Source organism: Triticum aestivum, chromosome 3B (assembly GCF_018294505.1).
Source record: "Triticum aestivum cultivar Chinese Spring chromosome 3B, IWGSC CS RefSeq v2.1, whole genome shotgun sequence".
NCBI classification, from domain to species: domain Eukaryota; kingdom Viridiplantae; phylum Streptophyta; class Magnoliopsida; order Poales; family Poaceae; genus Triticum; species Triticum aestivum.
In genome coordinates this window covers 184,787,424-184,859,512 of record NC_057801.1, presented here as the reverse complement: position 1 = coordinate 184,859,512, position 72,089 = coordinate 184,787,424, and the positions used below count along the sequence as shown (strand labels likewise).

The following is a 72,089-nucleotide window of genomic DNA, read 5'->3' as shown; positions in this document are numbered from 1 at the left end:
CGGCCGCCTCCCCTTCTTCTCCGGCGAGCTGCCGCCCCGTCTCCGGCGATCTCCAGATCCAGCCCGAGGTTGAAATTCCACTAAGTCCCTGAAATAATTACGTTATCATGCCATGTTTGACCTACTGTATCTTTGCATCCGTAGCTCCGTTTCGTACGTGTAATATGTCAAATTGTTCGCCTCGACGAGTACTTCATTTCATTCCATTGCATCGTTTTCATTTGATCTCATCTTGATGCCCGAAATGCTGTTGGAAGAGTGCATGTTGATGTTAATCTGCTGAAACTGTTATAATTTGCTCATTTGTCATTTTTGTCATGATTGATGTGTGCATCCTATGAGGTTGATATCTTCATGTGTTTTGATTTATGCCATGCCATCTTTCCAGGGGTGTATGCCATGTATTTTTGTGATCAATGTGGTGACTAGCACAAGCATGCAAACTAGGCTTCGTGATGTTGCTGATTTTAGTCCATGTTCTGCTGTTATTTTGATGCCATGTAAACTTGATGCTACAGAGAGATCCATGCATATTTTGAGATACTTCAGTAAGGGTGTTTTGAACATATGGTTATTGTCTATCCATTCATGCCCTTGTTTGCAATTATGGAGTAGTCTAACATGTCATTTGAGTGCTCTACTTTTGCTTCAAAATGTTTCCTGGCAGATTGTTTACATGTTATTCAATTTAGCCAAGGTTGCTATAGTTGATCCTTGCATGCTATGGACTTGTTCTTGCCTTGGTTTGTTATACAAACATGCCTTCTTGATGATGCTATGCTTATATTGTCATGCCATGACTTGTGGTGAGTGAATCGAGCTTGTTAAGTAGTGTACATGATGTTGCTGTTTTGCTAGACAGATTCTGTTATAGTTTGTTGCTATGTTAACATGCTTCTAGTAATCATTCTATGCATAATCTGGAGATGTTCTATAAACATGTTTTGATCTACATGTCATGCTCTATCCATCCATGCCCCTGGTTGCATTTATAGCTTGCTGTAGATTGTTCATATCTTGCTCCAAAGTTGCTTGATAATGTTGCTATCAGCCTGTTAACATTAAGTTCACTAGTTCCCATGTGTTTTGCTAGTGATCCATGCAACCTATGACCTTGCTCTTGCCATGCTTAACTTCACAAACATGCCTTCTTACTGTTGTTTGCCTTGCCATGCCATGTATTGCTCTGTGGTGAGCGGTTCAAGCTCACCAACATGCCTACTTATTGTTGTTCCTGCCATGTATGAATCTGTAATATAACTTGCCATGTTTACATGGGTGCCATCATATCTTCTGTTCCTTTTTGGCTCATGGTCAGTAAGGGACTGTTGTTCTATGCATTTAGTAGTTTCATTCCATGCCTTTTTTGCCATGATATGTTCCTGTAACATGTTGTTTGATAGCTCTAAACATTGCAACCTGATGTTATTTCTGCTAAAGTCTGAAACTGTTATTATTTGCAATCTTACCATGTGTTTTGGAGCATGTTCTAGTGCTTTTTGGAGATAGCTCATTGTTTATGTTTTGTTATGCTTTACCAATACTTCATGCACATGCCTTTTGTTATCATGTTGGGGTGCTGTAGCTTATTGTTTTGATGCTTGCAAGATGCCTAGTTGCTGTTATGGACAGATTGTTGCTATGACTTGTAATAGAGTGTATGTGTTGCACCATTGCTCCGTTTTGAGTGTGCTCTATATGAAACTTGCTTGATTTTTCATGTAGCTTCATGTTATCATGTTGCATCCATGTTTTGAGGTGTTTGCTTATGTTTGGGTGCATTTTGCATCAATGCCATGCTTAACTTGTTTTGCTCATATCTTCTAGGCCGTAGCTCCGAATCTAATGAACTTTATATGTAACTTGACTAGAATTTCGTGTAGATCATTGTAGTGCATTTTAACTTGCTGTTTAACAACTTGAACATAAGGTTTATTCAGTTCTGGACCAATTTCGAAATTTGCATATGAGGACTTACCGGAATTGTTATATGTTGTTCCCGGTCTCATTTAAACTTGCCTTGATGTGTTGTTCTTGTTTGCATCATCTCTTGCCATGAGTAGCTTCATGTAGCCTTGTCATGCATCATGCTTGTTGTGCATCATGTCTTGTCTATGTATGGTGTGTTTACTATGTTGTGTGCTTCTTCTCGATAGTTTCCGTTTCGTTGCGATCGTGAGGATGCGTTCGTCTACGTGTGGTTCGTCTTCGTGGCTTCATCTTCTTCATGGACTCGTTCTTCTTCCTTGCGGGATTTCAGGCAAGATGACCGCTACCCTGGATCTCACTACTATCATTGCTATGCTAGTTGCTTCGTTCTATCGCTATGCTGCGTTACCTATCATTTGCTCTTCAAGCCTCCCAAATTGCCATGAACCTCTAACCTTTGACACCCTTCCTAGCAAACCATTGCTTGGCTATGTTACCGCTTTGCTCAGCCCTTCTTATAGCATTGCTAGTTGCAGGTGAAGTTGAAGATTGCTCCATGGTGGACAGGGTTTATGTTGGGATATCACAATATCTCTTATATTATTAATGCATCTATATATTTGGTAAAGGGTGGAAGGCTCAGCCTTATGCCTGGTGTTTTGTTCCACTCTTGCCGCCCTAGTTTCCGTCATACCGGTGTTATGTTCCCGGATTTTGCATTCCTAACGCGGTCGGGTGATTTATGGGACCCCCCTGACAGTTCGCTTTGAATAAAACTTGTCCAGCAAGGCCCAACCTTGGTTTTACCATTTGCCTCACCACCACCTACTTTTTCCCTTGGGAGTCGCTCTCTCGAGGGTCATCTTTATTTTAGCCCCCCCCCCCCGGGCCAATGCTTGTCTAAGTGTTGGTCCAAACCAAGCGATGTCCGGCGCCCCCTGGGCAACCAGGGTCTATGCCAACCCGTCGTCTTGCTCATCCGGTGTGCCCTGAGAACGAGATATGTGCAGCTCCTATCGGGATTGTCGGTGCATCGGGCGGCTTTGCTGGTCTTGTTTTACCATTGTCGAAATGTCTTGTAAACCGGGATTCCGAGACTGATCGGGTCTTCCTGGGAGAAGGTCTATTCCTTCGTTGATCGCGAGAGCTTGTCATGGGCTAAGTTGGGACACCCCTGTAGGGTATAAACTTTCGAGAGCCGTGCCCGCGGTTATGTGGCAGATGGGAATTTGTTAATGTCCGGTTGTAGATAACTTGACACTTGATCCAAATTAAAACGCATCAACCGCGTGTGTAGCCGTGATGGTCTCTTCTCGGTGGAGTCCGAGAAGTGAACACGGTTACTGTGATATGATTGACGTAAGTAGGTGTTCAGGATCACCTCTTGATCATTGCTAGCTTCACGACCGTTCCGCTTGTTCTCTTCTCGCTCTTATTTGCGTATGTTAGCCACCATATCATGCTTAGTCGCTGCTACAACCTCACCACTTTACCCCTTCCTTTCCCTTTAAGCTTTGCTAGTCTTGATACCCATGGTAATGGGATTGCTGAGTCCTCATGGCTCACAGATTACTACAACAACAGTTGCAGGTACAGGTTATGCGATGATCATGACGCAAGAGCGATGCTTGCTTGCGTTGAGTTCTTCTTCTGCTTCTTCTTCGATCAGGGGATAGGTTCCAGGTCGGCAGCCTGGGCTAGCAGGGTGGATATTGTTTGGAGTTTCTGTTTATGTTTCATCCGTAGTCGGATGTCGATCTCTTGTATGATGATATTGTATTCATGTGTCTTTGTATGTATCGGATGTATCCCCACTATTATGTAATGTTGATGTAATGATATCCACCTTGCAAAAGCGTCTTCAAGATGCGCTTCTATCCTTGGTGGGACCTTCGAGTTCCTTTAGGATAGGGTCGCATCTTGGGCGTGATAGTTAATGGGCCAAGGGTTACAAGGGGCCTCATATGGGCCGAAAGACGTCATGGGCCATACATGGGCAGAAGTGAAAATAGGTTGGAATCATATTGGATGGCCCAGATGACGCTACTGAGCCTAATTCGGATAGGGCGTAACGGGCCTTGGGTTAGCGGGTTGTAAATGGACTATATGCGAACATGTCGTTAACATGCTTTCCATGGGCCTGCCCGCCACCTTGTGACCAAGTCAAACGGGCCGGCCTTTTCACAGGAATGGGCCTTTGTTGGGCCGTGCCACGTGTCGACGTATCATAGACGCCTTCTGTCCAATGAGTGGATGACATCTGTCCCAATGATGAGCCGACACGTGTTTCCTCCAGCCAATGATGATTTTACACATGGAAAATCCCCATTGGTCGGGGCTGTTAACGGGTTATCGGATCCAAAACCCGACCCGATAGCTTAACGGTGTTCCGTTACGGTGGATGCCACGTGTCGGTCACCCTTGATGAAAGCACTTCTGTGACGCGTGATTTATCGTCATTGAAGTGGACACTTTCGTGATGATAATTTCGGTAATGTCATGGAACACTTCTACGACAGCACAGGTATGACTATCTTGATTCTATCATAAAATCGTCATGGATGTACATGCATGACAAAAAACGCGACCAACTGTGACAAACACGTATCATCATGGAAGTGTATTTTTTTTTAGTGTAGGACTTGGAGTCCTAGTAGGATTCCCCCTTTTGGGGCGCACCAAGGAGGGCTGGCCGGCCTCCCCTCCCTCCTTTATATACGGGGGCAGGGGGGGCACCTTAGGACACACAAGTTGATCTTTTAGCCGTGTGCGGTGCCCCCTCCACAATTACACACCTCGATCATACCGTTGCGGAGCTTAGGCGAAGCCCTGCGCCGGTACCATCATCATCACCGTCGCCATGCCATCGTGCTGATGGAGCTCACCCTCGGCCTCAACTGGATCAAGAGTATGAGGGGCGTCATTGAGTTGAACGTGTGCAGATCACGGAGGTGCCGTGCGTTCGGTACTTGATCAGTTGGATCACGAAGACGTTCGACTACATCAACCGCGTTACTTAACGCTTCCGCTTTTGGTCTACGAGGGTACGTGGACACACTCTCCCCCTCGTTGTTATGCATCACCTAGATAGATCTTGCATGATCGTAGGAAATTTTTTGAAATTACCGCGTTCCCCAACAAGATAAGCATATGAGGAACTCACATTGTCCCCTGATTGTGAGATAAGGGGTCTGATGGTGTACCAGACCTAGAGGCAGATGGTTCATCATATTCCAGGTCACGGCAACCGAGAAGGTTCGATAACTGCCTTAATTTTTGGGCCTGGCGTTGTAACATGAACAGGTGTATAAGATACCAAACTCCGCAAGATATGTAACATGGACACATCTCAGTGCGATATGTACCTTGAGAAATTTTTGTAGTGGACCTTCATCATTGCCTTCTCCAATCCGTGTCTTCCCAAGAATAGACTGGCTTTCATCAGCTACTTTCTTGATCTGGTTGCGCTACGGATGAGAATGAAGTAACACGTTAGCCATTCAAACATGTGTAATACAGCCAACGGGAAAGTAAAGAAGGGAACACTTTACCACATAGTTAATCACCGGAACAGCAGGGACTCCTAGCCCTTCCCTGACATCTTTTTTGTACCGTCGCTTCAATACATCCTCAAAGTTTACGGGCTCTTCAAGAATATCATCATTGTATGGCGGTGGGCATATCTCAACTCGAGCATTTTCAAGAAACCATTGTAGGTAGTTATCGAAAGCAAGTGGGCTATGCTCACGAAGCTGGTCGTGTGCACTGTTATGAGCTTGCTCCACAGTAAGATGGAAACGGGTAACATACAATGCATGATGCTTGTCCCAGTCCTTTATCTTCCGCTGCTTTCTCCTGTCCAACCTGCATGGTACAAAATGAAACATTAGCACAATCAAGAAGGAGTGGCGATGCTTAGTCAATACGGTTCATGCTCTCTTACGTATGAAGTGCTTTGTCCGTATCCACCCATTCCAGCGGGTGAGGCTGGAACAGACCAAACTGACGATACACGTGATGTGGCAAATGAAACTCAACCGCCCAGTTGCATATCAGTGGGCATCGCATAAGCCAGAGATCCCTATCCCGCAAGCACATCGGGTTGATGGCAAACTCCTCGGTGTACCCAATTCTGTCATTGGCGCCATATGGCTGCCGTACCACCTATGAAATAGGGCAACAATGCAACATTGATGACTATTTTTCAGGCAAGCATGAGAAATGACTGAAGTAATGTCCTCGTTGCCTGCTCAGGCGTAATTGTGTCCAACTCGGCAATGTACTTTTGGTACATGAGATTGACATCGTTCGTCATCTCGGATACCACATCCCACTTGTAAGCCCAAGTGGGGCGCCGTAATTCGACATCTTCATTCCAAGGATTAAACTTGACACTCTTCGGGGGTCCAACAGGCAGACGCTCCCAGCTCCACACAGAAAGTAGAAGCATATTACCACCAATGCCTACACTACATGTGATCCTGCAACACGCATCATCTAGCTGCATATGAAAGAAAACAATGTTAACTTGACAGCAAGGTTGCATTGCTAATGAAGAAATGACTTGATAACAAAACAAACCAACTACCTGTCGGTACAAGTAAGCAAGAGTCGCTGAACCCCAGCTCCATCCGCTATCGAAGACGGTAAACGCCTTCAGCCACATCCATGGAACGTTCTTGGCTGTGGAGTCAGGAAACAAAGTCCTCGAGACAACATACCCCATATAGACACGAGCATGTGTCTGTATCACATCATCAGTGGCATCCGCAGGGCAATGCGCAAAGTTCCTTTGAATCCACGTGAGAGCAGCTCCGGCTGCTTTCCTTTCCTTCTTCTGCTCTTCTCCCTCCTCTACATCAGCCTCAGCCTCGGTAGGAGCCATGCCGATAAGAGCAATCATCTGCTCGCGCCACCCATCAGAATCGGTGCTCATACATAGAGGCCTCCCGTAGATAGGAAGCCTGGTGATCAAGGCGACATCCTCGAGCGTCACGGACATCTTCCCAGTCTGAAGATGGAAACTGTGCATCTCCGGCCTCCATCGATCAGCAAGAGAGGTCACCAGTGGAGCGTTGAGGTTCGGCGTGGACCGACTGATAAACTGAATCCACGAGAGGAGTCCTGCCTGCTGGATGTAGGGTGTGTACCGCTCATCGTAGGGCATGGCAGGACCAGATACCCCGTGATACCGAATCTTCAAAGGTTCAACCTTCTGCAAAAAACAAGTATGACAAATCTTAGGACATGTCAATTTCAACTAAAGGTAAATTTGCAAAATATTTAGATTACTCGTTATTACCATCTCCTTCTCGCGCATCATGTAGGCCCGGTTTCGTGTGTCGTAGGCATCGTCAAGAAGCCAAACCATCCTTACAAAGTTCAAACAATAAACATATGTGAGTTCATCTTCATCTCAACTATCGGTATACACTAAACATCTCATATGTGTTCAACTACAACAATCTCAATATCTCCTTCTCACACAATGAATAAATGATTGTAAATTCTCATATATATCTCGTATGTCATATGTGTTCAAATAAACTCAACATCTCATATTTCAAATAAACTCAACATCTAATATATATCTAAGAAAAACTAAACATCTCATATATGTCTACAAAACTCAACATCTCGTAGTTATCTACAAAACTAGGCATCTCATATATATGTAAAAAAAACTAAAAATATAAGGTTTCACTAACAAGAATCATATATTCTAAATATACTAAACCTAGCTAGGATTCTTTTTTATATTCTAAATATACAAAACTAGGCATCTCATATATATGTTTTCTGCTTTTTTGACTTTTTCAATCAGTAAAAATCGGGCCAATCCAAGGCTGACACGCCAATTAGTGGGGGATCTGGACAGTATGCTTTGGGGTGGGTCTAGCGATTTTCCTGCGATTTGTTCCTGGTCAAACTTTTCGGTTTGTCGGCTGCAGGTTGTTTCTATTGGGCTGCATGCATGTTATAGTGTGGGATGCTTTTGAGAAGGACACGTGCATGTGCATGCGCTTGCTGTTTGTGGTAATCTTTGGATGCATGGCCGCCTATTCTCTCGCTCTCTCGAGAAGGATCGTGTCCATTCAGTTCCACCGCTTCACCGTCCTAGGTGACTATAAAAGATTCTCCATGACCGGCGGTCTTGCCTCACCTCCTCCCTGCCCTTTCCGCCTGACCGCTAAGCTCCGGTTCGACTCCTAGCGCCGCCCTCATGCAGCCATCTCTCAGCCAAGCTTTGCGAGGTAGGTGATCTGATCAATGGTGCTCAACTTTGACACACCAGACTGGGGCGTTTCATCTGGTGGATCCCATGCAGATGCATGGAGAGATGAACCTCGAGCTGCACGCGATGGCGCCGGGCTAGCACAAGGCGGAGCACCCGGACATGGCCAGCGAGGAGGCGCGCAAGATCGGCGCGTCGATGCCCACTGGTTGCCATCCCCGTCCCTTCCAAGGTGCTCCCCTCCGCGTCTTAGCCCGAGGTGCTACAGAAGAGACGCACTACGATGCGAGGAACGACGGTTAGGCAGCGGGCCGCTGGCGCCGCGCCGGTCTATAATGGCCACCATCTGCCGGACAGTATGGTGGTCGCCTCGATGACCGGTGGGCGCAAGCCAGCTGAGGCCCTTCGCCATCCCTCACCCAGCTGCAGCCCTGCCTACGGCATGCTCGCACCTCCCGACCGGCGTGCGCACATAGCCTCATCGGCTAGGGATATGCATATGCGTCGCCAGCCCGCTCTATCTGTTACACAGATGCCACTCCCGATGCGGACTGCGGCTGTGCTTCTTTTCGTGTCCGTGAATCCGTGATGCCGTAGCCAGCATCTCTCTGCATCTGGATGTAGGGGAACACAGCGAGCCCCGGACCGGCCACTCGATTGACGAGGCCACCTCCCACGGCTCCTCGGCCATCACCTACTCCATGGCCGCCCTCGCCCGAGCGACTCCACACGCCGGCCGTTTAGCTCAGCAGTCCCTCAAGGAGAGTACACTATTGTTGTCGACAATGGTAGCATGTTTATGCCATGAATGGGCGCCATTGTCATGCACAGAGCGGTCGGTGAGTTACCATGGACACAACGGTTATGAATCTGCAGGCTGGCGTCCACACAGCCTGGCTGCTATTTATGACTGTCGGTGTAGCCTTCAGATTTCACAGCAAGGTCGTATGTGATTATTAGTAGTGTAGCAGACGGTACATGTATACTCATATAAATGAACCGTGGAATTGGATTATGGTTGTTGGCATTACTTCAACTATTTTATGCAGTCCTTCATTGATTCTAGGAACTGAATAACATTTTTGTGTGGAATCATCGATGAAATTTGGTAAGTACTTTCTGAAAGGGCGATTTGATAAGTAGTAGTATTGTCAGTGTGTAATCAACGTATTCACAACTCCAAAGCAGCTGAGCCGCAGCTCACAAACTCTTGTTTCCTAAAATATTAGAGTGAAAGACATTGGCGAATGATTATTTCAGCAAAACCTGATGAACTGATTAACTTAAGAGTATTTTAAAATATATTTTGAACAAGCATTCTGGTCTGCACTCTGCAGTTCAAGATGAGCACCACTGAATTTCAAGGAAGATATGGTAAAGGGTCTGACTAAGACTCATTTAGTTGAGAATAAAATTTGCATGATTAAACTTTCTGAGTTATTTTGTGATCTTTTATCCTAGCTAATGTGTTACTTTAATTTCAAGAAGAAAGCAAAAATGATGGTGAGACTTTCTTTTTCTGTTTAGTACTACACTTAGATTAGTTTTCTATTTGGTGCAGCTTGGTGAATTTTTAGCTGAGCTACCATCACATGGTAAATTTTGTTTTCTACAGTATTGATGTGGCAATTTTGTGAGTATAGTCTCACTATGACAAACTGCATGTTGCATAGTCAGAGTATCATTTTTTTCTCAATATAGCCCACACTACTAGAAAAAGGGCTATAGATGGGATTGACACTAATGGCGCACCAGACAAGCGGTGCGCCATTAGTATATACTAATGGCGCACCACCATCTGATACGCCATTAGAGTTGAAGCTACTAATGGCGCACCTGGCCCAGGGTGCGCCATTAGTATCAATTTTTTTTGAACTAGTGCGCCTGTCCAAGCATACTAATGGCGCATCCAGACACAGTGCGCCATTACTAGTTGTAACTAGTAATGGCGCACTTGTCGGAAAGTGCGCCACTAATGTTGTTTTTTTATTATATTTTTTATTCCTTTTTTGCAAAACTACTAATGGCGCACTGTTCCACTGTTAGTATGTTTTTTTTTGCAAAACTACTAATGGCGTGCCACCAGAAGGTGCGCCATTAGTATGTTTTTTTTTTGCAAAACTACTAATGGCGTACCACCAGAAGGTGCGCCATTAGTAACCTGGATTACTAATGGAGCATTTAGAGTTGGTGCGCCATTAGTAAGTGGGCAGCAACAAGATATTTTGGACATCCATCCATCCATCCGACCCAACGCACCAACACACACACACTCTCTCTCTCTCTCTCGCTTGAACCCACCCAAACCCTCGTCGCCTCCTCTCTCCCCCCCCCCCCCCGAACCCCTCTCTCCCTCGCCGCCGTCGCCACCCACGCCGCCCGGTTCCGGCGAGCTCCGGCCGCGCGCAGCACGCCGGCGGGATCCCCTTGGTCCGCATCTGGCTTACCTCCATGCAGATCCGCGGCTCCCCCACTGGCTAGGGTTTTGCATCCCCTTTTGTTCGCCGGGATCCGCCATGGCTGGCCACGGCGAGGCCATAGGTGACAGGATCCAGCACTGGTAAGCCCCTCCCCCTCCTTCTTCGCCCACCATCTCCTCCTCATCTCACCTCATCTTCTCTTCCTTCTCTGCAGGTCGCCATGGGCGTGTCGACGACGACGGCAGGAGGGGCTGTGACGCCCCCGATTTAATCGTACACTAATCATGCACGCAAATGTGTACGATCAAGATCAGGGACTCACGGGAAGATATCACAACACAACTCTACAAATAAAATAAGTCATACAAGCATCATAATACAAGCCAGGGGCCTCGAGGGCTCGAATACAAGTGCTCGATCATAGACGAGTCAGCGGAGGCAGCAATATCTGAGTACAGACATAAGTTAAACAAGTTGCCATAAGATGGCTAGCACAAACTGGGATACAGATCGAAAGAGGCGCGGGCCTCCTGCCTGGGATCCTCCTAACTACTCCTGGACGTCGTCAGCAGGCTGCACGTAGTAGCAGGCACCTCCGGTGTAGTAAGGGTCGTCGTCGACGGTGGCGTCTGGCTCCTGGACTCCAGCATCTGGTTGCGACAACCAGAAAGAAAGGAAAGGGGAAAAAGGGGGGAGAAAGCAACCGTGAGTACTCATCCAAAGTACTCGCAAGCAAGGAACTACACTACATATGCATGGGTATATGTGTAAGGAGGCCATATCAGTGGACTGAACTGCAGAATGCCAGAATAAGAGGGGGATAGCTAATCCTGTCGAAGACTACGCTTCTGGCAGCCTCCGTCTTGCAGCATATAGAAGAGAGTAGATTGTAGTCCTCCAAGTAGCACCTCCAAGTAGTATCTCCAAGCAGCATAGCATAATCCTACCCGGCGATCCTCTCCTCGTTGCCCTGCGGAAAAGCGATCACCGGGTTGTCTGTGGAACTTGGAAGGGTGTGTTTTATTAAGTATCCGGTTCTAGTTGTCATAAGGTCAAGGTACAACTCCAAGTCGTCCTGTTACCGAAGATCACGGCTATTCGAATAGATTAACTTCCCTGCAGGGGTGCACCACATAGCCCAACACGCTCGATCCCATTTGGCCGGACACACTTTCCTGGGTCATGCCCGGCCGCGGAAGATCAACACGTCGCAGCCCCACCTAGGCAAAACAGAGAGGCCAGCACGCCGGTCTAAACCTAAGCGCGCAGGGGTCTGGGCCCATCGCCCTGAGCACACCTGCACGTTGCGAGGGCGGCCGAAAGCAGACCTAGCCTAGTGGCGTTCCAGTCCAATTCGGCGCGCGCCGCTCCGTCGCTGACGTCTGAAGTGCTTCGGCTGATACCACGACGTCGGGATACCCATAACTACTCCCGCGTAGATGGTTAGTGCGTATAGGCTCGTAGCCGACTCAGATCAAATACCAAGATCTCGTTAAGCGTGTTAAGTATCCGCGAACGCCGAACAGGGCCAGGCCCACCTGTCTCCTAGGTGGTCTCAACCTGCCCTGTCGCTCCGCCACAAGTAACAGTCGGGGGCCGTCGGGAACCCAGGCCCACCTCTACCGGGATGGAGCCACCTGTCCTTTCAGCCCCCTCGTCAGAATCACTTGCGGGTACTCAATGAGCTGACCCGACTTTAGTCACCATCTGTATAGTATGTATATATGTATAGTATATACCCGTGATCACCTCCCAAGTGATCACGGCCCGATAGTATAGCCAGGCAGACTGACAAGGATGTAGGGTCAATAATGATAAACTAGCATCCTATACTAAGTATTTAGGATTGCGGGTAAGGTATCAACAGGTGTAGCAACAATGTCAGGCTATGCATCAGAATAGGATCAACAGAAAGCAGTAACATGCTACACTACTCTAATGCAAGCAGTATAGAGAAGAATAGGTGATATCTGGTGATCAAGGGGGGGGCTTGCCTGGTTGCTCTGGCAAGAGAGAGGGGTCGTCAACACCGTAGTCGATCACAGGGGGTACCGGCAGTGGCCTCGGGGTCTACCGGAAAAAGTAACGGAGGGGGAACATAATAAATAACAGAGCAATCAAAGCATAACATGACGAATGCGGTGCTAGAGGTGACCTAACGCAGGGATAGGTGATACCGGTGAAGGGGGGAAACATCCGGGAAAATATCCCCGGTGTTTCGTGTTTTCGGGCAGAGGAGCCGGAGGGGAAAAGTTGTGAGTTTGATAGGTTAGGGGTGTGTGGCGGACGAACGGACTGCGCATCCGGAATCGTCTCGTCGCTCTGAGCAACTTTCATGTTGAAAATATTTTAATCCGAGTTACGGATTAAAAGATATGATTTTCTAAAGATTATATTAATTTCTGGAATTTAATTAATTAATTATTTAATTCGAAAATGAATTTATGACGTCAGCATGATGTCATGCTGACGTCAGCAGTCAACAGGGTTGACTTGGTCAACCTGACAGGTGGGACCCACTGGTCATAGACTGTTTAGGCTAATCACAAATTAGTTAATTTAATTACTATTTAATTAACCTAACTAGTTAATTAAATTAATTAAACCGGATTAATTAACTTAATTAATTCATTAGATGATTAATTAATTAATAATTAATTTTATTAAATCATTTTTTTATTTTTTTTATTTTTATTTTTAATTCCTTTTTTTTTAAACGTTATGGGCATGGGGCCCATCTGTCATAGGCCCATAGGGGCCTATCGGGTTCGGGCGCTCGGGTGCGGATGTCACCCGAGCGGGTGCCCATCGGAGCGGACCCGAGGCGACGGGACGGGCGCGTGGGTGCGCCGGAGCGAAGGTGAGGCGGGTGCGGGGAGTGAGGGCGCGGCCCTGGCGCCTGGCGCGGCTAGCAGCGCGGTCGGTGGCCACGGCCGGCCGGGAAGGCGCGACGGGGCGGAGGGAACGGGGTGGAGCCGCTGGCGGACGCGGCCAGCCAGGCGAAGCGGCATCGGCGCAGACAGTGTAGGGGAAGGGGTAGGGGGAGATGGGGTCATACCCCCGGTGCAGGGGTTCATCGACGAGGCGCGAGGAAGCCGGCGGGGAACGGACGGGGAAGCAGTCCGGCGACGTCGTGGTTCCGGCGAGGGGGGGGGGCCGAGCGGCGGCGGCGTCGAGGCCGAGCCCCAGTTCCAGATCCGGGGTGGAGGGCGACAAGGCGGCGCGGGGACGGGCGTCGGGGCGAGGTGACGCCGGCGATCCGGCGACGGCGACGGCGCGAGCGATGGGGTCGGGACGACGAGCGGCTTCGGTTCGGGCGGCGCCGCGTGGAAGGAGAGGGGGCGCGGGGTCGAGGTGGTGGCGGTCGGTGGGGCGCGGTCGACGGCGAGCTGCGACGCGGCGACGGGGCGTCAGCTGCCGTCGGGGGGAAGAGGCGAGGTCGGAAGGGGGGGTCGCGCCGGGGCGGCGGGCGTTCAAGCCCGATCCCGATTGGATCGGGGAGAGGGGGAGTGGGGGCGCGAGTGGTGGGGAGTGGGGGTGTCGGTGCCTAGGGTTAGGAGTGGAGGGGGTTATGGGGGAGTGGGGACGGGCCGGCCTAGTCGGCCTGGTGGCCAGCTGGTTGGGCCAAGGCCCAGTTGGCCTGGGGGGGGGGTCTTTTCCTTTTTTTTGTTATTTCTCTTTTCTGTTTTTGTGTTTTCTTTTCTTTTTATTTATTTTCTTTTTGTTTTTATTTTACTTTCTTTTAAGTTTACTTTTTACTTAAAATTTAAAATGATCCCTAAATTAGTAATACCATGAAACCCACTGCCACAAAAGGTTTTTTTTTCCAAGACAGTTTAGTTTAGTATTTTATTTATTTATAAAAGCATTTAAATATCGGTTTTGCTACTGTTTTATTCATTTTAGATTATTTAAACATTTTATAAAAGTGTGGTTTCTTCACCATAACTACCTATGTATTATTTGGCAACCACCGAACATTTTTGTCTTAATTTTGAAAACTTTTATTGTTTTCTTTTATTTAAATTTTGAATTTGTTTCGGTTCTGAACTATCGAGAGTTTATCACAGTAACCGTGGTGACGTGGCATCATTAGCGGGGAATCACTGTAGCTTAATTATCTGGGCGTCACAATTCTCCTCCACTACAAGAAATCTCGTCCCGAGATTTAAGCGGTGGAGTAAGGGGCGAAGGTGTTGGTAGCGAAAAACTTAACGAGTCTCCTCGGTCTTGGCTTCCCTTTCGAAGAGGTTGATCCCTTTCGTTGATGTCTTCATTTCACTGCTTCAAGTCACCATGATCAATTTGTCATCCTTTCTTCGGGATCTCCATCGTACTTACGAATAGGTAAGGGGCAGCTCTACAACGATAGGATGTTACAAGGGAAAATCTTCTGGGGGTTTCCCAAGTATGAACATATGAGTATCTCTCGAGTTGAACAAATGAAACACATCGAGAGCAAAGTAAGACGGTGCAATAAGAAGTTTCAAGCGGATAGGCAATCGTTCATTGCCTGAAACAGAGTGTGAATGGGGTTCAGAGCAACGGGAATAAGTATTGTGTCCGATACCAGAATTGATCACTAGGAAGGTGGCTCGCAAATTACATACGAAGTCAAGCTATAGGAATAACTTTGGCAACAGGGTGTATAGGAGAGTCAGGTTTCGATCCTGTGGAACTGTGGGTTATGGGCCCACCATGTGGGTTAAAAATAGGAAAGGCGGAGACGTCTTGCACGATCATGCAAGCAAGGCATGTCAGAGGGTAGCCTGTCGATTAAGTCGGCAACAACGTCGATACCAAGGGCGAGGGACGAAGAGAACCATTTTCCTGCTCGTTGAACGAGGCGGGCCAATAGGCAAAGTTCTCGTCCATCGGTGGTTACCGGAATGTTTTCAACAATAGTAACAGGGTCTTGCTGACAGAGTTGTACACCGAGGTGTTTACATAAGCAGGAGAACATTACTGCTTAGATCATATAGATCACAAGAAAGGTTAAACAAAACAATGGAAAGGAAAAGGTGATCATCAGATCAAATAGAACAATGGAATGGAAAATATGTTTATACACCTATTTCAGGGTTATTTCCTTCCCAAGGACAAGCAGAACAAGATATCCATGACAGGATATAAGGTAGACAACCATTTAGGTAAGGGGGGGAGGAATCTCATGATATTACCCATACAACGGTGTTAGGATAAATGATAAACAAAATTTAGCATCGTGCTTCAAATGTTCCTGTTGAAAATCGGTGTACCATTGACATGCTTCGAGATAGCATTGACATGGTCTTCAGGTGAAGATCAGACTTTGGAAACACGAAGGATCCATCAGGAATAACTTGTAGAATAAGTCTTACAATTTCCTCCATGAAGAATGGTTGTCCTTGCAAAAGGAATTATAACGATAGGTCCTCCACCCAGGGGGGGGGTGCTAGGCATGACATCATGTTACCGGGTCACGTAGAGATCAATGTTACAACTCTTGGAGATATGTCCCAATCATCATATCTGACCGAGATTCAGATCCGGTTGGTGTCAGGATACCTGAGAAGAAAAGGTGCAACGCAAATTGACGAGATGACATTGTAGGATTCTCGGGGAAATGAACTATGAAGTGATTTCCGTTAACAAGAGTCCATCATTAACCCAAGGAGAGGACAAGGAGGTGTCTGGTGAACTCAACGGCAACTCACCGAGATTCCCAAAAGATGGATTTCCACCATTAAGTGAACAGGGAGATAACATTTGTCAGATCAAATGATATAAGGAAGTATGCTCGAGGAAAACATACACAATTAAACATTGGTTGAAAGGTGCGCCCGAAATATGGGTTGGGTTGCACGACCAATGTCAGAATGGTGATTCAATTAGCGAAGGACTTAGAATGAACTATCGCCCATTCACTTCAAAGCAATAGGGTTGTTAGAAGTTTTGAATTCACACGTCATAGCTCCATTGTCGGTATTCCGGTTGAAAACAATACGGGGACCAAGGAATGAACGAAGATGGCAAGAAGTATTATGATATCAAGAATTATTAAGAGGTGGTGAAATTCTCACCACATTCTTGACAAAAAGAGATGGTAATACTTCCGAGGTAAGGAAGATCAACTGCTGGGTAGCAGTGATCTCAAGGTTTACACCAAACACGAACAAGTTGTGTTGAACGGAAGGCAATAAAGTGGTCGATGAGAACAGGAATCATCGAGGGGCAAGGATGGTATTACCCATCATGAATTCAATTGAATTCCTGGAAGAGCTCATAAGGTTGATGATGATCACGACACAATTCTCGAGAGATTTCATGCAGATGTAGTCAATCAGCGACGACATCCAGTCAAAGGAATGATGAAGCAAGAGGTTATTGGAACCACAGTTACAACACGAACTCGAACTCAAGCTTGTTGTTTAGGGCGAAATGATATGACGATGAGGATCGACGTAAGGTTAGTTCATCGTCGAAAATTGTGCTCCGAGAAGAAGGGCCGGGTAACACAGTTAAAATCATCACGATAAAGATATAGCCAAACAGGCTAGGAATGATGGGAAGGAATATTAAACTCATAGGCAACAAAAATTACTTAGGGTTATCGAACCGAAATGTGGAATCGGTGTTCTCGATTGACGACAACCCAGAACCCGAGAAAATTGGAATCAGTGAGAATTAATAGTTGATGAAGAACCCATAATAAGTTATGCAGTTCCATGATATTCTTAATATACCAGAGCTTAATACTCAACAGTAGAGCAAAGTAAAGGTTGGACAGGTGCAATGATCTGCAGAAGACAAGTACTTCAACTTGTCCAAGAAACGGTATTAAAAAGGAGAACATGGCCGGAACCACGATTCCAAAAGGCCGAATCCTAGATATAAGAACTTATACCAAAGAGGGTTTAAGAGGAGCACCCATGATAAGATTAGCATCGTGTCCATGGGCATGAACGCAAGGTTCAAGGTCGACTCCCACTTCTCCAATACACAACTTCTCATTTACTACTCTAAGTTAAGAATGTTTAGAGTTTGAAAGTTTAACTTGCGGAATACCGGAACGTTATGACCCATGAAAACTCTTGGGTTCACACAAATTAAGGAAGGTATACGTTCAACCCATCGGGGCATCTTAGAATCCTATACCAGAATCTTTTAGAAGTAATTAACTCAAGCTCGAAGGCAGAGCATGGTTGAGAAAGCAGACGATACAATTTACCAAATGCATTATGTATCCGAGAAAAGGCTCACAAGTTTATTGAATATGAAGGGCGTTGTCAAATAAAATCCAACAAAGGATCTGGTGGTCCACCAGGGATCTGACATGAGCATCGGTACTCAACTAGTGGAAGAAGAATGCAAGGAGATCAAATTATAGAAACAACTGACTAACTCAATTGTCAAATGCAAAGGAATATGATTTCCAAGTCAAGGGAGCAGAAGCAATGCTCTGATTAGGGATGGATAAGTTGAATAGCCTTAGGGTATAATCAACGACAATTGGATTGGTCGAGAACCAATTCCAGTTAAAAGAATGGAAGCTCAGCCGGAAAAGTAATTTATAAGGATCAATGATGATTGCGTGTATTCGCAAACACATTGAGTCAACAGACTCAAAATGATAATGACAAGGAATGTCATTAAGACTACGAGACTTATGGGATTAACCATAATGCAAGCAAGCAAGAATTTCAAGAGCCAAAGGCTCCAGAGGATTTTCAGAAGATCGAATATTATTTTGAAGACTTTTGTGAAACACAAGAACAACTGGGGATGAGCGGATACTCGGCAAGCACGAGTAATTATCCGTAGGGGTATTCATGCAGCAAGGAACTGCAGGGCAGTAAGCGTAAGAATTCTCGGAATATCGAAGAGTATTTCAGGACATCTTGTAATAACAAGAGCAACTGGGGATGACAATATGACGATAGGCGTAAGTAGTTATCCATAGGGATTTATCGATGGAAGTGAATTGCAAAAGCGATGGCACATAGTCTCGAGAGCACATCGTAGAGTATCTTCGAAATCTTCTGGTGTAGCAGGCGATCATCTGAAGTGAGGGGCTCTCCGGGAAAAAGTACTTGCGAGAACCTAAAGTTAGTTTTGTTTTTAGCAAAATCGTTTAACCCGAATAGAAGAGAGTTCAGAATCCCAAAGTAAAGGTCGAGGAGTAAAAGATCCTAATACCACCCAATGGCGACGTGGGCCCATGGGCCGCACAGCCATGTTAGTAAAAGTTTTGTAAAGTCTAGACTTGACTTTGGCCAAGGAGTTGGAAGGGGAATTCCTACAGGCAGTCGGCTCTGATACCAACTTGTGACGCCCCCGATTCAATCGTACACTAATCATGCACGCAAATGTGTACGATCAAGATCAGGGACTCACGGGAAGATATCACAACACAACTCTACAAATAAAATAAGTCATACAAGCATCATAATACAAGCCAGGGGCCTCGAGGGCTCGAATACAAGTGCTCGATCATAGACGAGTCAGCGGAAGCAACAATATCTGAGTACAGACATAAGTTAAACAAGTTGCCTTAAGAAGGCTAGCACAAACTGGGATACAGATCGAAAGAGGCGCAGGCCTCCTGCCTGGGATCCTCCTAAACTACTCCAGGTCGTCGTCAGCGGGCAGCACGTAGTAGTAGGCACCTCCGGTGTAGTAGGGGTCGTCGTCGACGGTGGCGTCTGGCTCCTGGACTCCAGCATCTGGTTGCGACAACCAGGAAGAAGGAAAGGGGGAAAAAAGGGGGGAGAAAGCAACCGTGAGTACTCATCCAAAGTACTCGCAAGCAAGGAGCTACACTACATATGCATGGGTATATGTGTAAAGGGCCATATCAGTGGACTGAACTGCAGAATGCCAGAATAAGAGGGGGATAGCTAATCCTGTCGAAGACTACGCTTCTGGCAGCCTCCGTCTTGCAGCATATAGAAGAGAGTAGATTGTAGTCCTCCAAGTAGCACCTCCAAGTAGTATCTCCAAGCAGCATAGCATAATCCTACCCGGCGATCCTCTCCTCGTTGCCCTGCGGAAAAGCGATCACCGGGTTGTCTGTGGAACTTGGAAGGGTGTGTTTTATTAAGTATCCGGTTCTAGTTGTCATAAGGTCAAGGTACAACTCCAAGTCGTCCTGTTACCGAAGATCACGGCTATTCGAATAGATTAACTTCCCTGCAGGGGTGCACCACATAGCCCAACACGCTCGATCCCATTTGGCCGGACACACTTTCCTGGGTCATGCCCGGCCTCGGAAGATCAACACGTCGCAGCCCCACCTAGGCAAAACAGAGAGGCCAGCACGCCGGTCTAAACCTAAGCGCACAGGGGTCTGGGCCCATCGCCCATAGCACACCTGCACGTTGCGAGGGCGGCCGAAAGCAGACCTAGCCTAGTGGCGTTCCAGTCCAATTCGGCGCGCGCCGCTCCGTCGCTGACGTCTGAAGTGCTTCGGCTGATACCACGACGTCGGGATACCCATAACTACTCCCACGTAGATGGTTAGTGCGTATAGGCTCGTAGCCAGACTCAGATCAAATACCAAGATCTCGTTAAGCGTGTTAAGTATCCGCGAACGCCGAACAGGGCCAGGCCCACCTGTCTCCTAGGTGGTCTCAACCTGCCCTGTCGCTCCGCCACAAGTAACAGTCGGGGGCCGTCGGGAACCCAGGCCCACCTCTACCGGGATGGAGCCACCTGTCCTTTCAGCCCCCTCGTCAGAATCACTTGCGGGTACTCAATGAGCTGACCCGACTTTAGTCACCATCTGTATAGTATGTATATATGTATAGTATATACCCGTGATCACCTCCCAAGTGATCACGGCCCGATAGTATAGCCAGGCAGACTGACAAGGATGTAGGGTCAATAATGATAAACTAGCATCCTATACTAAGTATTTAGGATTGCGGGTAAGGTATCAACAGGTGTAGCAACAATGTCAGGCTATGCATCAGAATAGGATCAACAGAAAGCAGTAACATGCTACACTACTCTAATGCAAGCAGTATAGAGAAGAATAGGTGATATCTGGTGATCAAGGGGGGGGCTTGCCTGGTTGCTCTGGCAAGAGAGAGGGGTCGTCAACACCGTAGTCGATCACAGGGGGTACCGGCAGTGGCCTCGGGGTCTACCGGAAAAAGTAACGGAGGGGGAACATAATAAATAACAGAGCAATCAAAGCATAACATGACGAATGCGGTGCTAGAGGTGACCTAACGCAGGGATAGGTGATACCGGTGAAGGGGGGAAACATCCGGGAAAATATCCCCGGTGTTTCGTGTTTTCGGGCAGAGGAGCCGGAGGGGAAAAGTTGTGAGTTTGATAGGTTAGGGGTGTGTGGCGGACGAACGGACTGCGTATCCGGAATCGTCTCGTCGCTCTGAGCAACTTTCATGTTGAAAATATTTTAATCCGAGTTACGGATTAAAAGATATGATTTTCTAAAGATTATATTAATTTCTGGAATTTAATTAATTAATTAATTAATTCGAAAATGAATTTATGACGTCAGCATGATGTCATGCTGACGTCAGCAGTCAACAGGGTTGACTTGGTCAACCTGACAGGTGGGACCCACTGGTCATAGACTGTTTAGGCTAATCACAGATTAGTTAATTTAATTACTATTTAATTAACCTAACTAGTTAATTAAATTAATTAAACCGGATTAATTAACTTAATTAATTCATTAGATGATTAATTAATTAATAATTAATTTTATTAAATCATTTTTTTATTTTTTTTTATTTTTATTTTTAATTCCTTTTTTTTAAACGTTATGGGCATGGGGCCCATCTGTCATAGGCCCATAGGGGCCTATCGGGTTCGGGCGCTCGGGTGCGGATGTCACCCGAGCGGGTGCCCATCGGAGCGGACCCGAGGCGACGGGACGGGCGCGTGGGTGCGCCGGAGCGAAGGTGAGGCGGGTGCGGGGAGTGAGGGCGCGGCCCTGGCGCCTGGCGCGGCTAGCAGCGCGGTCGGTGGCCACGGCCGGCCGGGAAGGCGCGACGGGGCGGAGGGAACGGGGTGGAGCCGCTGGCGGACGCGGCCAGCCAGGCGAAGCGGCATCGGCGCAGACAGTGTAGGGGAAGGGGTAGGGGGAGATGGGGTCATACCCCCGGTGCAGGGGTTCATCGACGAGGCGCGAGGAAGCCGGCGGGGAACGGACGGGGAAGCAGTCCGGCGGCGTCGTGGTTCCGGCGAGGGGGGGGGCCGAGCGGCGGCGGCGTCGAGGCCGAGCCCCAGTTCCAGATCCGGGGTGGAGGGCGACAAGGCGGCGCGGGACGGGCGTCGGGGCGAGGTGACGCCGGCGATCCGGCGACGGCGACGGCGCGAGCGATGGGGTCGGGACGACGAGCGGCTTCGGTTCGGGCGGCGCCGCGTGGAAGGAGAGGGGGCGCGGGGTCGAGGTGGTGGCGGTCGGTGGGGCGCGGTCGACGGCGAGCTGCGACGCGGCGACGGGGCGTCAGCTGCCGTCGGGGGGAAGAGGCGAGGTCGGAAGGGGGGGGTCGCGCCGGGGCGGCGGGCGTTCAAGCCCGATCCCGATTGGATCGGGGAGAGGGGGAGTGGGGGCGCGAGTGGTGGGGAGTGGGGGTGTCGGTGCCTAGGGTTAGGAGTGGAGGGGGTTATGGGGGAGTGGGGACGGGCCGGCCTAGTCGGCCTGGTGGCCAGCTGGTTGGGCCAAGGCCCAGCTGGCCTGGGGGGGGGGGTTCTTTTCCTTTTTTTTGTTATTTCTCTTTTCTGTTTTTGTGTTTTCTTTTCTTTTTATTTATTTTCTTTTTGTTTTTATTTTACTTTCTTTTAAGTTTACTTTTTACTTAAAATTTAAAATGATCCCTAAATTAGTAATACCATGAAACCCACTGCCACAAAAGGTTTTTTTTTTCCAAGACAGTTTAGTTTAGTATTTTATTTATTTATAAAAGCATTTAAATATCGGTTTTGCTACTGTTTTATTCATTTTAGATTATTTAAACATTTTATAAAAGTGTGGTTTCTTCACCATAACTACCTATGTATTATTTGGCAACCACCGAACATTTTTGTCTTAATTTTGAAAACTTTTATTGTTTTCTTTTATTTAAATTTTGAATTTGTTTCGGTTCTGAACTATCGAGAGTTTATCACAGTAACCGTGGTGACGTGGCATCATTAGCGGGGAATCACTGTAGCTTAATTATCCGGGCGTCACAGGGGCGCACCTCCGTGGGGCGGGACGCCGCCATGGAGATGGATTCCCTTGTCCGCCACCACGCAGCGGCACCATGGAGCCTCCCAGCGCCCCAAACCCTAGCGGAGAGAGAGGAGCTGCTCCTAGTACAGCACGCCATGGAAGGGATTTTTTTGGTATTTTTGTTGTTGTTTCTCTTCCCGATCTAATCATGTGGAAGGCCCTTTTTCTCACCATGATTTATTCATCTCCCCTTCCTCTGTTTTGTGCAGGTTGATCTAATGGCGAAGCTTCTTCTGCAGGACACCCTCCACCCCTCCCCTGCATCCACCTCCTACCCCCATACATGGTGAGCTACAACCTCTCTTTCTAGCCCTTGCAAATCTGATCTGGAGTGGACATGAATTGCAATTGTCATGGACACTACATAACAGCAAGTATTGGTTCAGTTTTTGTGTGAAATTCGATTGTCGTTGTGCTTTTTGATGCTTGCTTCAGAAAAATAAAATCATGGATAGATAGAAGATGGAAACAGTGAGCTTCCTTTCAAGTTAGTAATACTAAAAATCATTTGGCTCATCAATTTTTCATGTCTTGTGTTAAATCCACTCCATTGCAATCTGGCTATGTATGGATGGTTTGGTACAATTTGCCATGGATGAGTATAGTAGTTACGTACACATGTGCTCTGTAGTTTTAGTCCTTCTTGTGTTGCTGCACTTAGTCTAGAGATACAACAACATTAGTTAGGTCATGGATGGATGGATCAATACATACAGCTAGCACTGCTAGCAACAACAACAAAATAACCTTGTGATTGATTCTGTTGATGCTAGCATGCTCTATTAGTTTTGGAGCCCAACCATGGACTGTAAGTACTAAGCTAGCTCAAGCACACACACATGCAGCTTGATTTATTTCTGTAGATACTAGCAGCAGCACGCGTGTCTCCTATACTAGCTTGCTTAATTTCTGTACTAGATCAACGACACTAGCACTTACTTGTTTGTTAGATTCGGAGCAGCGGGCATCCTCCGTGGATGATGACGACAACCAGGTCATCCACCGCCACGACGACACCCCGCACATGGTCCAACTCGACTACAACATCCACCGCGTGACGGCGACGTGGTCATGTGCGGCATCGACCAACCTCCTCTCCTGTGAATCCGTCTCCTACATGTAGCTCCCGCTCTTGTGCTGCTATATTAGTACCTTGCTCTGTTTCATGCGTATGGGTGATTTTGTTTGTGCTTGTGTCATGGAAAAGATCATTCCTATTTATTTGTGCTCTGTTTTCTTTATTATCACGAGTTGCAAAATTAGTAGTGGGAAATAAACTTTTGTTAACTTGTTGGTTGAACCAATGGAACTACTGTTATATTTGATTTGTTGCTCAACTAGTGCTGCAATGATGGGACCGAATGATTGCATGACCCTAATGTTGGCCTATCATTTCAATTATCTTGGTCTTATAGATGTTATTGTTCCTGTCATATAGCACATGCTAGTTTCTTTATTGGTTGGCTGCTGGTTCTGTTTGTTCATATGCATAAGTGCTACTGTTTCTTTGTTATCTTATAAAGGATATAGTCCTTCATTTGTATATAGTCGTAACTCTCTTATTGATCAACATATACTGATTCATCTCTTTACTGCAATTACTCTGTGTACTTCATGATTTGCTCCTGTAGTGGTATAAAATTATAGTTTCTCTTTCAAGTTGGTATCTGTGTTTGATATATACTAGTCTTTATCTAAATACCATGTATTGGTATTTCTTGTATGGTTTAGTACATCATCTACTGGTGGTTTAGTTGTATATTGTACAGGACATAGTCCTGACGGTTGCATGTAGTGATAATTCTTTCTTTGCATTAGCTATTTCATATGTTTCAGATAATTTAGATGCATGCTTATACTCCTATCTATACCAGGTGCATGTGTTGTGCTTGTGTACCTATATACAGAATAGTACCCATGTGTAAGTGGGTGTATGTGTTCTGCTTATAGCAGATGTTTAGTAAATGTGCTATCAATGGCCTATTTCTTCTTGCAGGTTATGGATTATATCTTTCCTTGCCAATTCCCTCTCTCTTAAATCTGATTTGAATAGATGTTGCACTGGTCTCTTCACTTTCTTTCTTTCTCTCCTACTCTCACTGATAAGAACAGGTGCTCCTTAATCTTGCCATGCCAATGATGGTGTCCTGAGGCTCTCATCGTTACTTAAAGATGTTGCACTACTTGATCCAATGATGCAATAGTCCTAGCACTACTAGGTTGCCTGAGGACAATCCCTACTTCAAACCCTACCTCTGGGCTAGTTGATTAGTAGTGGGTTTGTTGGATTTCATCTGAAAACTAACCCAAGCTTAATTGAGGGATCCCCTAATCATGGAGTTAGTTCTAGTTTGAGTTGATCTTTGGGTTTGGCTTTGATCTATACTTTGCTGGCTCTACTTCTGTCTTTTGGGTTATTGGCTCCATTTATGCAGTGTTGGCTCTCTTCTATTGTTTCTTTGATCAACTTAATCTGATTGGGGTTTGACTAATGTTTCCAAACTCGTAAGTGCTAGCTCCTACAGCAAAGGCATTTTGCTAAGGGGAATGCTACATTTAAACCTTGATCAAATTTTTCATGTTTGTTGTTTCTTGTTTTGCAGGTTGATGAACTGGAAGAAAGAAGCAGAAGATGAAGAACTAGATAGTTTAGTATAGGTTTAGTTTAGGACTTTTTCTAGATACGCCCGCTATCTAGCGGGAGAGGGGAGGGAGCGTTGGAGGAACCGGATGAAGACGAGTTTCATCGTGATGATGCTCATCGTGATGACCGCAGCTCTCTTCTATGTGATGGTAGTTTAGATGATCGATATCGACTTGTAATGTGAAGACAAACTCGCTACTCGCGGTCTCGAGACTTGTAATATAATGTTCTATCTTTGTTCGGTCTTTTCAATTCGGAGACTAATATGATGAATTGTATTCGGAGACTAATATGATGAATTGTACTCAGAGACTAATCTTCTATTGTATTCGATGAATCTGTTGTTGATGTGTGCTGTCTATATTTTGTCCAATTATACATTTTGTTACCTGTGCAAAAAACAGAAAATTAAAAAAAAAACTAATATTCATACTAATGGCGCATCACATCACAGTGCGCCATTAGTATGCCGAAGTTACTAATGGCGCATCTTGTTGTTGTGCGCCGTTAGTATGCCAAAGCACCTGGGTATACATGGCCCCCTGGGAGGCATACTAATGACGCACTGTTGTATATACTAATGGCGCATCTGAGATGCGCCATTAGTATACCAGATACTAATGGCGCACCTGTGGTGCGCCATTAGTAAAATATACTAATGGCGCACCACTAATGCGCCATTAATGGCCAAATTAGGTGCGCCATTAGTAGGCCTTTTCCTAGTAGTGCCAGCCATGGCAAACTGCGGGTCATTACTTACTTTCATCGATATTGGTTCATACAGAGCAGTGCATGGAACTGCCTATTTCAAGGGAAGATATTTGGTTTTTCATTGTGGCAAAATATTGGGTGAAATACTAAGAGACTATACGAAGTTTATGTATGTCTACTTCCCCATTGGGTTTTTCATTTTGACAAAATATTAACTGAAATAGTTAGCGACTACATATACTTGGATTGTATATTAACTGGGTACTTAAACATAAAAAAGGGTACTTCATTCATTATTTTACTATTCTCATTTCTAATAATTTCTATACAAAGCTTGCTTTTATGTTACCTTTGTACCAAATAGCTGTGATTGCTCCTTGCTCGCATATTAGAGTAACTTGATCCATGCAGGAATCATGGGATTGAGAGACACATGGGTTGCTTTTGCCAATTTGCTTTTTGAAGCAAGGAATGATTTATACTATATTTTGCCAATTTGCTTTTGTTTTGTTATGATGCTTAGTTGACATTTGGGTTTTCTATTTTAGAAAATAATTAGCTAGAATAATTGGTTGCTATACTTATATTATATATGAGGCAAGGTAGTTCATACGTTGCTTTACTCTACCCTTATTATATGCAGTGTTAGTAAACTAAACTTTGAAGTACCGAATTTCTATGCTTCGTCTTGTTCAATTGAGGGCGACTGGTCAATTTTTCATGTCTACATAACAACAGATTGTTTACATCAAAGTGCAACCACACTAGTTAGTGATGCTTTTTGTACTGAATGTCTTTTGTCATAACATTGATTTGGCTAATTTACTTCACATATGGAGCCTGCCTTATTTAATTGTCTATTGATCTGTTTGTTCTATCCTCATTTTCACAAACAGTGGATAGTGTTTGTCATTTTCCATTGATTATCTTTTGTCATAACATTGATTTTGCTAATTTACTTCACATATGGAGCCTGCCTTATTTATTTGTGTAGTTATCTGTTTGTTCTATCCTCATTTTTTTAATTTAAGGTGGTTACCAATCTTTACATGTAGAAACAACGGAGAAAGCCTCGATCCAAAGTCAGAGAAGGGGAAGTGTCCTTTGCAGCTGCATTCAAAAGAAGGGGCATGAGATGATTTGTTATCTATAACTCACGGATATCAATTTGTCGAGCATTCAATCAGGGTCAGCGATAGGATAATAGAATTCACAAATCATGGTTTTATGGCAAAGTCTACATAACACTAAAAGAATATTAGGCTAATAAGATAAATCGACCGAAAAATGATAATATCTAAAATGTTGTTGATGGTGGTAGGTTCTATTTGATCTTAGTATCACAGTTTTGTTTGGTTATGTATGTGGAGTGATAGTATATCATAATATGACACCCTTTCCCTCATTTTACTTTTCCTAATATACTGAAATATTATTTTTTTTCGCATAAGCATATATTTACAACATCTATGGGGTTATTTCTTGTCATGTCATTTGAAATTATTTTATCTTTCCATGTAGAAGCATGTACCTGCCTCTACATTGGCTCTGGCTGAGATAAACTTGGACTGAGATGCCCAGGTAGTTTATCTTCTGCACCCTTGTGAAAAGGTCAGGAAGTGTTGCTCTGATTTTTAACACAGTCGAAAAATAACTCACGGGTCGTCTTTTTACCATGTATTAGTTTCAACATAAAGTATCGATGGAGCTCTATATCATTTCATTATTGGCACAAATCCAGTGGGCAGCCGAGCAAGGATGCTATGAATTACCACAGAATAGAAAAAATATCATGCAATATCAATATGTATTCTCTTTTCATTAAATAAATCTACTCTTTATTAAAGATTTCAGCATTCATACCAGTATAATTGTTACATACACCATAACATAAAAAATAAAGTGAGGGGTAAAAATTAATAGATAAAGTTTAATATCATGGTACAAAAAATTTCTCACATAATGTATCAATAGGCGCGGTGTGCCGCCGCACGGGCATAGCTAGTTGTGAACTAATAAACAACACTAGGGTAGTACCACTATGACTACACATCCTAAATCAAGCAAATCAAGGGTTCAACCAAATTTTGGACAACTCTCTAAAATGGCAACGAATTTATGGAGGAAAAGAAAGGGAACGGAGGAGTTTACCTAGTAGGAGGGATTGGAGATCGAATCCACGGATTAAATCTTCAGATCTGAGAGGGATGTGGGGGGGGGGGGGGGGGGGTCCGATGGAGGCGCCGCCGCTGCTCTCTGTCCAGAGAGCAACTTCCTGGAGAGGGGGAAGAACTGCCTAGTCGGGCTGTGCCGATGCGCTTAAGTCACTGTGCAGCGCCTAAGCACTAGGCGCTGCACATTAAGATGTGGCGCCTATATATGGCTTAGGCGCTGCACGACTGGCTATGGGGCCGCGCCTGGCCCCGGGCTGCCACGCTGGCCGAGAGTGTGACGCCTAAGACAACGACGCTGCATGGTGGAGTGCAGCGCCCTACTGTCAGGCACCATACAAAACGGCCAGTTTGTGGAAAAAATTCAGGGGCAGTTTAAATCTTGAATTGATTTCGTCCTCAGGTCAAATACTCCATCCGTTTCAGTTTACAAGTCCTACACGTATACTTAGGTTGCCAATTTTATCACTCTAATATAAACTATATAAACAAAAATTATTCGGTTTGAAAATAGAACATCTGAAGTTTATATTGATATATTTTTAATAATATATGACTTGTATTATGTTAGTCAAATTGACGACCTAGGGGTACGCGCACACCCTATAAACCAAGAGAGAGGGAGTATGTGTTTTCTGCCTCATTTCTCACAGACCCCTCCCACACACGAAAACGAAGCACACACAGCCTCCTCCACAGCCAATCCGACGCTAGGGTTCTGCCGACACGAGCCGCCGGCGCCGCGGTCACCAGAGATGGACGCCGCGGAGATTGCGGCGAAGGTCTGCGCCCTCGAGGCCGCGCTCGCCGCCAAGGCCTCCCGCATCTCTGGCCTGGAGGCTAGGGTCTCCCTTCTCGAAGCCGAGAACACGCGCTTCAGGAAGGCCGTGCCCAATGTACAGTCAATGGGTCATTCAGGCAACCAGGGCCCAACCTTCGGTCGATTGGACGAGGGTTTCGGCGATGAGGACGTCGACCGGTGATCGTTGGCGAGAGCGGCGACGAGGACAACGACCGGGGTAGAGGACGGTGCTGCAGGGATGAAGGACGTTGTTGCCGTTCGTGCGCGCGAGGAAGGAGGCGATAGAAGGGTGTGATATAACGGCCCTAGTCAAACGGATCTGATGCTCGGCAGGCCCCGGCCGAACATCGCCCTTTTTAGAAATGACCAAGATTAATTTATTTGACAGAATGTGAACGTTTTATGACAATCCTTTACCCTAGCATTTTCTTACAGAGCGAATCACGTAACGAATTTTTTGCAACGAGCCAGCGAGCGGGGAGTTCCCGAGATTCCGCGCAAATCTTCTCATTTCTCAGAGACCCCTCCCACACACAAAAACGAAGCACACGCAGCCTCCTCCACAGCCAATCCGACGCTAGGGTTCTGCCGCCACGTCCCGCCGGCGCCGCGGTCGCCAGAGATGGACGCCGCGGAGATCGCGGAGAAGGTCCGCGCCCTCGAGGCCGCGCTCGCCGCCAAGGCCTCCCGCATCTCTGACCTGGAGACTAGGGTCTCCCTCCTCGAAGCCGAGAACACGCGCTTCAGGAAGGCCGTGCCCAATGTACAGTCAATGGATCATTCAGGCAACCAGGGCCCAACCTTCGGCCGATTGGACGAGGGTTTCGGCGGAAACAAGCAAAACTCAGTGGGGGGCCATCTGGTGAATGGTTCTGCAGAGGTCAGTGACGGCGGGGCAGAGGGGATGGCTGTTGGCGTCGCCATTAGGAGTAGCGCGGAGGAGAGCCTTCTTGCTGTCCCGGCTCCTTGGGAGCGCAAAGTGCCGCCGGTGATTGGCGAGAGCGGCGGCGAAGACGAGATCGAGGATGCTGATGTGGGTCTTGAAGATGACGATGTTTCGATTATGCCACGAGGCAATAAGCGTAAAGCGATGATTACCAGCGATAGCGATGACGAGGACTGGAATGACAAGGATGGTAAAGCGCAGGAGAAGTTGGGTGTTACACCCGGTGGAAAGCGTTTGTTACGTGGACTCAGTGATGATGAAGATGATGCTGAGGATGTTTGTGTGGTTAGGCCAGAGCATGTGCCATGTGTAGCTGAGACAAGGATTGAAGATGAGGACGAGGACGAGGATGATGGAACCTGCATTCTTGAAGTGCTTCCGAAGATGAAGGACAAGAGGGGGAGTAGAGATTATGGTGAATTGGGTGAAGAGTATGTGGAGAGTGAGGATGATTCAGCAGAAGCCAGTAGTATGGAAGGATTTATAGATGATGAGGATTGTTCAGAAAATTATAATGAAGAGCCTGTTGAGCCAGAAGAGTCTGACGGTTATGTGAACTATAAAGATGTTATGGATGCGCTACGTCGCAAAAGGAATGCTAATGGTAAGGGCTGGGACTATGAGGCAGAGATGCTCTCAGCATTTGAGGAACAAGCTGAACTTTGCTTGAAAGCTGTATGCGCCCTCTACCGAAAGCAAACTGAGGAAGAACAGTCAGTTAAAGCCAGTATGGTGCATAATGGACAAGGATTTAACCAGATGGATGCTGTTAGGTATTCCCTCAGTATAATTAATTTATGTATATGCATTGCTAGTATAAACTGTAACTGATAGCTCTGCAATTATTTTACACAATTATGCATGCTGCATTTGTGATTTAGCTTTACCTCAACATAATTTGTGCCGCTTATTGCCTGCAAAATGTAGACTTCAGAAGGAGACTTGCCTTGTTTGTCATGATAACTTATTAACTTGCATCTACACCTTATAATTCCAAAAGTACAGTTTTAGGTAAGAAGAGATTCCCTGAGTGGACTAACAAACATCCCTCATGCCGGTTGATGTGTTGATCATGCCTTACACGGATTTTGATGTTCAGTTCTATTTGGAAAGTACCTCGGTTTTCCATGTGCATTGTAGGGCCTTGTCAGACTACATTGGTGTCAAAATTGAGCTACCTTGATTACTGTTAAGGATCCTCGTAATCACGTGTACAGGGCGCCCTGACTAGCGCTCATTGGTGGTGTATTTGTTCTGGTTCTCAAGTTTAATTTTTGGTCATTTGGTGTAATGGATTAATAAATATCTAACATAATTATATTTGTGACGCGATTGAATAATAATAATAGTACACATCAAGCATATGCAGTATTTACTTCTGTCTTCATTTTACAATGTATGTATCGCTCCAATCATAAGAGAAGATCAAGTGCTAGAATTCAATAAGAGTTTCTGTTTGTCTCATGATTCAAATTGTTTTCTTTGTTTAGGGGATCTCACATAGCAGAGTTTCTTCTGGATGGTGATGCTCTTGGATCGCCTAAGAAAACTGTCGATGATTTGGAAAAATACGACAAATATGCTCTCAAGTTCTGTCAGAGGATCGCTAAGCGTTACTCTAAACAGCTGTTTGCGATATATCAGAACAAGGATGACCCCTACTTTCCCTGACTGGTAATGCTTAACTCCAGATGCTGACCTTTGCGTGGCCCTTGTAATATTTTGCATACTCAAGCCTGTCCTAGTCATTTTTTGTGTATATACGTTCAGTTGTCGTTTCTTCTGATGCAGTTAGGGCATGCTAAAGTTAGTTTTGGGGGATGGTAACCATCCTATGTAAATCACTAGGATGCATGTTTTTAAGAAAAGTGGTGGTCTGATCTCTGATGCGGTTTCCGCTGTGGTACCAGTGCCTCTTTTGGAGATGATGCTCAACTGCCGATTCACACACAAAGCTGCATATTTATTTAGTAAAGGTAGTATACTTTTTAGTGCAAAACAGGAAACCGAAAGCAACAGCAACAACAATGACCCGAATTGAACTCGCAGGAGCATGGGTTAGTTTGCTAAATCCGTGTTCACGTTGATTAGCCTCGGTGATGGTCCAACGGCAAGATTTTTGGCATGCTCCATGGCTTGAGGCGAAAACCGGAAGACATTGTCCCTTCTAGTTTTGAAATCTCCAAAGCCTCCAATGGTAATGCGAAGAAGGCCTTCGTGGGTGATGCCTGGATTACGCAACATCAACACCTCAGGAGGTATTAATATGGATCATGTGTAAGAGTTCTCTCCCTTTGGAATATGCTTTAGCATGTGAACCTATACGAGGGGATGGCCGACACTATCACTTGGAAGTTCCAGCAACCACTTGGCATCCTCAGCTTACTATACATAGTTTGAAGGCATCACTTCCACGGTCATGAGACATATCATTTGGAATAACTTAGGAATGCAATTTCTCTGCGTGGTTAAACTATCAAAATAGAGTGTGGATGGTGATCGCCTACAAAGAAGAGGTTGGCCAGATTGTGGTCTTCGCAAGTTGTGCGGGTGGGAACTGGAGATCACCTCCCACATTTGCCGATTTTTCATTCATTTTTGGTCCATGGTTCGAGATTGGGTTGGCGTAATTAATTCTATGGTTGGCGGATTCATTTTATGTTAAGGGTGTGGCCTTCATTTATTCATCTTCATGTCGGCTGGAGTAGGGCCATGTCTAGCTAGCTATGCTTGTTTCTCGGGAGATATAGAATGAAAGAAGTGCAAGGATTTTTGGAATCACTCTTTAATGCCTCAAATCGTCATTGCCAAAATTAAAGGGTGGCCAAAAATTGGTGTGGGCCCGTGCCAAGCATTTGAGATATATGTAATGCCGCGAGAGTAAGGCTTTTGTTGCCTATGGGTGTATATTCATATTGATGCTATTTTGAATTTTGATACATGAGAATAATTACAGTCATATTGATTCACTAGATAAAAATTCATATAGGAAAAGTAAGATACGAGTGTAAATTTTATATCATATTTTCTTTTGCGAAAAAATCTTGTATATTACTCAAACGGTGTGGCTAGGTCTCAGTCGACCAAGTCTCAGTCAAGTGATATAATATATAAAAAGAAGAAGGAAAAAAATAAAAATATTTTTTTGTACGAATCTCCACGCAAGATTAAAGACATATAGCATCGACTGAGACATAACGAAGTCTCAGTCGACTGAGACTTAGCAAAACTGTTACTCAAAACTTAGGGATTACAATCAAGTTCACATTACTCCTTTAAAAGGATGCTGAAGTATGCGCCTCATGAGGCATCCTCGCTCGTGCTTGCCCTTCACGTCGTCTGACCGGCGTGCGCCATAGGTCGTTGCCTGCATGGCGGATTTACCCCTGTCTTATCGTGCTGGGGTGTTCTTCACGCCGACGATCTCAGGGTCCATGATGTGCGGGCCGTGGGTACGCTCGGGGCCACATTTTTTTGTAGTGACTGTCACCGTGGCTTATTCGGTTTATTGGCCTTCGCTGAGTCAGTTTTGATTTCAAATTTTCGATACACATTCTATATTTTTCGTATACATTAGAAATATAATTTATATACACATTTATATTTTCCTAATACATGAATAACAATTTTGAGAACTTATATTTTCTATGTATACTTTTTCGTACATGTTGTTCACTTTTGTTATACATCATTAATATTCTCAAAATTCAGATTTAACATGTTTTAAATACATGATCAACAATTTTCAAAGCATATTTTTTATGTCTATTGTTTCCAAACACATTGTACATTTTTAGCATACAACAGGACCCTTTTTTTATATACATGTTTGACATTTTTTAAATACATTACTTACATTTTTTCACATATATGTTTTGATGTCCTTTTTCATATACATTATATTTTTTACAATAAAAATAATTTTTATACATATTTAACATTTTTAAATGTGCGATTAATATTTTTCATTTTTTGTATAAAGTGACTTTTACAATAGATATATTTAGGCAAACCAACCCGTGGTTGAACGGTCAGGAGATAGTGATATCCCCAGCTCACCAGGGTTCAAATTCTAGACTTGACCCCGGTGCTCGTATTTTCTGGATTTATTTCAGCCCTTCTGGCGATGTGCATTCGGTGGGAGGAGGCATTTTCGTCGACTAAGAAAAGCGTCTATGTCGACTTCATCAATCTCAAGATGATGTGATGGCTCGGTTTCTCAGAGGTGCTCATAGGGGCAGGGTATGCGTTTTTTGCGTTCATTGAAGTGAGTGTATGTGTGTGTGTTCACGAGCGTATGCATGTATGCATGAGCACCTGTGTCTGTGTGTTAGATATATTCAGTATAATTTAAAATATAAGCAAAAGTAATAAAAAATGCAAAAATGTGAAAAAGATGGAAGAAAAGAAAGCGCTGAACGACTGTGGTCTGCGCTGGGCTGGCCCATTTCTGGCGGCTGTTACACGTGAGGCTGCGCTACATCTTGCTATAAGCGAGACATAGTCGCACCCTCCGGGACACGGGAGGGCTGCAGCCAGTTCTGTAGAAGCCCACCTGCTAACCCTAATTGCCAGCTCAGTTTTTTTTTCTCTAACAGAACAGGGCACAAGGTTGTGTCGAGCGACCGCACGAGCGCGCTGCCGCCGCCGCCGCCGCCTGTAGTCGCCTCCGCCGCCCATCGCCAGCAAGGTAACTTCTTAATCCCTGCTCTCCTCCAGTCATACCGCGCTGTTGCCTCCTGCATGTCGTGCTCCTCCGGTGCGCTCGCCGCTGGGGCGCTTGCTTGCTGCTGCGTGTGCTTGGTGACTGCGTGCGTGTGAGCTGGTTGCTGCTTGCTGCTGGGAGCTGGTGCTGGCTAAACATGTAAGGACCGCTACACAACATGTAGGGACATCAAAGGTGCAATCATACTAGTAGATCCTAGCGGCCGTGTTAAGCCTGCAGACTTTGGAATGGCTAAACATGCAAGGACTTGAAAAGAGGCTCCCAGCATCTAGCATCTGGTTGCAGACATTTTATAATTATTTTATATATACTCGCCGTATCGCTGTTTCTAGAAATTGCCGTATCTCGTATCGTGGTGTCCCCATCCCTGTATTCATGCTTCATAGGTTTCCCTGTTCCTGCAGAACCGCACAGCCATGGCCACCGCCGTCGCCACAGCCACCTCACTGTTGCACGACCAGCGAACCTTCACTTTGCAGCAGGGTGAGTTGGATGGGCGCTTTGCGGATGCCGAAGAGAAACCAGCAGCAGCATCCGAAGAGCCCGCAGAGGCGGAGGAGGGCGAGGATGAGGACGATGATGAGGATGAGGAGTATTGGTCCTACCATGACGTGGGCGAAGCCCTAGACTGGCTTGATGCCACGGAGGGCCCGGATGGCTCGACACGTATTTCCTCAACATTCTCGGCTGCCGGAAGCGCAGCTGCGGCGCGGAGGCCTAACGCGCACGGCGGCATGCTCGCGCGCACACTCCAGCCACTCTCCAACCGCACACAGAAGCTTGCCTCGCACGTCCGCGCCGCTCCTTTGGAGGTATGCAGTTTCAACTCCTCACCTTGGATCAGTATACTGATCAGCTTGTGCTGTAACATTTATTGGACGTATGCTATCAAGGATTAGGGTTCAATGGTTCACTATCTTTTGGTTAAAGTTGGTTACCTGAAATTACTAAAGAGAACAGTTGCACTTCATATTGGAGCTAGGCCTAGTAGTATCAGCTAGGGAAATTCTAAGTTTCCAACATCGCTCTGCAAACCACTAACTGAAATAATTCGGCTCAAGTTTTGATGTCTGTTTCTTTATTGATTTTTATGTAACACCAGTGCCTTAACATAAGGATATTGTTATCTGAACAAAACACCGGTCATGCTTTATTCATCTGGGTGTTATAGCTTTCTTGCTGATTATTTTATGTCGTGAGTTTTGAACAACTCAGGAGTGGGAAGGTAGAATGAACGTGGGGATGTCAAATTCTGTGACGACTGCAATCAGGGACAGCATAAGAGATACTGCAATTGGGAAAACAAGGAACACTGGGAAGGCAGATCGTGCTACAGTTGAACAGGTTTGTACATTTTTTGCTGCTTGGTGATGCTTATTTCATTCTCTGCTTGGAAGTTGAATCTGTTCACTTTCATATTCCTTCAGCAAATTAAGAATCAATCCTTTAGCCTTTCACCCTAATTTGCTTTCTGTCAAGTGGCTGTCTGTTTGAAAAGTTTCCCCCCTCATCAAGTATGCAGTAAATCAAAGTTTATTTACTTATAAAATGTTTGGTTTGATGTACATGAATAAGAATTCTTATTCAAGACTTGAGATCCGCTTCATTTTCTATTGCCTGTTGTGTAAGTTCGTGAAGCAGAAATTTGTTAGTTTGAAGTTCAAGCATTGCTCTTTTAGTGCCTACTGCATTTCTGTTTATGAGTTCTGCTGACTAATTAGGTACCGTTGCTTCAATGCTGATAAGCGAGGGGTGATCTGATCTATTTATTTTTCCTCTTATGCACTTTGTTTAATTAATATTTCTTGTCATTGTGGGCCCTCAAAAGAATGCTCTCTATTGCACATGTGATTTGATTACTTGATCTGATGATCGCATGATATTTTCAGTTCTTATAGGCAGTGCACACTTGCTCATTCGTCTATCCAGATAAAATTATGAATTTTGATTAACTGGGAAAGACAAAAACATGCTTGAGCTCTGTAGTCTATGTAATGAATGATGTTTTGGTGAAGTAATTTTTCTGAACATTCGATTTTTTTCTTTATATGCAGGCTATTGACCCAAGGACCCGCATGGTTTTGTTCAAAATGTTAATCCGTGGTGTTTTTAATAACATAAATGGTTGCATTTCTACCGGAAAAGAGGTAATCTTCAATTTGCAGTGCACATCGTAGCTACAAGGCATCCGCTACTTGCCAATTTCATTGCACCCGCGGATTTAAAAATAATATTATGAGAAAAGTATGTGGAGCATAGCTTACTTTAGCTGTTGACGGACAAACATAGAAAAGGCATCCCATACTACAAGTTGCTCTTTTTATTCATCGTTCTAGAAATCTATAATTAGAATAACATACTCAATATTAACTTTGGCATTTGATTTGGTTTCCTTTCCTTTGTAGGCAAATGTATATCATGCAACAAAGACAGATGGCAGTGAGTTAGCAATCAAAGTCTATAAAACTTCAGTGCTTGTTTTTAAGTAAGATATGGATTTTATACTTGCTTTGTCTTATAATAACTGGATACTCATAGCTACACCAGAATGCTGTTTATGGGCATTTTGTTGTATCCTTTCAACACTTCTAAATTGTTTTGATTCAGAAAGGTTCCCGTCTGAACAAAGTACACACTTCCTTGTTGCAGGGATAGAGATCGATATGTTCAAGGAGATTATCGTTTTAGACATGGTTACTGCAAGCATAATCCTCGGAAAATGGTAAAGACTTGGGCTGAAAAGGAAATGCGAAATCTTTTACGGTATGAAATATTCTCATTAAGCATGCTTTATTCATGATTTTCATTCCAGTAAATTGGCAAGCTGTTTCTCAATGGGATTCTGTTGTTGAATTGGGTTTAATTTTTTGGGGAAAAAGAGGATGCATTTGGAGGCATAATCTGTTGCTATCCTATATCTGTTCTGTCTCTCTCTGAATTAAATTCCCGCCCTATATAATTGTTATCTTCTTCTGCAATACTTTGCAAAATGCTTTCAGTTACTGAAATAGAAAGATTTGCACTTCTCTCCCTTGTTCAGAGTTAGAGCAGAAGGAATCCGATGCCCGAAGCCGTTGCTCTTGAGGCTTCATGTTTTGGTGATGGAATTTATAGGTAAAACTTGTGGTGACACTTGCTTATTCAATGCCTATCAACATTTTCCTATAGAAATGGTATCATATCATGACCTAATAATTGTTCAAAACATACACCTTGTAGCAGAACATCCCACAGAACAGTACTTTCATATGTATTATCATTTCGTCTAATAAATTGAGTTGGCTCTCCTTCAGGAAAAGGAGGTTGGGCTGCTCCTCGACTTAAGGATGCTGCTTTGTCGGATGACAAATTGCGTGAAACTTATTTTGAGGTACATGATGTATGCAAAGATTAAGTACCAGTTGAAATGTCAGCTGAATATGGTCCTTACCTGTTGAAGAATGAATAAGGAACCACATAGTACCCAAACATTAGATTCTGGGTACTCTTATAGTACCATTTTCCGATATACTTACTGCAGCTTATTTTCAGATTGTTACAATAATGCGGACACTTTACCAAAAGTGCAAGCTTGTCCATGGTGATTTGAGTGAATACAACATTCTTTATTTTGAGGTAGTTGAGCACTTTTGATTAAGCCTTCTTAACCTCTTTCATTTCCCTGTCAACCAGGTTCCTCATTCTTATTTGCTTGTTGTGCAGGGACACTTGTACATCATCGATGTTTCACAGTCTGTCGACCTTGACCATCCTTCAGCTTTGGATTTCCTGAAGGAAGATTGCTTGCATGTTAATGTGAGTAAAATTAAATTAAAATTGATCAGACATGGATAACTCGTGGTATTTAATACGTGTGCAATGCTGTTTTCAGGATTTCTTTGAAAAACGTGGTGTTGCTGTCATGACAGTAACAGAGCTATTTAATTTCGTTGTGGATCAAAATATCGCTGATGAAGATGTTGATGATTACTTGGAGAAGGCATGTCCTTATTTTACTTTCAGTAGTTACATGACTTTGTGATCATTGATTTGACAAAAGATCCAATGGGTTAACAATATTGTGGTTACAACAGGTTCAGCAAAAGATTTAGGAAAATGGAGATAGAGCTGCAGATGATGATGAAATTGCTCCGACAGTCTTGGTGCAGGTAGGACTATGATTATTGTCATTACTATGCATTTGTGCAGCTTTGCCAAAAATATCGTCTACAACTACGAAGCACCGATATGGCAACACCAATACGGCGATACGGGATACGGCAATTTCTAGAAACAGCAATACGGCGAGTATATATAAATAATTAATAAAATGATAATAAAGACAAAACATAATAGAATGAGTGAGGTGAGATAAAAATACTGCCCCATTGGTAATTGTTTGCCTCCATGCCTCTTTCAAGTCCTGAATGATCATCCATGTCCTCATGGTGTATGCAAAATAGAAAATACATCATATGATAGTATCAGACTTTGTCAATTTGAGATGCACAAGCATGAAAAGTTGAAACAGTAAACAAGCTGGCTTGTAGCTTCCTTGTTCCAAACTTTCAAGTTCCAACAGCAACAAGTCCCAAATCTGAATTGTGAATTCTTAATGGCCATAGACAAACAATGCAAAAGTTCACCAAGATAACATGATAATATGAAGATACAAGGCTGAGGTGGCCATAGATCAAACACCCCGCAGATGCCATGTCGTATTTCCTCCACGACCTGATGACTCTGCTGCTAAGTGTTGTAGCATACTTCCATAAAGGATATTTCTGGTTGACAACACCATGCCCAGCCTCTTCACCTTGAACATCGATGTTGTTGCTCGCAGTACCACCAAGTGAGGATTGGCTTCCTGCCATGCCACTCCTCACAGATGCCATGTTGTATTTTCTTCCCTAAGCACTAGGCAGTAGCAGCAACATCAGCAAAGCAATTGCATGCAGCCAGGCAGTAACATCAACAAGCTGTAGGCAGTAGCAGCAAAGCAATAGCAAACACCAAGCAGCCAAGCAATAGCAAGCACCTAGCAACCAAGCAGTAAGCAGCAACATCAGCAAGCTCTAGGCAGTAGCAGCTAGCCAGCAATGCAGCAACATCAGCAAGCAACTACAATCTACAAGCAGCCAGCAAAGCATAGCCCGATTCGTAACAAGCAGTAGCAACCACTAATGATTGAGGACAAACAGATGAATGGATAGATAAACTAGAGAGGAGCAGAATTCGCCGGAGCTACTTGCTGGCGAGTGGCGACTGGACACGGCGACGGAGAAACACTATTCAGTCGAGGCAGCGGCTTGGTGAGTCGACAGGGCAGTGAGCCGATTCTAGGTGGCAAGCGACTCCAGTCTGCAGTGGTGGCAAGGCGTCGTGCGCGTCTCCCCTGCCGTGCGAACAGAGTGAAAGAGAGAGGGGGGGGGGGGCAGTTGTTAGGGTTAGTACTGGGCTGCCCGTATCCCCCTGTGTGTGGACAGTGAACAGCCTGTATCGGCGTTTTTCCCTTTTTTTTAAAGAAACCGAAAAATATGATACTCCAGCGATACGTGTATCGCGCCGTATCAGCCGTATCAGCGCCGTTCCGGACGGGGATACACCTGTTCTGAACGTATCGGTGCTTCAGAGGTACAACTGTGAGCATCTTCACTTCTTCAGTGAGGGAGAGACCCTAATGTCTGAGGCATATGTTTATTTATTGTATATTCTGTTACTTGTCAATCATCACTATTTTATACTCCCTCCGTCAGGAAATACTTGTCCTCGAAATGGATAAAATACCATTTCGAGGACAAGTATTTCCGGACGGAGGGAGTACTATGTTTTGATTCAAGGTCCACAACTTGTTTGGGACTAAGGCTTTGTTGTTGTTGTTGTTGTTGTCGTTGTTGTTGTTGTTGTTGAATGTTTTATCTCATGTACATAATTTATCATATTGATTTCAGTTAGTCTTATCTCCCATATCTCTTGCTCGAGTTTGTACCTTGTGCTGCGTGTTATTCAGTTCACTTGCTAATAATATTATCTGCTTTGCTCTTTTTGATAGACGTTGGATTATGTGAAGCAATGTGAGGCAGATATTGTCAGCATGTCAATGATGCAACGCCCATCTGTTGGTTATGAGCCAACAGCAGATAAGCTTTATGACCAGCCACTGTTAGGATTTGTGCGGACTAAAAATGAGCATAGTGAAAACCAGGAAGCACGACCGGCACAAAATACACCGGAAGAACCCTTGGACCTGCAAACCAAGTGCTGCTCCTTGGAGAACAAGGAGGAAGATGAATCGGGTGACAGTGAATCTTGCTCCAGTTCCGACGAAGATGGTTCATGGCACGAGTCCACAAAGATGGGGCCCGAGGAAAGGAAGGCTGCTCGCAAGGAAAACAAAAAAAAAGTGAAGGAAGAGAAGAGGGAAACCCGCAAGACGAAGATCCCCAAGGCTGATAAGAAGAAGAGGAAGAAAATGGCGAAAGCTAAGTGCAAGCGGTAGTGGATCACCGGTGGCAATCCACATGGTTGACACCATCAATTTTGTTATACTAGTCTAGTTCCACTCAGTCTTGTGAGCGATGTGTTGGATGTGCTTTCTTTTTGTTGTAGTCCTAAATGTATTGCTTAAAAGCAAATGCCGTAGAAGATCAACTCTTGCTGCAACATTATAAGATATTGTGAGTTGTGTATGCTTAATGCGCCTGAATGATATATCTTGTTTTCTTCTGTTCTGCCGGTGATTTCTAATGTAAACTATGGATGAGAACGTCAATTCTTTATGGGTCTACAAAATTGGCGATAAGTTGTTCTCGAGCTCAACCTCAAATCGCACAGCAAATGCAGTACATATTGAATGTATGATGTGAAGATAAAGAAAGGAGATGGATGCCTATACGGTGTGATACAACTTACATTATGTCCTTAGAGGCAGTGTGTACTGCATTTGGACCTCTCAAATCGCCTCAAACGCCCGGCTGACCGGCACCCCTCATATCCAGCCTAAATATGGGACGGTCTGGACGCGTCCGCCACGTCGACTTGGCCCTACTTGGCCCACGCCTACCTCACAAATATTGCCGTCCGGAAAACCCTAGACCGGTGACCGAAGCAGCGTTCCGCATCGCACTGAGGCGTTCCGTTGTCCTCCGCATCGCACTGAGGTCGCCCTCCGCATCGCACTGAGGCGTTCCGTTGTCGACCAAGGCAGATCCCGCAGCGGCGGATCCACTTCGTCCGTGCCCGGCGCCCGTCGAAGCAGCGGCAGTGACGTCGCCGGCCCTTCCCGCCTGCCGCGCAACTCCGGCCACTCCGCTCCACTCCTTCAGGTACGCCGCCCATCACCAGCCCCATCTGCTCTGGAGGTGGTGCCCGGCCACCGCTGGGTCCTCCTGCCCGCGGCGGGGCCAACGCACACCCGGACGCCCGAGTCGGAGGCACGAGCAGCCCAGCGCCGAGCGGCAGCGGGAGAGGGAGAGGACAACAGCGTTCGAGTCGATGTCCGCGCGCCGGTCGATCCTAAGGCAGCACTCCTCGCTTATGTGCTCCGCCGCTCGTTCACGTCGGCGGAGACGGATGCGCGGAGCCTTCGCCGCAAGAATGCCAAGCCGCTCCGACTCGCCATCGAGTTGTCGGAGCGCGAGGCAACAAAGGAGGCGGCAACGAAGGCGAAGGCGGCCCGCCATGCCAAGGAGCAGGACCGCCTGCTCCACAGGCTGTCGGGCATGAGGTGCAGCTCTGACTCGGATATGACGGATGGCTCCACCTCCAGCTTCGACGATAACGCGCCTCCGCACGCCGATGCCTGCACGGAGGAGGGGCACAACCGCGTCGACGGCCGGAAGGGGAAGGGACCGGGGAGGAAATGGTGATTTCCTCCACCCTTCCTCGTTTTGTTTATATTTTATCTATGTTTGTAGTATGGATTTGCATTGTTCGCTGTTAAACTCCGATGAATCATGTTTCTTTTGTTCGGCTAATCCGATGAACTGCGCTATGATTATGTGTTTTATGTAGCGTTGCATGGATTGCATGGTTTTGAGGTTCAAGATGTGAGGGACGCGAGTGTGGAAGATGAAATACAAGGCGTGCCCGATTAGTGCCCGCGGACGGCATTTGAGGAGTCATATTTGCTCAATGTGGCTGTAGATGCTCTAAGGGTTTAGAGGCAGGTATAGAGGCAGGAGAATGATACATTGTGGATGCTCAGCTCGCATCAAATAGAAGAGCATTGCATTTGAAATTTCAATTCCATATATCTGATTCTAATATTTTTCCAGAGCACCCCTGACATAACTCTATGTATGTCTCTTGTGGTGACCACATGTTTACTCTTAGCGGATATTTAGAAGAAAAAAAAGAAACACATGTTCTGGTACTACGAGCTGAAAAATCCATGGGTTGCCTTCTTTGATTCGAAGGAAAGCAAATGAACCCTCCCAAAACCACGAGGCCCTCCCTCGTGTCCTGGCTCTCCTCTATCGAATCCGATACGTATGGAACCACAAACCATCCTCTCGCTCCGCGCGTTGCCACCGCCCTCGCCATGTCGTTCCACCACCAAGGCCAGCGTCACCATGGTTCTCGCCATGACTCGAACCCGACCCCTCCCGGCTGCACACCTGATGCGGAGCATCCTACGGACATCACCATGTCAAGAGTTTTTTTGACAAGTGACACATGCGACCTCTACTTCTCATACATAAAGGTGAATCTTCTCCTTTATACGTGTTCACTTGACCCCTCTGAGGATGGTATACTACTTAACACTCCACTCATGTGCATGCATAGGTATTGTCGGAATGCCATGGACGAGGAGGAGTGCGAGCACAAGTGTACAACTACACCATCCGTGAGAGAAGCATGGAAGAGGAGGAAGAAGACCTGGAACGAGCGGTACTACCGCCCGATGTCCAGTACTATCGCCTGCTTGGGCGCAGAATCGGGCCTGAGGCCCATGTATTCCTTTCCCACTTACCCCTTCATGGCTTAGACTATAAATAGACCACCTCCACCTCCTTTCTAGGGTTAGCAAATATGATAGCTCATTCTTAGGTGAGCTTTGCTCCTACCTCCTCCTCTTGAGAGAGAGAGACCACTCCCATGGAGTTCAAGACCTCCATGTGAGAAGATCCTGCGGGATATCGTCAAGACCCCCTTGCGGGAAGATCCGTTTAGGATACCATCAAGACCTCCTCTTGAAGATGAACTCTACCTTGTATCTTTCTCTTTGTTGATCATGTACCTTGTGGATCTTGTGTGTTTGATTGTCTAGTGGATGTGTGATTGGACTTGTTCTTGAGTGTTTCCCCTTGTGATTTCTCCCCGTTCTTCCCTGTGTTCTTCAAGGGATCCCACACCAATCGTGAAAGATCGGCCACCTAGGGTTCCACCCTACATCATCTCGGTATCATGAGCCACGTTTATCACGTATTTGGAGTCCCTCCCATCATTTTCTAGTCTTCTTTTGCTTGATTCGAAATCCCCACCAAAAATAGCCCCCAAACTTTTTTGTGATTTGTTGGTTTGATAATGTTTTGTTGATTTTGATCCATGGATTTGCTTGGTTTCGAGTGGATCTAGCATCTCCCCAAGTTTCCCCACCTTCCATCCACGAAATTTGTCAAATTTTGCCACCGGAATCATCCATTTCCGCCCCAAAATCGCGCCCCGATTCGATCTGCGAAGAATCCCGACATGAGCGGTACTACCGCCCGCCAAGCGGTACTACCGCCCGCCAAGCGATACTACCGCCTATAAGCGGTACTACCGTCCTCCCGAGCGGTACTTCCGCCCAGCCCAATTTCAGCCTAAGGCTGCCGAAAAATCCCGACACGAGCGGTACTACCGCCCATCCTAGCGGTACTTCCGCCCCTCCCAGTTTCAGCGTTCCGAGTTTCACCGTTTTGCCCATAACTTCCACATCCGGAGTCCAAATTTCCCTTCACGTCCTCCACGCGGCTGCCGCATCCATGGAAGATCGCCGCGTGCGCCTGGCTCGAGTCCTTCACCGACGACCGCCCTCCCACCGAGCCTGAGGTTGACACCTACATCAAATTAATGGAAATGAACTACTTTTCATGTTGCACTTCACGGTATTAGTGGCTAAAGCTAACGGAAATGTCATGGAGGGAAAAAAGTAAAAAAAAAGAAAGATTTTTTAAGCTAAAAAGGGAAGCAGATTTTAAAGTGACCAAATAAATTTTAATATTGCACTTCACGGTGTAGTGGCTAAAACTAACGAAAATGTCACTGAGGGTACAAGTCAAAAGGGAAGAATTTTTTAGGGCTAAAAATGGAAAAAAAGTTTAAGGAAGCCCAAATAAGGTATTCTCTCATCGAAGAATGCACAAACTTGTGGAAAGCGGTTGTTCTGATCCTGAACTCATATGAGCTCAGGTGAAGAGTAAAATCGAAAAATATTAAGAAAAAAATCTTTTTTTTTGGGAAACGTTGACAAATGTTTTGTTAGCTCGCCAAATTTCATCACCAGATGACATTCATGCAAAATGTGGCAAAAAAAACCGCTGCTCCAAATTGTTACTTTCAAACGCATTTGGAGCATTGATTTTTTGCCACATTTTTCATGACTGTCATTTCATGATGAATTTTGCAAACTATCAAAACATTTGTCAATGTTTAACAAAAAAAAATCATTTTTTTTTCATTCTTTTGTTCAGGAGAACAAGCGTGTGAAGCAAAGCCTAGAACTAGAAGCGCCCATTTCACCGCACGTGTCGCCAGCCCAGAAGCGCAAACGGCAAAGCCGCCTCTCCTTCCCCTTCTTCCGCACACAATCGTGGCACAGTCCTCCTGTCTGACGGTCGACCACCAGTGCGAGCATTCCGACGCTAGGGTTCTGCCACGGTGCCGCCGCATCGTCGCCCGCGACCGCCGCCGCAGCTAGAGATGGACGCCGCGGAGGTCGCGGCGAAGGTATGCGCCCTCGAGGCCGAGCTCGCCGCCACTTTCCCCCGCATTGCCGACCTGGAGGCCCGGGTCTCGCTCCTCGAAGCCGAGAACGCGCGCTGGAGGAAGGCCATGCCCAGTGGGGAGGTCTCCGGTCGATTGGTGGAGGGTTTGGGCGGCCCCAAGCGAAAAACAGTCCAGGCGGTGGGAGTACCCGGCCTGGCGTATGCTTCTTTTAACGAGGTCGGTGACGGCGAGGAAGAGGGGGTCGCCGCTGATGCCGGCAACGGGAGGAGCGGCGAGGAGGATGGCGTTCCCGCGGTGCCGACCCCTAGGAAGCGTGCATTGCTTAGAATAATTGACAGTGATGAGGAGGATGACGAGACAGAAGGGCGCCCTGCACCCACCATAAGGCGCTTGACTCGCTTAGCGGAAAAACAGTCGAAGAAAGCACGAGTCGAACCCAATGATCATGAAGAGAGCGAGGATGGTTCGGGACAAGATGGTGATATGGGTGAATCTAAAAATGATGCAGATTGTTCAGAAGATTCTGACAGCGAGGTATTCTTTCACGATATTGTAGCTTACATTGTTCACAAAAGGAAGGTTAAGGATTGTAAGCATCTGTTAGAGTTCTTCAGTCCATGTCATGTTGTAGCAGTCCTCTGTTATGTGTCTGCTCTGTTTAATTCAGCACAGAACTTTCTCCTTTTGGATATATGCTAGTGTCAAAAACGCTCTTATATTATGGGAGGAGGGAATAGATTTGTTCTTTTTGCAGTGTTGCACACTATGTATCCTCTAGTGGATTCATGCCCATTTATTGTTTTCCTAGTTTTTGTTTACCTCTGATTTTGTTTCCTTTTCTGTTAGCAGATGGATTACACCTTGCTGAAGGATGTGACCCTGGCTTCAAACAACCAGGTGAGGATTCGAGTCAGAATAACGCGCATTTCGCATTACATGGGCAAGTATCAACCAAGAGGAATTCCGCAGGTTGATTTTGTGATGCTCGATGAGCAGGTGAGATACTTGTCGTTCTGTAACGTCTTGTTCATTTACCTTCACCATGTAAGGTCACCGTGCTGGTTCAATGTTTATGAAATAGGGGGGTATGATGGACGGTCAAGTACCTGCGTGGCTTGCACAGCTCTTTTTGCAACGCATCAAGGAGGATGATGTGTATTACATACACCACTTTAAGGTTGTCCACCCTAGTCTGCCCTATAGGGCTGTTGATCATCCTTGCATGGCAATGTTCACGAGGGACACAGAGATAAGCAAGGATGAACACGTGTCTGATAGTTTTCCGGTGTATGCATACAAGATATCGCCTTATGAAGTCCTCCGATCACGTGAAAACAACACAGCTCTAATGTCTGGTATATAATCTGTATTTGTGACTGAATCATTCTGCCTCCATAATTATGTGTACAGCAGCTGCTCTTTTCGCTGTCTAATCTAGGATTGCTTTTGCCTTTTGGTGCCTGATGCAGATGCCATTGGTCTTATGCTGGAAGTTTCAAATGTGAAAGCTGTTATTGTCAACGGTGCACCTCGGGCAGTCCGTAACGTGTACATAAGCGATGGCAGGTATGTTGATAGAGCTTCATTGTTGGTCACTTTTAGTTGCTTCATGACAGTCTTCGGTGCTGTTCTACATGCTTGTGCATTTTCTGATTATGTTTTTGAAGAGAGACGGCCGCTGTTGCTTTGTGGGAGGCACAGGCAAATCAATTCCCAGCCGAGATTCTGCAGCAGCAGATGCAGCAAGGACCAGTTGTCATTCTCTTTGTTGCCGTGACTGTCAAGCTGCGTGAAGGTGATTTTTTTTTCGGCAGCTCTATTTTGTCTTTGGTCTCCTTTGGTAATTGCAGTCTACGTGTTTTAGTAACATCAGATATCATTTGCCTAATTTTTCATCACATCAGGCCAACTGTGTTTGCAAGGAAGCAAAGTCTGTAGGTGGTATCCCAATGCTCCTATTCCAGAAGTTTTAGCTTTGCAGAACAGGTGGATTTCATTTTATTTTGTAGTTCTGTGTCATGTAGGAATATATAGATCTTATGGTACAATCTCTGTTTCCCTGATATCATCTTTATTTTGCTTTGGTATCTGTTAGTTCTGCTGGAGTTTCACATGAGGCCAGATTGGTTGACACATCACCAACACAGACCCAGACGGTACGTGTCAGTGTAATGCTATATAGGAATACATGTTATGATTTTTACTTGTTCAAAATATCGGCCAATAAATCAGTTAACTGGCCGATTAATCCCTGCTCAGTGGATCACCGAGTAGCCAATTTATCGGCCGATTAACTGATCGATTCACCTATTAATGCCTTACTCGCCAGCTGGCCGAGCAGTTGCCCATTAACGATTTCCTGAACATTGCTTTTGAATAATGTTGGAGACCTCCATGGTTTTTACTGCTTATCTTCCCTATATATTTAGGTCTAGTGAGAGTGTAAGTGGGAATGATGGTGCTTTGGGCGAAATAAAAGGGTATTCTACATCCACTACAAGACGCTTGGCTCAGTTAGTTAAACGTCAGTTCAAAGAGAGTACACACAGATTGTTGAGGAAACTCTACGTAGATGTTATGGGTTTTGCATAGGCCGTAAAAGGACTGCTAAGAGTATGGGTTGTGTGTGTAAGGTGGATATGCTATCAACATTCGCTGAACACCCTGGACTTTGCCTGAAAGTTGTTTGTGCCCACTATGGAAAGCAAACAAAGGAAGAACAGCCAGAAAAGCCATTTTATGCATAACAAGCAAGTATAACGTATTTAGCCAGATACATGCTGGCCCTGGACTTGAACCAACATTTATGCATATAGCTGTATCTCCATTTAAATGCCACATGTTCTATTTAGTTTGTCTTTGACTTCATTTTTATATAATTCTCCAACTTTGTGCCACATCTGTAAAAATTAATGTTTGAGAGCGAACTTGAAAAAATTGTCTACCTGGGTCCATTTGCACATATATATTTGGAGCCGTTTTCACCACTACGACAAGGTATAATTCATTTTAAACAAATCATGCATGAAGACCACGCTATGGCAATTAACAACTTTCCTTGCCGAATTTGACATGATCACATGAAAATACGACAATATGCACGCTTTATGCAATTTGTCCTTGTTTGTAGAAAGAATTTCCATCTAGACACTTATTTATTACATAATTTTTTCTTTAGTTAAGAAGAGGATTTTCGGTGTGTGGATTAATATCTTCTGTTGACCATGCATTATACTGATTTTGGCATTTAATTCTATATGTGGAAGTGTGAAGTGCTTGTCTTTTCCATGTAAACTGTAGGGCTTCTAAGACTACACCGAAGTAGGTTGAACAGCCAACACGACACACTATGCTTAGTTAAAATTGAGCTACACTGATGACTATGCATCCTCATAATCACGTTTTTGTTTGAGGTCTTAACTAGTGCTCATGCCCTTACAAGATACGAGAGTAAGTATACAGAGCACCGTGTTCATAAGATAAGGGTGTATTTATTGTCATGCCAAGGCTTAGCTTTGGGCCTACCTGTTTACAGCTTAATAAACATAGAATGTAATTTTGTTTGTGTCTATTGAATAGGTACTGCAGAACACAATCATATGTGATGTTTTCTTATCTGATCATTTCACTTTTATTATGTCAGTTTAGTCGTAGGGAAGTGATCAAGAACTAGCATTGAACTGGGGGTTTCAGTTTGTCTCATGCAGCAATTTGTTTTCTTGTTTAGGGTTAGTGCATGGCAGGGCTTTCTTCTGGATGATGATGCTTTTGGACCGCTTAAGAAGACTATTCATGATATGGAGACGCGCTCCCCGTGGTTGTTTGGGATATACAGTAGTATGAGAACAAGGAGGACCCCTACTTTCCAAGTTTCCATGGCTCGTGGTGTTAGTTATATTTTGACCTTTCTGTGACCCTTTGTACCTCCCCAATCAGTCAGTCTTTTGTAGATATACGGGCTTTGTTTTGTGTCTTCTCGAGTAGCCCGTAGTTAGGGGAATGCAGCCATCCTATGTTCATATTACGTACTCCCTCCGTTCCGATTTACTCGTCGTGGTTTTAGTTCAATACCTAGGATGCTCCCTGTAAATCTGTAATATCCACCTCGTAGTACTACATCTATCCTCGAGATGCTTTTGTCCACTTGTTGTGTGTTGTTCGACGTCTTTGTTCATGGGGTCAGAATGCCATGCCTTCTCTCCTGCCAATTGGAGGTGTCGGTCAGTCCTGTCTAATTCCTCTAATGAATGGAAGGTTGGCGCAAGGCAGAAATTCAAAGTCTATGTCGGGGTGTCTGGTCTACTTGACCACAAATTCGCTGCCGTTTGATGTCAGTTTCAAGTTTATGGAGAAGGTGATGATTTATGTCCAGAAAAGGCGAAAAGTTGCTGCGTATGCTGCTGAGCTGCCGACAATACGAGTCCGCAGAGCCTTCTGATTAACGCATATAACTGCATGTTTATTTTGTCAGACGCTGATATAGTGATGCTAGCTCGTCACCCGAGTTGACAAACAAGTTTATTTGTCAGACGTATCAAGATGATAAACTTGACAGCCTCATCCAATTCACCAATGACTGATCGAATGCTGGTTTAGTACGATTAGCAGCAACAGCAGCAAACCATATCACTGTAGAGTCGTTTCTCCGATTCTTCTCTCAACCAAACACTGAACAATCCAGCAACAATAACGGCCGACAGGCCGCACGCATCCATCCCTCTCCAGCATCAGAAAGGAGCTCTATTCCTCGCATTCCTGACAGGAAAGTAGCAGCAGCGGCAACAAAGACCCGAGCAAAAAGCTCGCACCAAATCAGCCACATATCTCGAGCGCATGGGCACCCTACACGACCAGCAATTAAGCTTGAGACGGTGAGAGCATATGGAGCGGTCAGTTCGGTCTCTGTATGTGGCACTGGCACGGACGGGTACAACAACCCCACCGGTGCCACTGTCAAGTGAGACCTTCGGAGCACGTGGGAGCTGCGGCAATGGCGAGCTCAAGATTGATCAGTTTTCGATCTGGTTTGCTGTTGCTCTCGGCTCCGATAGAAGTCAACTGGGCGTATCAATGGCGGTGTGGGCTTCTTCGTGCGCATTGACACGTTGAAAGCTGGAGATTTGAGTGTGGTGGTTGTGACCACTTGTTCCTACTTAACAAACTGATCATGACCACTCTGATCCTCCGGGAATCCGTTTCCTTACCACCTTATAATTGTTACGAAATAAAGGTTCTTGTCTTGTGCGGAACGGTGCATAATTTTTTAAAATCCGGTACCAACAGGTATAATCCCCTGGAACCACGTTTCTTTCAAGCCTTTCAACCAATCAATACGACCTTGTAGGGCAGTTTTTGCTAAAACTTGAGCAGTTTCTTGAAAACTTGCTTCGGATATAAAACTTGGGGTTGTTGGAATAATTATGCATCTCTGGAATGCCATTAGCAGGAACAGATTGCATCTAGATCACCTAAAACATGAACAGAGAAGGGTTTAGGGGATCATTACGTGTCACGGCAGTGGACATGATCGCCTGCTTGGTGCAGGCTTGATGCAGAGGTGATGTAGTCGAGGTAGAAGTCCTCCTCAACGTCCTGATGCCCTCAGGACGCCACCGGCACTGCCCGGGGACGGGAGCGGCGGCTGGAGTAGGTCTTCCCGTCGCTGCAGCGCTCCCCCTGATCGGATGGGGTGAGAGAATATCGGGAGGGGAGTGAAACCGTACGAGAATTGTGATCACGCAGGCTGCCAACCCTCTCTCGTTCCCTTTTATGTAGCGCTGGCGACAGGGGACCTAAACCATCAGTTGGTTTGGGTGCCCCCGATCAGGGCGCCTTAGTTGGGATAAAAACCTCACGTACGTTGGTGCGTGGGGCCTTTTCATTAACGTTATCTTTCTCTTTTTTTTCTGTTAAACTAATAGATCTAACTGGCCTGTTTAAGCCGTCAGATCAAAACCAACATTCTCCCCCTTGATCGTTAGGCTTAACTTCATTCGCCCATTCTACATAGGAATGATGTACCAAAGTGAGGTGTTACAACAGCTTGAAACGCCACAGTATAGTACACCCGCCTATTTCGAAATGGAAAACATTTTGCTAATTGGGGAGTGGTTTATTTTAATGGTCCTCTTATTCCAGAATCATCAGGCCTCCAGTAGTCCCATGCCGGCAACATGCTCACGAAAAATACTGGGTGGTAAGCCTTTTGTTAGCGGATCCGCAATCATATGCTTCGTTCTTATATGTTTAACATCAACTGTTTGATCCTGAATTCTATCTTTCACAACACGATACTTTATGTCAATGTGTCTGGCAGCATTACTTGACCTGTTGTTACTCGTATAGAAAACTGCTGGTTCATTATCGCAGTACAATAAAATTGGTTTAGATATGCTGTCAACCACTTTAAGTCCGGGTATAAAATTCTTTAGCCATACAGCCTGCCCGGTGGCCTCATAACATGCTACAAATTCTGCCTGCATCGTAGATCCAGCAGTTAACGTTTGTTTGGAGCTTTTCCACGATATAGCTCCTCCCGCGAGTGTGAATATATAACCTGGCGTGGATCTCATACTATCCACGCACCCGGCAAAATCAGAGTCTGAATAACCAACAATTTCGAGGTTATCAGTTTTTTTATATGTAAGCATGAAATCCTTAGTTCCTTGCATATAACGCAAGACTTTCTTTGCGGCCTTCCAGTGGTCCGGTCCTGGATTGGATTGGTATCTGCCAAGCACCCCGGTTACAAAACATAAGTCTGGGCGTGTACATACTTGAGCATACATGATGCTTCCAACAGCTGAAGCATAAGGAACCGACTTCATCTGATCAGTTTCGCATTGGTTCCTCGGACATTGAAATGTCCCAAACTTATCGCCCTTAACTATAGGAGCAGGTGAGGGTGAGCACTTATACATATTGAATTTTTTTCAGTACTCTCTCAAAGTATGCCTTTTGAGATAGTCCTAACGTTCCTCTGGACCTATCTCGATGAATCTCGATGCCGAGGACATACGAGGCTTCACCAAGATCTTTCATATAAAAACTGGATGACAGAAAATTCTTGGTCTCATGTAGCATATCCTTATCGCTACATGCCAATAATATGTCATCAACGTATAGGACTAAAAATGTGAACCTACTGCCTTTAAACTTAACGTATATGCAGTTGTCCACAACATTTTCGGTGAAACCAAAAGTTTTGATAATTTTATCAAACTTGAGGTACCACTCTCTTGAAGCTTGCTTCAAGCCATAAATTGATTTCTTTAGACGACATGCTAAATGTTCCTTTCCTTCCACAACAAAGCCTTCTGGCTGAGCCATGTAAACATCTTCTTTTAAGTCACCATTTAGAAATGCCGTTTTAACATCCATTTGGTGTAGTTCTAGGTCGTAATGAGCTACTAATGCCATTATGATTCTGAAAGAATCCTTGGTTGACACAGGGGAGAAGGTTTGCTTATAATCAATGCCTTCTCTCTGTGTATACCCTTTTGCCACTAGCCTTGCCTTGAACCGTTCGACATTCCCTTTGGAATCATACTTGGTTTTGTAGACCCTCTTGCAGCCTACTTTCTTAGCTCCATCGGGAACTTCTACTAAGTCCCATACGTCGTTTGAGCCCATAGATTTCAACTCGTCTTCCATGGCAACCAACCATTTGGACGAATTTTCGCTTTTAATGGCTTCCTTATATGAGGTTGGATCCTCCACCTTTCCCATATCATTCATGTCCTCCATCAAAAAAGTGATATAATCATCTGATATGGCTTTCTTCCTCTCACGCCGTGGTCTACCCATGGGCGGAGGTGGTGGTGGAACATCATCATTTTCATTATTTTCTCGGAGATCCTCATTTGTGTTTGGATTCTCATTATTAGTTTCTGGATCACCATTTGACTGAGAGACTGAACCGTGAGATTCAGGATCATCAGATGTCACATTTCTTCGTATTGGAAAAACAATCTCTTGGATAGTCGGGGATGGTACACAAACCCGCTTCTCCTCAAGATTGATCTCCCTTAAATTTGTGACCTCATTGTCCTCAAAAAATACCGCTTGTCTAGTCTCCACAAACTTGGTGGTGTGTCTTGGACAATAAAAACGATATCCCTTTCCCCTATGAGGGTATCCAACGAAGAAACAGCTAACTGTTTTTGGATCCAGTTTCTTAAGTTGTGGATTGAAAACTTTAGCTTCAGCAGGGCAACCCCACACCCGTAAGTAATTCAAGCTCGGTTTCTTTCCCGCCCACATCTCGTAAGGTGTGTTCGGTGCTGACTTAGTTGGAGCAAGATTTAGTATATGTGCAGATGTCTTTAATGCCTCTATCCAAAGGCTTACTGGTAAACTAGAGTGACTAAGCATGCTTGACTAAGCATGCTTCGCACCATATCCATAAGGGTGCGGTTGCGGCGCTCGGCCACACCATTTTGTTGTGGTTCACCAGGCATTGAGTACTGAGCAATGATTCCATTTGCAGATAAGAACTTGGCAAAAGGTCCAGGAATCTGCCCATAAGGAGCATGCCTACCATAATACTCTCCCCCGCGATCAGACCGTACAACTTTGATTTTTGCGTTCAGTTGATTTTCAACCTCCGCTTTATAGACTTTGAATTTATCCAAAGCTTCCGATCGGTCACGTATGGGATAAATATATCCATAGCGGGAAAAATCGTCTGTGAATGTAATGAATGAATCAAAACCATCTACAGACTTAACATTAAGGGGTCCACATATGTCGGTGTGAATTAATTCTAAAACCCCTGTGGCTCTTACTGCTCATTTCTTAATTGTTTTTGCGAATTTTCCTTTAATGCAGTCGACACATTTGTCTGCATCTGAGAAGTCTAATGGAAGGAGAATTTCATTTTTAACTAAGCGTTCCATTCTCCCCCTCGAAATGTGGCCCAAACGACAATGCCACAATTTCAAAGAATTACTAACTCCTTTCCATTTCTTCTCAACATTAATTGCATCACTCACATGCATAACTGAATCATTATTAAGAGATAACATGTATAGTTGGCCTCGTCTAACACCGATGCCTACATTCTTATTACATTTGATCAAAACAAATTGTTTCTTGCCAAAATGGCACTCATACATATCATCATCTAAACAAGAAACTGAAATCAAATTCCTACTTAAGGTAGGCACATAAAGAACATTATTCAATCTAAGAGTGTGGCTAGTGTGTAGCTCCAACGTGAGAGATCCCACAACTTCAACATCGGCCTCAACTCCGTTCGCAACCTTAAGCTTTCTTGTTCCTCCTCTTATAGTTTGGATCGTATCAAATCCCTGCATAGAGTTGGCAACGTGAGTGGTTGCCCCTGAATCAATCCACCATGACTTTATAGAAAAATCGACATAAAGAGATTCATCTACAAAAGTAATTTCATCAATACCTCTTTTGTTCATCCATTTTAGAAAGCCTGGGCAGTCCCTTTGATAGTGTCCCTCCTCTTTGCAGAAGTTACAAGCATTTTCTCCAGCAGTGGAGCTGCTAGGAGCAGAAGAAGAACCACCGGCTTCTTTACCCTTGAATGCCTTAGGGTTGAATGGCTTAGTGCCTTCTTTCTTGACTTGCCTTTTCTGAGGCTTAGGGAAACCTTGTCCGTCATGCTTTCTCTTATTAGAGCCAACATGAAAGACATGGTCTTTCTTCTGCCTCATGATCCTTTCTTCCTCCTGGACGATCCTTGCGGTCATCTCAGAGAGTGGCCATTTTTCCTTTAGAGAGTTATAGTTGACCTTAAATTGTTCAAACTCTTCAGAAAGAGACTCAAGAATAATTATGACAAGAAGGGCTTCACTTAAAGAACACTCCAAAGCCTTAAGCTTGGTGAAAGCATTTACCACCCTCAATATGTGCTGCCTAACATTTCCGTCAATAGTGTATTTCTGAAGAAGTTTAGCAAAAAGCTCATGAGCATACACTTTGTCGGAGCCTTTAAATTGCTCCTCCATTTCAGTGAGGAAATCTTTAGCAGTATCTTTCTTAGGGAGTGCTTCAGAAATGTCCGGCGATATTGTCGCTTTCATGATGAGAAGCGCAATATGGTTGGACTTATTCCACTTTTCCATCTTAACATCATACTCCTTCTTGAGTTCTGCATACCCTGTGACACCTGCCACAGGTGCCACAGGTTTTTCTTCCCTCAAGGCATAGTCAAATTCATTACAACCCAAACATAATTCGACTTGGGACTTCCAACGAGGGAAGTTACTCCCCGTAAGTGGTTCGATCCTGTCGGACCGGAATGGAGCGGAAGCTGAAATCATCATAAAAGTTCATAAGTAAACTTGCATGATTATAAATTTACGTTGGTAAATAAACAAACATGTCAAGTATTTAATTTCAACTCCATGTCAAAACACCGTTGGGCAGAAAAAACATGGAATTAAAATATCATAAGTGATGACTCATAATAATAAAACAACGTTGGTCCGAAATAAAATTAGGGTCATGTCATTATTAATTTAAGCATCAACATAAAAAAACAATATCATTATTTGATGCTTAAATAAGTTCATCATGCAAAACACATAATAAATCCTGAATAAAATATCTCGTTGGTTCAATTTGACCCAGAATAATAATGTGTTCATTATATTTTTTATGCATTTTTTTGTTTTAAACAGTGCAAAAACATAATAACTATTAACTTAAACGCACTGAAAAAACAAAAAAAAAATGGCGACAGTGATTTTGGCCCAAGAATCCCACGGGTGTGCGAAATGCGGATCAGTCCAGTAGCGTATTTTTTTTTGGCTGGACTGAGACAACCTGGGCTGAAGCCCGCGGCCGGATATGGTCCGTTAAACCCCCGAAGGCCCGAAGCGGTGCTCCGCGTCGCTGTGAGCCGCTCGATCGAATCGGACGGCCGGCGCGGCTTGGAGCCCGAACAAAAATGCCGACCGGCCTAACCCTAGTCACTTTCTCCCCTGACCCCTCCGCCCCCGCGTTTATCGCAACAGAGGGCGGCGACGGCGGACAACGGCGGCCCGAGGCGCACCGGCCAAGGCGGCGCTGCGGCTGCGCTCGCCGGAGCAGCGTGCCGCGGACTTAGTCCGGCGCGCTCCTCCGTCAAGCGTGGCTGCTGACGCCGCGCGCGAGGGGCGGGGTATGCTCGCCCGGGATTCCATTTCGGGGTGATGGCGGCGAGCACGACCACAAGGCCGAGCTGGCGTTCGTCCATAAGCACGGCGGCAGCGGCTCAAGTTCTTTCCGCGCGTCGTCCCGAGGACGGCGGCGTCACGGCGTCTCCGCCCTCGCACCGCGGTGGACGCGATGCGGGCCCCGAAGGGAAGAGGCGGCTACGCAGCGCATTAGGTGAGGATTCTCCTCATTTCTTCTCCAATTCGTTTTCATCAGTGCTTGATTTGGGGGAAAATAGTCCTAATTGCAGAATTAGGGTTCTTACGAATTGGGGAAAAGATCTAGGGTTCTTAAACATGAGGGGTTCCTACTGTTGACGTGCGTGTATCCCTCTGCCTTGTGTGTTGATAATGCATACGGAAACAGGACTTAAACATGATCAATTTTAATCAACTTAACATGAAGGTGAGCATTAGATCTTAACTTAGATTAATTAGAATTGATGAACGTAGGTGGGAGTACTGATCCGTAGCATATGAGAATTAAAACATGATGATTTACAGAGTGCATCAAGACAGTAGCATGCATCTTAGGGCTAACCAAGAGCTAAAACTTTCAATCTTTGATCATGAATCCTAAACCTGACTTGATCTAAACTTGATGTTGATGTACAGATCAATAATATAGGGACCTATTGCAATCAAACTTGGCGACTGATACCATTGTTGGAATAATTATGCATCTCTGGGATGCCATTAGCAGGAACAGATTGCATCTAGATCACCTAAAACATGAACAAAGAAGGGTTTAGGGGATCATTACGTGTCACGGCAGTGGACATGATCGCCTGCTTGGTGCAGGCTTGATGCAGAGGTGATGTAGTCGAGGTAGAAGTCCTCCTCAACGTCCTGATGCCCTCAGGACGCCACCGGCACTGCCCGGGGACGGGAGCGGCGGCTGGAGTAGGTCTTCCCGTCGCTGCAGCGCTCCCCCTGATCGGATGGGGTGAGAGAATATCGGGAGGGGAGTGAAACCGTACGAGAATTGTGATCACGCAGGCTGCCAACCCTCTCCCATTCCCTTTTATGTAGCGCTGGCGACAGGGGACCTAAACCATCAGTTGGTTTGGGTGCCCCCGATCAGGGCGCCTTAGTTGGGATAAAAACCTCACGTACGTTGGTGCGTGGGGCCTTTTCATTAACGTTATCTTTCTCTTTTTTTTCTGTTAAACTAATAGATCTAACTGGCCTGTTTAAGCCGTCAGATCAAAACCAACAGGGGTAATCAGCGAAGTCTGTTATTCTCAATAAGATTTCTCGGTAAAGAAATATAAAAGCATTTAGATCATTAAGTAGTAGTGATCTAAATGCTCTTATATTTTTTTACAAGACTAGACTACAGAGAAAGCACTACCATTATAAACTAATGTAAGGTTCAACTTGAACTACAAAAACATCTATATTAATGTACGGAGGTAGTAGCACTTATAGTTGTCCAAAAGGGATAAAAATCACTGCTTTGTCTACCAGCATGATTGTTAGTTTTCACCGATTGGAAAAGAGCTAGCATGGGGCACTGGTGAGTGCTGGCTAGGATAAAACTAGAGTTAAACAGGTCAAAGACGGGTTAATTGAGAAAGAAAATTGTGAAGTCGATGATTTTCAGACTTGAGGGGAACAAACTGAACCCTAGGACTTGACTGAAAACCTATGCCTACTTGAGTAGTAATAATACTTTTTTTCTGAGCCTGAACCGTAGAACAATCATTCTACGGTATTGTTATTAATAAATAAAGAAGTACAAGTACAGAAGATAGTACAGTTAACCAATGCCGGTTTCAGGTATCATGATACACAAAAGAATAACTTAACCTGGTTCCAAAACCTGTGCTACCCAGTTCCTGATCTTCTCAGCTTTGCTTGGCTTTGCTCTCAGTTCTAAGGCCCATAATCCTTCTTTAAGATACAACTTCCAAGTATTGAAATGTGGGACTGCTGATATGAAGATCTTATCGTTGAAATGTACTCCCTCCATAAACTAATATAAAAGCGTTTAGATCACTATTTTAGTAATCTAAACGCTCTTATATTAGTTTACAGAGGGAGTAGTAATAATACTTGACGTAGCACTGCCCAGGGTGTGGACGATGGACAGATAACCAGCAGCAAATGATTATCCAAGGAAAAACGAGGAGAGGTAATTTGTCTTATCATTCACATCTGGTCACGCGAATAATGAAGTTCTGCTGAGAATGTGCTGGCTTGGGCAGATCCATGCATCTTCCAGAGCTCATTTGGCCTGTTCAAACTTCCCTTTTCATTTTCACTGTACCGCAGCCTGGGTTCGAGCCTCGAGGAGTCGCCGAGTCGGGGTCTTCAGGTCGACGCTTGGGGCACGCCTAGAGGCCCAACCAAGACCACATGGCCGTGGTGACACGCGGAGAACCGGCCGAGAGACGCGAGCGGCACCGTGTCGACTCTCCTGTGGGGAAGTCTTCTCGTCGCCGGTTGCGCCGCATGCCACAGCACAGTCCCATCATTTCGGACTCGAGAAAGTCCGTCACCTGACAGACAAACCCGGCATGGCCGGCGACTGATGGCGGCCCCTCCCGTGGCAGCCGGTCGGCTCCGTCTCCGGCCCCGGGCGGGCATGCGGACAGAATTACTGTTCTGACCTTTAAAGCTAATAAAATTCCGATTTGACTTTCGTAAAAATAATAATTGATTCTGATCTTTTTAGGTGACGTCAGCATCCCTGGCGTCTAGGTTGCGAAGCACACGTCACGCACCCTGTCGTCTGGCCCCTGGCCCGCACGACCCACTTGCTCGTTGACCTGCTGACATGGCAAAGGGGCCAGACGCCAGGAACCCTGGCGTCTGGCCCTGGTAAGTGGATAACCCCATGGGCCCAGCCCACTCATCCCCAACCTCTCCCTGGCGGCGGCCGAAGCAAGAACAGAGAGCTCTTTCTCTCTCGTCCCTCTTCTCCCTCACACCAAACCCCCCCTTGATCTACTCCATCCTCTACCCAAATTTGTGGATTTGAGGCCCGAAGCATCCTTGAGGTATTCTCCCCTATTCCCTCCAATTTGTTTTGGTTTTTCTCTTTCTTTTTGGATGCATTATTTCACATTAGGTGATGTTAGATTAGTAGATGGTTTCTCTGTTTTAGGAAATAGTTTGTAGTTGATAGATGATTTGCTAGGTAGTAGATGATGTGTAGTTGAACATGTAGGCAAAATCAATTCCGTTTTGTGCATATGTTGTCCATAGGAAAAAAATTAACTAAGAGGGGTGATGAATACATGATTTTTGTATGTAAAATAGACTTGTTTGATAATTTGGTCTGATAGATGATGTGTGTATGTGGTATAACAATACAGTTGAATTTAAATATGATGTTTCTATGCGTAGATAATCCTATTGGTGGCATACTTTATTTGCAAAAGATATGGTGAAATTTGGTACTCTAGATGATATGTATTTGCATATGTGACACCATATTATTTGACAAATTTATTGGATTGAGATGATGTTGCTATGTTTGAGAATAATTATGTGTGCATATGAAGAAGAAAGAAATGATGTGGTTATGTTTGAGAAGAATGATGTGTTCATATGGCATAACTTGGAGACGATGTTTGTGATTTGTTTAGTAGGATGGCGGATGATGATGGACCTTGATATGACGGATTAATCCAGGAGTGGGATAAGGAACATCGTGCTCGTGCCATTGAGAACGGAAAGGTAAGAAGCAAGACTTATCAATTTCCATTTTTTTTCTCATTTGTGTTCTTGTATTGATAAAAAATCACTTTATTTGCAGCCTGTAGTTGCTATGCGCATGAGGGGTCATTGCGCTGATGACTTTCCTTACGACGCGCGGTACGAGCCGTACATTCGGAGATTGGGTCTTCTCCCATTCGTGTTGCAGTTTAAGCGACGCCCTCCGCCGGTGAACCACGCGGCGCTAACCGCACTTGTGGATCGTTGGAGGCCCGAGACTCACTCGTTCCACCTTCCATTTGGGGAGATGATGATGACCCTAGAGGACATGGCTATGATAAGCGGCCTTCCTATCAATGGACGAGCTGTTACCGGTCGTGTCAGCGCCGTTAATTGGCGACAACGGGCATGCATTTTAATTGGTGTTGTGCCCGATCCCCCTCTGCCAGGCAAGGCCGATGCCTCGAAAGTGAGGCATTCTTGGCTAAAACAAGTCAGAGGAGAAGGCAATCCGTGCCCTCAGGGTGCGAATGACCTGGTTGTGCAGTAGTACGCGCGGGCCTATCTTTGGTATGTAATAACTAAGGTAGTCTTCTCAGACGCAACCGGGAACTCAGTCCTCTAGATGTTTTTGGAGCTACTCACTAACTGGGATACCCAGTATAGCTGGGGTTTGGCCGCGCAAGCATACTTGTATCGTCAGGTAAGAGATATTTGCAACCATTTATCTTGCATTTGTCATGCGCCTCGATATCTAACATGTTTGTTTTATTGCAGCTTGATTTGGCGTGTCGCAGGAAGGCAGATACGTCCTCATTGGCTGGGTTTGTTTGGAGCCTATTCGTGTGGATGTGGGAGCGGATCCCGGTTGGACGACCCGATTTCAAGAACCCCGAACACCCAAACCCACTTGGTAATCATGACAGGGCGCATGATGTTGATCCATATCGACGCCCTATGGTTGCATACTATTGGGAACGGGTGACGGTGTACACAGGAAGCTCGCATGTGCGATATAAGTGCTATATGAACGAGTTGGACACCTTGACTGCTGAGCAGGTATTGAGAAGTTCAATGAGACAAAATTTACTCAAGAATGAAATTTGTATCTAACAATGTATCTCTTTGTTTTGCAGGTCCATTGGATGCCTTATGTGGATGATCATGGCTTCTCTCTTAACGAGATGTGCACGCGTGATAGCCATCTTTTGGCGGGCCAGGTGCCCAATGATATGCTTCTTTGCGGTCGAGTGGCACTTCGTAGACCATGTCACAAGACAATTTGGAAGAAGACAAGGTATTCCAATTGATGAGAGCAAGAAGGAAATGCTATCTATGCATCGGTGAGCAAGCATGTCTTTGAGTATGTAGTAGAGCATTGAATAAGTCTATGTTTGCTAATGCTCTGTCACGTGGCTCATTTGTAGGTTCGATCGAAGGAACAATCATGATATAGCGGATTGGGCAGACAAACACGTTAAGTGGATACAAATTTGGAATCGAAGAGACACGTTAGTGGAATCAGAGAGTAGATCTCACAATCAGTCAGCATATTAAAAGTATCAAGTGTGGTATGCGGGTCGTTACCGGTTAAAGCTAAAGCCCGGTTGGACTCACGAGGAGTGGTCGGAGTTGGTGTCTGAAGACCCGGAGACTGCAGAAGGTTGTCATACCTTCAACATGGCGGTGAGAGACACAAGAGGGGCTCACGTTGACTATGCACCTATGCATGACGAAATGGTATAATGAGCCTATTCTAACACACTTGCATTATATAGTCTTCTTTCAAATACATAAGTTTGGTGTGTTCATGACTTGCAGGGCAGAGAGTTGCTTATGTGCGTCAACGATGCCAATGTAGCACTAAGTCATCCCCGTGGTGGTGCATTATCTGAGAGGACTCTTAGGAGCACGATGGAGGTATGAGCAATGTATTATGAAAGCTTCTTTTCACGGATTAGTTATTTGCATCTCATATCATAGCATATTTTGTGTTGTCGCGGAAGTTTAAGAAGCGGTTACATAAGATGGCAGCTATGCTTTCTTGCCATGGTGCTCAGTCTAGTGATGTGTTTGCACCTGGTAGCCGCGCCGGCAGAGCTCATAAACACCGTTATCTCCGCAACGAAGAGGACATACAGGAGGAGGTCAATGAAGAGGAGGCAACACATCAAGAGGAGCCAACACAAGAAGAGGAGCAGGAACAACAAGAGCATGAGTATGATGTTGATGCTCCACAACCATCACAGGTTACACAACCGACACAAGGCAATGCCCACTCTAGAAAAGGCAACGCCATAGCTAAGACACCGGGCAAGAAAGGTAGAAAGAAGACATGGAACACTCAATTCCATAGTCCGGAGTATCCTCATCAATTTATGCCTACAGGAATGCAAAGATATAAGTCCAACAATGATGCGGAGGCGGAGGGGGCTAGCAAAGAGGAGGAGCATGCACTTGCAGATATCGTGAAGAGAGGAAGGAGGAAGTGAGCTTGTTGTAGTTTGTTTCAATGAGCTTGTTCTAGTTTGTTTCGATGAACTTGGTGTAGTTTCTTTCCATGAACTTGTTGTCGTTTCTTTCCATGAACTTGTTGCCGTTCGAATTAAGTTGCAATGGATTCATGAAGTTGCTATGAAAGTATGACATGAATTTGTCATTTAAAAGTAGTACTCAATCATGTGATTTATGTGAAATGTTGTTTCCTGTGATGTCTATGAATTCATTGATTGCTATGAAATGTTGATGAAATCTGTCAGAAGGAGGAGTCATTTAGTCATTTATATGCACAGGGGACCAGACGCCAGGGTCCTTGGCGTCTGGTTGTAAGTCAGGGGACCAGACGCCAGGGTCCTTGGCATCGGGTTGTAAGTCAGGGGACCAGACGCCAGGGTCCTTGGCGTCTGGCAGTCGATTGACACCAGAAACAGGGCAAAGCAGGGGAGCCAGACGCCAGGGTCCTTGGCGTCTGGTCCTGGTGCAGACAACACTTCTCTTTTCACTTGTAGTTTTGTCTAGCTACCTAATTGCACGCATTGTTATACACTGTAAATGACACAAATATCATGATACATAGAAGATTAGTCTCGAATAACATACATAAGCACTTGCATAGTCTTTTCAAACCACTAGTTCAAACTACAAGTTCAACACACACAAGGTTTCAAATGACATAGTCTCAAATTACACAAATAGTTGATGACCACGATAGTTCAAACCACTAGATTAAAAGCATTACATAGTCTTTTCAAACCACTAGGACATAAGCACGATAGTTCAAATGACATAAAAATCACATATAACTCGGTTTCCGGTAGCAATGCAACTCAACAACCCTTTTCCATTCCCATTCGCTCAGCATTTCTTGAATCTTGCCATCATCAGTTATGTCAATCAATTTTCTTTACCCAGGGCCATCTGACTGCCTCTTGCTGACGTAGTGCACAAAATCGTCTTCCTTCAACCCTTGCTTCAACATGAATTTAGTCTTCAACCAATCAAAAGTGAGGTCCACTTTACTAACTTGCACAATGCTTGGAGGAAGGCCTTGGAGATGAACAGTAGGGCTAAGCACCCATTAAGCACCTGTATCCATCTGAGGGGGGCAGCAGCTCATGAATGTGAGTGGAGGTGAATGGAATGGGGGTGGAGTTGATTTACCTACCCCTTGAGCATAACCACTAGGAAAAAATAAAACTAGGGTTTGCACAAAAATACGATACATTAAACCAACCAAAAAATGGGGGTGGAGTTGATTTACCTTCTTGTTATGAAATCCCGAAGATCCAACGGTGAAACGGGACCGATTTGTGAGAGATTTGAGGGGGTTAGGGTGATGAAGAGGGAGTGAGGGGGGCATCAGCTCGTGAATGTGAGTGGAGATGAATGGAATGAGAGGCTCGCTGTGGGCCCAAAGCATCTTATCCACATACGCTGTCAGGACCCCGACTCGATGTCACATCGATCTAGCCGGTAACACCTCATATCACTTTGCGGCCTCACGCACGGTATCCCCACGGGTGTCGCCTTACCTTTGCCCGGGACCGTTTGCGCCTTTTGGCTCACGGATATGATAGTGTCGCTAGCATCCATATGATGAGGAGCCCGGGCTAACATGACTAGTCGTAAACCAAAAGTGGCACAGACTTACAGGGACAGGCATCCATGACCCAGCTTCGAACGTGTCGGTCATCAGCAAGTGGGTCCGGGCTGTAGCACTGGGCTAGCAGGACTCCGGTAAACCGGGCTGTAGCGGGCTAACAGGACTCCGGTACTCAAAGCGTGACATTTCCCCGAAGGGACAGACACAGGAACGAAGAAGGACACATGCCGGCCAGCCTAAGTGTTCCAGAGCAGTAGCAAGCTACCATGGCTCAGCGGTAACACTAGGAGACATTTCCCGGTAAGAGAGGCTACTAAAGATAAACAACTAGATAGTCAGATCCCACACATACCAAGCATTTCAATCATACACACAATATGCTCGATATGTGCAAATACAACGAAGCATCACAACATGACTCTACGACACAAGTACTTTATTTAAGGCTCAGGGAGCCATACATAACATACACAAAGGTACGGGTCTCACGACCCAACATTCAAGTCATACAGTCATACAAACCAGCAGCGGAAGTAACTTGTCTGAGTACAGACAACTAGTAAAATAAAAGAGGCTTGGAAAGCCTAGCTATACTACGTGGTCCTTCACAAGCTCAGGATCACCACCTGGGCCTTTAGCCTACTCGTTGATGTCAACGTCTACATAGAACCCATCAGAAGGGGTTGCAGCGTCTTCTGTAAAAATGTAATTATAGCAACATGAGTACAAAGGTACTCAGCAAGACTTACATCAGATCCTACATACATGCATATTATCAAGAAGGGTTGGTGGAGTTATTGCAGCAAGCCAGCTTTGACTCTTGGCTAGACTATCCTACGATACTTCAACTTGAAATGGTTTTGCGCACACGAGTCCACTACTCACCACTTCAATACACTACCGAGGATCCGCCTCCGTCTTCCTACGGAAGAGCCATCCTCGGCACTCACACTTATCTTGAGGCTTTTAGCAGTTTCCATTTACTTGTCTATGAACTGTATAGGCAACCAAGTAGTCCTTTACCGCGGACGCGGCTATTCGAATAGATCATGATAACCCTGCAGGGGTGTACTTCTTCATACACGCTCTCACCACTTACCGTCGTTTACACGACATGTACTCGGCAACCTTCAAGCGGAAGCCCAACGTGGGTGTCGGCCACGACCTACCTAATCACCTAAGCCTCCAGTCCAGGTTTATCGCCTATCCAGGTTCCATCCGCAGGGAGTCCGGCCGAGGTTTCCCATACGGCCCCGAACGATGTGAACAGGGTTCCCGAGATACCTAACGGGTATTCGGTACACCCGGCCACGTACCTACCGCATCACAGCCCACCCCTACGGTCAGCGCTGTCCACGGCCTCCAGTAGGCTACAAACACCAGAAACTACTTGCAACTCCTGGACGGAGAACTAGGGTGAATAAGAAGCCGAGAGGGTCCATTGGTTTCGGGCCCAATGCATGGTAGTAGCTGATTCTTAAATCACACATACAGATCTCAGTGCTTAAGGTCGGCTTCAATGAAACAACCCACCATGTACTCCTACATGGCCTCTCATCGATACCTTTACCAAATCGTGTTCACCACACCACTCTCATTACCGACATAATCATTTCACTCTAGCCCATCACCCAGATGAACCAGACCTGACACGACTCTAAGCATAGCAGGCATAGCAAGGTAGGAACAACACATACATATGGCTCAATCAACTCCTACACATGCTAGTGGGTTTCATCTAGTTACTGTGGCAATGACAGGTCATGCAGAGGAAATGGGTTCAACTACCGTAGCACACAGCAGTTTGAAACGCGTTGTCTTAATGCAGTAAAAGAGAGCAGGAGCGAGAACATGGGATTGTATCGATATGATCAAATGGTTGGTTGCTTGCCTGATGGTTCGATGCACTGATACGGTTCTTCGTTAGGGTAATCACGGTACTCCTCGGAGGCAGAACCTGTCGCAAAGGACACCGATACACAACCATCACCAAACAATGTGCAACAATATGATGCATGCATGAAACATGGCAATATGAGTGTGTTGGGCTAATGCAACTAAAACCAGAAGGGTTTGAACAAATTTGAATCAAAGATTCAAATTTCAAACTCAAACATGGCCTTTTAAAGTGCTTTTCCTTGTTCTGCTTAAAACATCAATTTAACTTGTTTGATCATGCATGAAAATAGTACAGATGGATAGATTGGATTTTTCTGATCATTTTTCATATATAATTTGTCTAATTTGGAGTTACAGAATAAAAGTTATGAATTTTTGAAGTTTAAATAATATTCTGGAATTTCCTGATTTAAATTAAATCCAGAAATATATATATTGCGCCAGCATGACGTCAGCATGACGTCAGTGGTCAACTGCGGCTGGCTGGGGTCAAACCTGACGTGTGGGGTCCACACGTCAGTGACAGGGGGGTTTAACAGGGTTAATTTATTCCTAATTAGGGGTTAGTGGCGCTGGGGCCCACTGTCAGTGTCAGGGGGGTTAATTAAGCGGTGATTAGCACTAATCTGACCACCTGGCCGACGGGGCCCACGCGTCAGTGACCCTGGGGGGGTCAAACCCCAGGTCAAACAGGTCAAACCCACCGGCGACATGACGCCGGCGGGGCCCGAGACGGCGGCGCGATGCGGAAACGCGCTACAGGGCACGGGCGAGGCCGTGCTTGGGCTCGTTGGAGAGCCCTTGCTCCCGCGCGTCGAACGGTGGTGGTGGCCGTGCCTGAGGTGGCCGGTACCGACGACGGCGACGACCGTGGCGGCTGCCGGAGCTCGGTTGAGCTCGGGGTCGAGGCTACAACGGCTGCGGAGATGCGGGGTTGGCACCTACGGCTTCTACGCGGTGCGGTGAGGACGTGGGTGTGCTCGGTTGGGCGCTACGGTGACTGTGGCCACGACGGCGACGAGGCACGGCGGCGGCGAGCTTCGGAGCTCAAGGGGGCGGCAGCTACGGGATGCTAGGGACGACGGGGCAAGGGGGAATCGGGTCAGTGGCTCACCGCGGAGCTGCAGGGATGGTTAGCGGGCTCGGGGACGTCCGGTAGCTCCCGATTCGACGGCGACGATCTCCGGTGGCCGAGGAGGGGAACGGCGATGTGGGCGGCGATGCAGGGCTTCCGGAGGGGCTTGGCTTGGTGGGGAGGAAGAGGGGGTCGAGGCGGAGCTCCTGAGCTCAGCGGAGGGGCGAGGGGTGGCCGGTGACGGCTGCTATGGCGAACGGCGGCGATGGTGGTGTTCGGCCGTGAGAGAGAGAGCGAGGGAGAGGAGGGAAGAACCGAGGGAGAGTGAGAGAGAGCAGGGGGGAGGGCGTGGCGTCGTCCGGGGCATCGAGACGAGGAGGGGAGGGCAGGCAGGCAGGCGAGCAGGTGGCGTGGCGCGGTGGCGCGCGCGCGCGCCGGCCACACTCCCCTCCCTCTGTCGAGGACGAAGACGACAGAGGAGGGAGGCGGGCTGGGCCGCCTGCTGGCTGGGCCGGCCAGCTGGCTGGGCTGCACAGGGAGGAGCCCAGGTAAGCTCCTCCTTTTATTTATTTTTCTGTTTTCTAATTTCTGACATTTGTTTTGATTTAAATAAAATATTAAATCATTTATTTACCTTATGCCAATTTTTGCAGGGGCTAGATATATTATTCCAGAGCTCCTTTATAATTGGCATAATATTTGGACATATATTAATATATATAACTAATATATTTCCAATGCAAATATTTATGCATTAATTCCAAATGCCCAAAATAAATACCTATGAGCTCTTAAAATATTGGTTTGATTTTTATCTCTGTCCAATATTTTCAGAGAGCAACATGAGCATTTTCTTGGACCTTTTTGGAGAAATTTTTATTTGGATCATTTTCAAAAATGATTCTGAGGGTTTCACAAATCCCCATTTCAAATTAAATGGAATTTTAAACATGATGCACACACTCTGATGCATGACTAGCTAGGGTGTGACAACTCACCCCCACTCAAAAGAATCTCGTCCCGAGATTTGGGTTCCTCCGGGAAGAAGGCGGGATACTCAAGTCGAAGACGATCCTCCCTTTCCCAAGTTGCTTCATCCTCAGAATGGTGCGACCATTGAACTTTGAGAAACTTGATATTATGACGTCGGGTGGTACGTTCGGCCTGATCGAGGATACGAATGGGGTACTCTCGATATGTAAGATTATCTTGGAGATCAAGCGTTTCGTGGTCCACTCCACGGATAGGATCCGAGAAGCAACGCCTGAGTTGAGAAACGTGGAAGACATCGTGGACTCTGGAGAGGTGCGGAGGTAGTTCCAACTGGTAGGCAACTTCTCCTCGTTTGGCGAGAATGCGAAAAGGTCCAATGTAACGAGGAGCCAATTTGCCTTTGATACCGAAACGATGGGTTCCCTTCAGAGGGGTGACCCGAAGATAAGCCTTCTCGTCAACCTCGAAAGTCATAGCCTTATGTTTTCGGTCATATTGACTCTTTTGACGAGATTGGGCTGTTTTCAACTTTTCACGAACGATACGAACTTGTTCTTCTGCTTCCTGAATCATATCCGGGCCAAAGAATTGTCTTTCCCCGGTCTCTGACCAGTTAAGGGGTGTTCGACACCGTCGTCCATAGAGAACTTCAAAAGGGGCTTTACCCAAGCTAGATTGATAGCTGTTGTTGTAAGCGAATTCGGCAAATGGAAGGCACTTCTCCCAGTCCATTCCGAATGAGATAACAGAGGCTCGAAGCATGTCTTCTAGAATCTGGTTGACGCGTTCCACTTGACCACTCGACTGAGGGTGGAAAGCGGTGCTAAAGGAGAGACGGGTTCCCATAGCATTTTGGAAACTTTCCCAAAATCGAGAGGTGAAAAGACTTCCTCGATCCGAGTTAATTTCCAAAGGAACACCATGGAGGGACACTATTCGGGAGATGTATAAGTCTGCCAGCTGACTAGCGGTTATACTCTCACGAACAGGTAGGAAATGGGCTACTTTGGAAAGACGATCGACAACGACGAAAATAGCATTATTCCCTCTCTTGGTCCTGGGAAAACCGGTAATGAAATCCATACCAATTTTATCCCATTTCCATTCAGGAATAGCTAAGGGTTGAAGGGTGCCAGCAGGCCGTTGATGCTCTGCTTTTACACGACGACAGACGTCGCAATTAGCAATATACTGAGCAATTTCTCTCTTCATCCTAGTCCACCAGAACCTCTGGCGTAGGTCCTGATACATCTTAGTACTACCGGGATGAATGGTGAGAGGAGATTCATGAGCTTCCTTAAGGATCAAACGCCTCAGGTTTCGCACTTTGGGAACCACTAGTCGATTCCCGAAGTATACGACCCCTTGATCATTAATGGAGAAACAATTCGCAACTCCTTTCTGGATGTTTCTCTTGATGCGGGAAATTCCCGGATCTACCTTCTGTGCTTTGATAATCTGATCCGTAAGGGTAGGTTTTGCCACCAAGGTGGAAAGAAAACCTTGAGGTACAATGTGAAGGTTAAGCTTCCGAAATTCCTCATGGAGAAGCGGTTGACTTTGTTGTAACATCAGGTTGTTACAATAAGATTTACGACTTAGCGCATCAGCCATGACGTTGGCTTTCCCTGGGGTGTAGGTTATTCCTAAGTCGAAGTCTGTGATCAATTCAACCCAACGTCTTTGCCTGAGATTCAGATCCGGTTGGGTGAAAATGTACTTCAGACTTTGGTGATCAGTGAATATTTCGCAACGATTACCGAGGAGGTAATGTCGCCAGGTCTTAAGTGCATAGACTACGGCTGCAAGCTCTAGATCATGAGTAGGATAATTCTCCTCATGTGGGTGCAATTGCCGTGAAGCGTAGGCAATTACGTGTCGATCTTGCATGAGAATGCAACCTAGTCCTTGTCGCGAGGCGTCGCAGTAGATAACAAAGTCCTTGGAGAAGTCTGGCGGTACCAGTACGGGAGCAGAGGTCAGGCGTCTTTTCAGTTCCTGAAAGCTGTGCTCACATTGTGGAGTCCATTCGAACTTCTTATCTTTCTTGAGGAGTTCGGTTAGAGGTTTAGCAACCTTGGAGAAGTTCTCGACAAAGCGACGACAATAGCTCGCTAAGCCCAGAAAACTCCGAACTTGCTTGACCGATTCAGGTGGAGTCCAATTAAGGACGGCTTGAACTCGCTCAGGGTTAACAGCAATACCTTTACCAGATATTACATGACCCAGATAGGTCACTTCTGACAACCAGAATTCACATTTAGAAAATTTGGCATAAAGGCGATGCTCTCGAAGTTTCTTCAACACTAGCCTTAGATGTTCGGCATGTTCTTCCTCGTTCTTGGAGTAGATGAGTATATCATCGAGGTAAACCACGACGAATTTATCCAAATACTCCATGAAGATTGAGTTCATTAACCGAGAAAAGGTGGCTGGAGCGTTGGTTAAACCGAAGGACATGACGGTGTACTCGTATTGGCCATAACGAGTAACAAAGGCCGTTTTAGGAATGTCCCCGTTTCTGATTTTGATTTGATGGTAGCCCAACCTCAAATCCATCTTGGAGAAGACTGAGGATCCAGCGAGCTGATCATACAGGTCGTTGATCCTGGGAAGCGGATATTTGTTCTTGATTGTGACCAAATTGACAGGTCGGTAATCTACAACCATCCGGTCCGTACCATCCTTCTTCTTGACGAATAGGACGGGGCAAGCCCACGGAGATGAGCTAGGTCGGATGAAACCCTTTTTCAAGGACTCATCGAGTTGTTTCTTAAGCTCGGCTAGTTCTAGGGGTGCCATCTTATAAGGTCTTCTAGCAATCGGAACGGTTCCTGGAATGAGGTCTATTACGAACTCAACATCCCTGTCAGGTGGAACACCTGGCAATTCTTCTGGAAAGACATCCGGGAAGTCACGGACTACCGGAATGTCCTCAAGGTCTGGCAAAGGGCTGGCGTTAAGAGAATATAATTGTCGCTTGGCTATTCGGGTCAAGACATTGACTATCTTCCCCGAAGGATGGGTGAGCTGAACAGTCCTAGAGAAGCAATCAATTTTGGCTTGATGAGCTGACATCCAGTCCATACCTAAAATGATATTAATATCTGAAGATTTAAGGGCTATCAAGGACGCGAGGAAAACAAGTCTGTCGATTTGGATTTCATTTCCATAACTTACCCTAGAGGTCTGCCATCTAGAACCAGGAGTAGAAATTTCCATAGTGGATGGCATGTCACAGAATGCAACGTTATGCAAACGAGCATAATTTTCAGATATAAAAGAATGAGAGGCTCCTGTATCGAAAAGAACAGATGCCGGGTGGCAATTAACAAGAAGCGTACCGAGAACGACGTTGGGATCCTCTTGAGCTTCTTCGGCAGAGATACAGTTGACATGGCCACGTGAAGCGGTGACCGGTTTGGCGTGGAACACTTTCCCTGTCGGCTTGCCACG

General features: G+C 45.6%; 2 protein-coding genes and 1 pseudogene across 4 annotated transcripts; all 3 read left to right on the top strand.

Moving 5' to 3' along the window:
• The first annotated feature begins 29,766 nt into the window (after window positions 1-29,766).
• Window positions 29,767-31,994, top strand: LOC123065191 (uncharacterized). Its single transcript, XM_044488540.1, has 2 exons — window positions 29,767-30,863; window positions 31,581-31,994. The coding sequence occupies exons 1-2, from the start codon at window positions 29,767-29,769 to the stop codon at window positions 31,759-31,761; spliced, it is 1,278 nt and encodes a 425-aa protein (XP_044344475.1). The 3' UTR covers window positions 31,762-31,994.
• A 2,630-nt stretch (window positions 31,995-34,624) lies between these two features.
• LOC123069275 (serine/threonine-protein kinase RIO1-like) lies at window positions 34,625-41,526 on the top strand (annotated as a pseudogene).
• Window positions 41,527-45,530: 4,004 nt separating this feature from the next.
• LOC123069273 (uncharacterized) lies at window positions 45,531-49,928 on the top strand. 3 transcript variants are annotated; one of them, XM_044492087.1, is made up of 8 exons: window positions 45,531-46,261; window positions 46,574-46,723; window positions 46,809-47,082; window positions 47,197-47,293; window positions 47,395-47,522; window positions 47,632-47,713; window positions 47,823-47,883; window positions 49,461-49,928. In XM_044492087.1, the coding sequence occupies exons 1-8, from the start codon at window positions 45,701-45,703 to the stop codon at window positions 49,485-49,487; spliced, it is 1,380 nt and encodes a 459-aa protein (XP_044348022.1). In that variant the 5' UTR covers window positions 45,531-45,700; the 3' UTR covers window positions 49,488-49,928. The 3 variants fall into 3 exon arrangements, with proteins under 3 accessions (XP_044348022.1, XP_044348023.1, XP_044348024.1); XM_044492088.1 differs by having other exon boundaries at window positions 46,577-46,723; window positions 49,461-49,927; XM_044492089.1 differs by having other exon boundaries at window positions 49,455-49,926.
• Window positions 49,929-72,089: the final 22,161 nt, after the last annotated feature.

What these genes read in the sequence shown, in the direction of transcription:
- LOC123065191 (XM_044488540.1), top strand. Translation starts at nt 29,767, where the DNA reads ATGGACGCCGCGGAGATCGCGGAGAAGGTCCGCGCCCTCGAGGCCGCG. An exon ending in AACCAGATGGATGCTGTTAG is followed by an intron (nt 30,864 to 31,580) that starts GTATTCCCTCAG and finishes TTCTTTGTTTAG; the next exon opens with GGGATCTCACATAGCAGAGT.
- LOC123069273 (XM_044492087.1), top strand. Translation starts at nt 45,701, where the DNA reads ATGGACGCCGCGGAGGTCGCGGCGAAGGTATGCGCCCTCGAGGCCGAG. An exon ending in TTGTGATGCTCGATGAGCAG is followed by an intron (nt 46,724 to 46,808) that starts GTGAGATACTTG and finishes TTTATGAAATAG; the next exon opens with GGGGGTATGATGGACGGTCA. An exon ending in GTGTACATAAGCGATGGCAG is followed by an intron (nt 47,294 to 47,394) that starts GTATGTTGATAG and finishes ATGTTTTTGAAG; the next exon opens with AGAGACGGCCGCTGTTGCTT.